Source organism: Vicia villosa, unplaced genomic scaffold, assembly GCF_029867415.1.
Source record: "Vicia villosa cultivar HV-30 ecotype Madison, WI unplaced genomic scaffold, Vvil1.0 ctg.002815F_1_1, whole genome shotgun sequence".
Classification (NCBI taxonomy): Eukaryota; Viridiplantae; Streptophyta; class Magnoliopsida; order Fabales; family Fabaceae; genus Vicia; species Vicia villosa.
The window spans coordinates 11340-83428 of NW_026706040.1; positions in this window are offsets into that span (position 1 = coordinate 11340).

The window sequence follows — 72089 nt, forward strand, 5'->3', positions numbered from 1 at the left end:
ATCCATGGTTATCCATGGGCTCTTAATTGCTTTACTCGTTTTGAAAAGAAATGTAGAAGAAGAAATAAGGACTTTAGCTCGTAAATGAGCGTAGCCTTGAGAGTGTTTAGAAAATAGAGTAGAAAAAGATTTTCAGAGCAAGGCAATTAGGAGCAATTACCTGGTTAGATGAAAAATGCTCTTTAGCCTTTTAGGGTGAAAGGGTCTATCCACGCCATAAGAAGGCAGGAAGTCTTTCGTTTGGATGTTAACGGGTCATCGAGTTATCGTTCGCCATAAGACTGCCCTATGCCATAGAGGGGCAGGTAGTCTAAAGGAAGGATCATAATAGCCTTCTTCGTTAGGAAACCAGAGGATACCTCAGCACTTCGTAGGCTACTTCGAGGGGCGAGGTCATATTTGGCGAATCGAAGGCAGCATCATTAGGGACTTATGACCTTAAGAATGAACTGAGGGCAACATTGTTGAGGTATCCTCGTATTCGAGGGACAAGGCTATTCTGCAAAAAACACAAGGCAACAGGCAACAGGCAACAAGAGAGGTACCATAAAAGGTGTGTGGGTGCAACAATCACGTGATTAATTCAGCAATTATCTTATAATTAGTTATTCTAAGTTCAATTCAAGGTTACCACTCCCTAGGATTACTAACCACACAATAATATGGGGAAGGGGAAAAAGAAACCAGCGGACCAGCAGTGCAATAGGTTTGACATAAATAATAATTAAGACAGAAAATAAATGAGGTTAAGATTTAGGGTTACCGACTATTGAGCTTTGGCGGTTGGCTAACCCTGAAAAAGTGGGAGAAAGAGAAAACAAAAATAAAGGGGTGAGTGTATGAACAGTTCGTTTGCCAAATGACGTTAACCCTAATTTAATAAAAAAAGGCAAAAGGAAATTAAAATAAGTATGAAAAAGACTTAGCTTTGATCTGATATGGTTGGTAGTCGGAGGGAGCCTCGAGGTTAACCTTGGAAAATGGACAAAAATAGGCAAAATACGTGAGTGCAAAAGAGTCCATTGACTTTCGAGGTTTTAGCCCTAATAACAATTTTATAATGCAAATAAGGAATAAATAATAAAATAAAAGAAAATAGAGTCGGGACTTAGCTTCGTAAAAGGCGTGGCGTGTGATCGGGAGTCGTCGGATAATAACCCTGAAAAGAAAATACACAAAGAAATATTTTTTCAGTGTATGGCAAATTCTCGCAAACCCTGATTCGAGCGTAAATTAAAAATAAAAATAAATGATTCATTTAATTAATTATTGGTTTCTCAACCTAATTAATTAAATCGATAGAAAAATAAATTTTAATCAGAAAAAGGGCATTCCCATAATTTTTGTTAATTAAAACAAATTAATTATGATTTTATACAGGAAATTAAATAAATAAAACTAATTTAAGAATTAAAATAAATAAAACAAGTATTATTATGTTGTTTGTAAAAAAGAGGAATTTTAATAAAAAAAAGTTTATTAAAAGAAAATATATGTAAAAAGAAAGGAAACAAATATATATATATATATATATATATATATATATATATATATATATATATATATATATATATATATATATATATATAAACAAAAAAAAACAAGTTGTGTAATTAAGAATAAAAAAAATTAAAAAAACTTAACTTCTGATCTAGTGTTGCGCGCGCATGTGGAGCATGGTGCACCTGCATGGTCAGAAGCGTTGGATTGAGTCTGGCACGCATCTGGTGGCTGAGAGAGTGAGGGAGCATGATAGCGCGTAGGTCTTAATGCATACGATCCCTGGATTTTGAAATAAACCAACGCGCGCGTTCTGGTTAGTGAGGAGGCGCCACGTCTTCATCTTCAACCTTGGAAATTCTGCATACGCACTTTTACAGCGCTTTTTTTGTAAAGCGCTACAAAAGGCCTATCTTTCCACACCTGAAAAATAGCGAATAGCACCTAGAGAGCAAATAAATTTTTCGCGAGGCCATGGTCAAATTCGCCTTGACCTCACGAATCTATCCATGGCAACCATATGCCCTGATTTTACCTGTAGTAAAAACCCCCAATTTGGAGCTTCGAACCCTAGCATGGCAATATGTTTATAACAGCATCATAACATCCAAAACATTCCAGAATCGATCAATACAATATACTAAACACAAATTTGCAATTGGTTTTGAGTATTGATGCATGAATTTATGGAATCGATTCAAATTAAAGTTAGACAAACCTTGAACAATTAGGGAGTATTCTGAGTGTATGATGCAGTGTGAATGATTGGGACACCTTCAGGATCGTCCAGGGAATGAATTGGGATCAATCAAATGCCTTGAATCACCTTGTAACAAAGAATTGAAGTTTGAGATTTCTTGGATTTTATTGACTCGGGTTAGGGTTCTTTGGCTGCAGAATTTTGTAACCTAATGCTCTGCTACACTTATGATTATATAGAGGAACATATTAGGGTTATAAAGCTAGAGAGAACCTTCTTGAATCTTTGATTGAAAGTTATGCAAATTTGATTGAAATTTGATTTATGTTCTTTCTAATTTTGGCCTTAAATGATCCAATCTCGTTTCAATTACCATATGCACGAACTTTTATTGATATTTGGAGTAAATGTGGATTGGATTTGATTCAAAACAAATTTCCTTCCAAATCTTTTGATTTTTCCTTAATTTTATTGAATTTTAAATGAATAAAAATTCTTATAAAATTAATTAAAATCAAATAAATTCGTGGCCAATGGTTTATGGGCTCTCAATACCATAAGGAAGAAGTTTGGATCTTAAAAATATGGGCCCATTTGCAAAGAAACTTATTTTAAGGCCTTTTATTTCACATTCTTTCTTCCAAAATTAGCCAACTTTGACAAGACATATCTCCTTCAATTTATGATGTATGGAGGATTTCTAGGACTTTTTAGAAACCTTGAAGAGTCCTCTAACCATTGTTTTTGGTCTCATTTCAAAATGATTTTCCATGCTCCTTGTGTGTTCTTTTGAAAAAAATGACTTTTGGTTGACTTTCGAAAAGGACCTCTAATGTTTTGATCCATATCTCTCAAATGAAGCATTTTTAGACTTGGCATGTGAGAGACAAATTTGTTGAGAATTCAATTTCCTTCAAAATGAGCTTTGGATGGAAAATTTCTGATGTTCCATGTAGGAGTTATGGCTGGTCAAAGTTCAGTTGACTTTTTCCTATGAAAACCCTAATTTAGAAACTTTTGGAATTGTTGATTTCTGATCTTTCCTTGATGAACCATTATCAATTCTTTATCAAATGGTGAATGATACTTCAATATGAGGATGTTGACAAAAAAAATCAGGAGTTTTGACTGTACTTTGACCACAATTGACTTTTAGGTCAACCCAGTCGAGTGACTGTTGACTTTCTGAGCAATTGAGTGATCAATCTTTTGAATTGAGACCTGAAATTTGTCATGGAGGTAGTGTGGGGTATCATAGACCATATAGGATGCCTTGGAGCCTTTGGTTCATTGATTTTCCCTTAGAACAATAAAACCCTAATTCTCTGAGCCTTGTTTAGGAGAGGGTGTCTTTGAGCTTTGTACCTTGATTTGAATTTGAATAGGAGAAATAGTATGGGCAAATTTTGGGGTATGACATGCTGCAATTATATCATCTATCATATCTAATCTTTTCATTTTTTCCCGTTTTTGTTCAAACATTGCTTTTTCATTTTTATAATTATTTTTCACTTTATTTCCTTTCTTTTTCAATCTACCAGACCCATTAATTTTTTCTCATACTTTTTTTCTTAGCAGTTTATTCTATTAGGATAGGTGTTAGCTATGTAAGGAGTGTTAGAACAAGATTGAGAAACTATGTTCACAATCTAGTTTTGATGATAACAAGCATATATTTTGTGAGTAACAATTTTATTACTAATGGTTTCATTTAGTTTGCAGATATTATGTTATAAATATTATACAGGATTCATTAAAAAAAGAGTACAACAATACATCCAGAAGATTGATGAAGCTAAACATCATTCATCAGATGTTCTGATTAAGAATACGTCAAACAAGTCAAGATCAGCAAATCAGAAGTAAAGAAGCAACAATGAGGAACAAGATCATTCAGAAGAATATGCAACAACAACAGTATCACAAGAAGCTATATTTCAACAAGAAAATCTTCAAAGAGTTAATCAGCAATATCAAATCTCACATAAAACAAGCACAGAATCAAAAAGTACATCAGAAGCTTCAAGGAAAACGAACAAATTAGCTACAAGGAGCTTTGCAACATCAGAAGATCACACACGTAGAAGATCAGAAGTTCTGAAGTTACAACGCAGTGACCTACAAAAGGTAAACAGCAACAGAGTCACATGTAAATCAGAAGATAACCTTCAGCTCAGCATGGAAAATCAAATAAAATACAAAGGATCAGAATCAAGAAGAAAACCATTACAAAGATCATCATTAGCTAAACGACTACAACAATTAAAAGGAACAACCCCAAGATTGATTGAAGAAGCAACCTACATGCAGTCCGATGAAGAAAACAAAAGCATGGTGGAAACACGTCTACATTTATTACATTTTCCAAAGTTCAAGACAACAAACACACTTTCAAAGCTATAGAAAGAAGTAAGATCTCTTATGAAGAGTTAAGTTTTGAGATAAGATGTAGTAATGAAAAACTACCAGAATCTAAAGGAGCCTTAAATAAAAGAGGATCGAAATACTGTCTGACAAAAGACTCCCATTCAAATTATTACTCAAAGAGAACCAAAGAAGCAACTCTCAATAAGAACTGTTGTTCTTAATCTGCTTACTAAGAAGATCAAACGAACAAGAAGCAAAGAAGCAGCTCTCAATAAGAACTGTTGTTCTTAATCTGCTTACTAAGAAGATTAAATGAAGAAGAATTAAAGAAGCAACTCTCAATAAGAACTGTTGTTATTAATCTGCTTACTAAGAAGATCAAACGAAGAAGAATCAAAGAAACAACTCTCAATAAGAACTGTTATTCTTAATCTGCTTACTAAGAAGATTAAAGGAAGAAGAATCAATGAAGCAACTCTCAATAAGAACTGTTGTTCTTAATCTGCTTACTAAGAAGATCAAAGGAAGAAGAATCAATGAAGCAAATCTCAATAAGAACTGTTGTTCTTAATCTGCTTAAAGAAGAAAGTTGAAGATCAATGCCAGAAGCAATCCTAACTAAACACTGATATTCTAATCTACTTAACAGAATAAGTAAAGACGAAGATCAACTTGAAGAACCATTCAATACTGAAGGATAATGATCTTACTGTACTTACCACATAGAAGCAAAGATCCAGTCAGAAGATGCAAACAAGAAGAGTTCAATGATTAAAACAAGTTACTTGTCATACAGTTTGTAATTAGAATATCTGCTTATTAAGAAGCATTATGTGAAAACCAAGTTAAAATTGGTAATGATTCCTTGAGAGACCTAGTGAAGTTCTGATGCTTGAGAAGACAGTGGCTGAGGTCATTGTGGAAATCTCTTGGACACCAAGTGAAGGTCAGGAGTCCAGGAGTCAATGGATGTTATATCTCGTGGAGATCACTGAACAATCCATTGTAGTTAATCACAACAGATAGCTGTGCAGGAAGTTAGTCACAACGTGTTGTTGTGTAGGGTTCCTGAGTTAATGAACGTTATATCTCGTGGAGATCAATGAACGGGTCATTTTCCAGATGGTTAGTCACAACAGTTGGCTGTGCAGGATTGTTAGTCACGATGGAAGTTCGTGCAGTTGTAATCATGAATTGGTTATAGTGGATTAAGACCTCTGTTGAGAGCAAAATCACCTGAAAAAGATGGACTGGCGGTAGCCTTACTTAGAAGGTGAACTAGGATAAAAATGAATGTCTCTTTTACTTTCTGTACTATTCGTTTTGACTTATAACATTTAAGCAAAAGCTCTTCAGAACTGTACTGAGACCAGTCTGAAGTTCTGATGACATACAGAAGTTAAAATGAACATCTCATTGGTTATGTAGTTCAACTTTCACATGCTTCTGCAACACCAAAAGCATAATCCAATAGATGATAAAACAAAAGAAAGAAAAGACGTTAAAAGGAAAGAGAATTTTAATTGATAAAGAACACAATTCAATACCCCCCCCCTTTCTTGTGTTTTTCTCCACCTTCAAGGAGCATATATAGACCAGCCTAAAATTTGTTCCCAACTATTTTTAAAAGTTTTGGAAATTGAGATAGTCATTCATTACCGTCACACACCACATGTTATTTTCTTTGTTATAAATACTCATTATGAATAGCTAACTTGTGTTCAAATAATCTTGAAACAAAACAAAAACTTGTATAACGTTTTATCCTAAATTAATTAAAACTAACACATTCAACTATTAAACTTAATGATTACAAACACATTAAAAAAATCAAATGAGTAATACTAAAATAAATAGTTTATAATTTTGATACATAAAAAGTTAACGTGACTACACTCCAATTATTAAAATAAATATTTATGTCAAATTTAGTGTCATAAATTTATACCATGCGTTTGAAATTCTCTTCCCTAAATTACATAAAGTTAAATGTTAAAAATGAAAAAGAAAAAAAAATTAGGATAAGTTAAGTTCATGAGCATACTATATTTTACAATAGAAAAAGAGGGAATCATTTCTTTAGACTAGGCCCCCCACCAAACTATATCATTGATCATATACACTCAACAATATATTTATGAAAATTAAAATATTGATTCTTTGCATAGTGTATTGATGTTTGAGAAGATTTTTAAGAAATATAAGTTTAATTTTGATGGGTTGCTAACAAAATAGTTTTGAATTTTAGACTTATTGATCTTAAATTAGAAATTTAATTGAGAACATTATTAATTACTGACTCAAAAAAAATCATTTTGTTTTGCTTAAATTTTTTCTAACAATATCAACCAATCATAATTATATTTACATGAAAAAAGCATAACTTAAATTGATTTACACAATTCACTTTAAACTAAAATGTGAAGGATAGAAAAACACTTAGAAAGGGGGGGTTTGAATAAATGTAGTTTTAAAACTCTTAAGATAAAAACAATTTGCACAGTGATTTTTATCCTGGTTCGTTGTTAACTAAACTACTCCAGTCCATCCCCTTTGAGTGATTTACCTCACCTGAGCATTTAATCCACTAATCACACAAGATTACAATGGTTTTCCACTTAGATAACCTCTAAGTCTTCTAGAGTATTCTGATCACAACCTGATCACTCTAGGAACACAATGCTTAGATACCCTCTAAGACTTTCTAGAGAATCCGATCACAACTTGATCTCCTCTAGTTCTTACAAATGAATGTAAACAAAATCTTATAAGAGTTACAATGCTTCTTAATAAGCTATTATCACAACTGTGATTTTTCTCTTAAGTTTAAGCTTAATCTCACTAAGATATTACAACAGTAATGAAGTGAGGTTGAAGATGAAGTTTGAGAGCTTTTAGAATTTGACAGCGTTTCTGTATGTTTGCACAAAGTGTTGTTTTCAGCTTCTCATCATAACTTCTATTTATAGGTGTTTGAGAAGATGACCGTTGGGAGCATTTAATGCGTTGCGTGATCCGTACAGCATTGTATTTAATGTTTCACTCTTTTGTCAACTACCTCGAGCCTTGCTTTTGCTACTGTAACTGACGTTGCCTTTAATAGCTTCTAACGTTCCTTTTGTCAGTCAGCGTAGCCTGCCATCTTGTACTTGCTTCTGATCTGATGTTTGTGTAAACAACGTTTGAATATCATCAGAGTCAAACAGCTTAGTGCAGAGCATTTTCTTGTCTTCTGACCTTGAAGTGCTTCTAGCGTGATACCATGAGAACTTCAGTGCTTTTGCTTCTGATCTCAAGTTCTTCTGATGCTTCAATAGACCATGTTCTGATTCTGCTTGACCATCTTCTGATGTCTTGTGAGAGCATGTTCTGATGTTGCATACTTGAACCTTCTGAGTCAGTGCTTCTTGGCTGATTTTGTGCATACTCCTTATATATTTCCTGAAATGGAAATTGCAAAGGATTAGAGTACCACATTATCTCAAGCAAAATTCATATATATTGTTATCATCAAAACTAAGAATATTGATCAGAACAAATCTTGTTCTAACAATCTCCCCCTTTTTTTTGATGACAAAAACATATATAAATGATATGAATTTGCAATCAGAATATCAGACGGCTAAAGACAATTACACAATTATAGTATAAGCATATAAACATAGTGTGTGAATATGTCTCCCCTTGAGATTAACAATCTCCCCCTGAGATAAATAATCTCCCCCTGAAATAAATACTGGAAGAAATTTATAAATAAAGGACTTCCCTGAGTATTTTCCATTTCAGTTGAGACGATCACATATGCTTAGATCTTCAGAACATTCAGAGCTTCTGCTTCTTGCTTCCAATAGGGCAGCTTCAGAGCTTTGAATTTCTTCTTGAATCATTGCATGCTAGATTGTATCAGAACATTGTTGAATGTACCAGAGCATCTTCTACATCCTGAAATGTTTCAGAACAAACTAAACAACAAAAGTCAGAGCATGAATGAGTGATAACACAAAATATGTATCAGAGCATATAGTATGTGTCAGAACATAAAATAGATTGTATCAGAACACATAAAATGCATCAGAACATAAAATATGTATCAGAGCACATAGAAAAAAATGTATCAGAACATATAAGGAGTAAGAATGTGTTAGAGCATATTCTATCACAAGAATATCGGAACATTCTTCCTTCTTGCTTCTGATCTTGAAGCTTCACATCACTCAGCTTGCTTCAATTTCCATGAGCTTGTTTCTATATAGAATTGCCTTTCCCCATGTCTTTGCTTCTTATGTTGAGCTTTTTAGAATGTCTTCAATCCTGCAAAACACTCAAAGACATAGAACTTGCAAATTTTGTTAGAAATGTGGAGACTTACTCCCAGCAACTGATAATATAAATCAGATCATTTATCACATTTTCTCCCCCTTTTTGTCATAACATCAAAAAGCATAAAAGATTCAGATGAAAAAGACAAACAATATGAGAGAAGATAGAAGATTTTCATTCATCAGAATTAATCAGAAGATACAAAAGGAGATGCAAGAAGACAGATGCAAGAACAAGGAGACAACTAAGACACAAAAGACTACGACTAGCCTAGCTTAGACATAATCTTGGCCAGCATGTCATGAATCCCAGCAGTGCTTTCATTATGCTTCTTCATGAAGTCTCTGAACTCTTCATGTGCTTGATCATGCTTATCCAGGTGAGAAGCAAGAACTTCTTGATTCTGTTGAAGAACCTCCAGAGTCTTCTCCAGACGAGAGGATTCACCAGAAGTTTCACCACCAGCATTCAGTGGAATAGCATGTCCAGCAGAAGCATCCAATGTAAGAACATCTTCTTGAGTTTCCAGAACAGGACTTTTCTCAGAAGATTGATTCTCAGCATCAGCTTCTTCCATAGAAGCATCTTCTTCATATTCTGGAGTAGGAAGATCAGAAACTCCATTCTCCAGGGCTTGAAGAATCTCAGCTAGATTCTTTGGAGGAATGGGAGCAGCAACGACTGGATGGTAGGCAGCCTCAGGACCAGCCATGGTAGGAGCCTGCTCAGAAGAATTTGCCCAAAGCCAGTGAAATAGCCATTGGGAATCTTCAGTCAGAACATGAAACTTAGGCTTCCACACAACAATCTCTCGAGAGTGTGATTCTTGTTCAGCTTCTGAAGCTTCTTCCAGTTCATCAACAAAAGCTCTTTCTTCAAAACAATGCCTGCCTCCAAGACGACTATGCCAGAAGTCTTCATAAGGTCTGAGAATCTTGCAAGGACTTGGGGCTATTGCTAAACACTTCTTCTGAAGCTCCAGAAACATAGAATCCATATTTCTTCTGAAAGTCCTCCATAGATTTCTAAAAGCCACATCGTCCATCCTGGATTGATATGCTGCTTTCAAGACATCTAACCCTTCCTGTATCCTAATGTTTAACAATTCAAATTGTACACCAACAGATAATTCCCAGCGGGATTTGAGTTTTGTAATGCCAGAATCTGGTCTCAGAAAGAAGTAGGGTTGAGGTTCTCTATTGAGACACAGAGAAGATTCTGCTTCATTATCAGATTCTAACACCACTAACTCAGGTTCAGGACGAGGCTTGGGTGTGTAGTTGCAATCACGAAGCAATTGCTCATGTGATGCAGAATCAGGGAGGTCAGAGATGGAGGGATTATTTTGTGAGGGAGAAGGAATGGATTCATAATGTGCATGAGGAGGAGGTTGAGAAGTGGAGATGTTTGAGTGAGGCGGAAAGAGGGTTTTAAGGGGTTGAATATTAAGAATGAGGGTTTCACACGAATGCTCAGAAGCAACATTGATTGTGGGTGGAGAGGAAGGAATAAGAATATTTGTGATAGGTGAAGAAGGTGGGGTAAGAACATTGGTTTGGGGAGAAGAAGGAGGTGTAAGAACATGGGTGAGTTGAGGTGTTTCTGTTGGGGCTGTTTCTGGTAGAATTTCTGGTTGAGGGTTAACCGGAACATCTGTTGGTACAGATTCTGAATGTAAAACAGATACAGAGACAGGTTCAGAAAGATGTATTCCTTTGGACACATTCTGAAGAGCTTCAAATGCAGCCTCAAGTCTTTTCTGCTTCTTGTTCTTCTTCTTTTCCACAATCTTTGCCTTCCCAAGAGAAATTTCTCTTCTTCTGGCATTTTCCAGTCTTTCTTTCTCTCCATCCACAGCTTCTTGATTTTCAACTTCTTGCTGATTCGCAGCTTCTAGAATCTCTTCTTCTTCTTCATCCGAATCTACTATTATTAATTTTCTTTTCTTTTTCTTCTTCTTTTCTACATCCTTTCCATCTTCTACATTCTTATTTTTCAAATTTCTCTTCTTCTTCTTCTTCTTCTCAGCACCTTCTTGTTCATACTTTTTATTTTCAACTAAAACAACCAGATTTTCTTCAACAACAACTTCTCATCCATCAGCATTCTCATCAACTACTGCAGCATCTTCTTCTTGGACTTCCTTCTCCTGACTGACAGAAGGGCAATCAAACTTACGTTTTGTCCTTCTTTCTTTCTTTCCTGCAGCTTCTGAAACATCTTCTGAAACTGCAGGCTAGGAAGAAGAAACTTTCTTGCGACCACCTTTAGCAGGAGCATCTTTGGCTTTATCTTCCTTGAGAGAGTTAAGATATTTAGTCCTAACTCCTGGCAGCTCACTTCTGAAGAAAGACTCAAACTCAACAAGAACAGGATTTCTTCTGCTTCTTGCTCCTGGGAGAGGTTTAGGACTGACTTTAACCTCTTGAATGAGACTCATCTTTCTCAAGGTGTGAGCATTCAAGCAGCTTCCTGTATCAGTAACAAGATCCTTGATAACTCCTTGAGCTTCCAAGTCTTCAACAATCTTGGTATGAATCAGAAGATTTGTAATGATTCTTCCAAAAGGAATAATATTACCCTTCTTTATTTTGAAAGCATTTCTGGAATCCCTTACAGCATTCCACATATGATTGAATATTATGTAGATAATATCAACCTTCTTCTGAGTGGCAATGCAATACAGAATATATTGCTGCTCTTTGTTGACAAAATCTGCAGAATGGGTTGATTTCCTGTGATAGAAACACCCCAGAAGAATCTTGGTCCAGATTTTGTAAAGATCCTTCATGTCTTTGACATGCTTTGTTTTCTTTACATCTGGGTAAAGTTTAGCCAGAACGGCATCCCAATCTACTCTTTGATCCACTTCATAGACACCTTCAGGGTTTCTCAGATCAAACATCATTCTTAGGATGTTCTCAGTAACAACAACAAACCTTCCATGTACAAACGACAAGATTGATTTAGGGGCAACCACAGCATGCACCCAAAATTCCTTTACAAGTTTTGGGTAAACAGGTCCACAGAACTCTGAGAATAGAGAAGTCCATCCTTGAGACAACATATCCTCTTTTAGATGGAACTCATGTTTTTCAAGACTATCGAAGTCCACCGTTAATTCACAGATTACTTCTAACTCTTTCTGGGAATGGAGCAAGAGATAACTAGAACAATTTGATGTTCTTCTTCTTGAAGATGTAGAGGAACAGAGGAACCAACGTTGAGAGATGATGAAGCAGCCAATGAAGCACTACTGAGATTACTGGATACTTTTCTAGGTTTACATTTAGGGTTTGAGAAAAGGGCAAACAAGTTGCAGAAATGCATGCAAGAAGAGAGAGAATGAGAGCGAAAAAGAGAAACGTTATGATTTAAAATGTATATATAGGGGCAGATTTGAAAAAGAATGCAATAAATTTATGAGAATGAACAGTTACAGAATCAATTGAAATCAAATGCATTAAATGATGAGTGACGTTAGGTGAGAGAACGTGATATTTGAAATGATTTACACAGTTACCTAGGGCGGTGTCCCATCAGTTTCACGCACGCTTTTACCTATCGTGTGAACACGTGTTCACCATCTGAAAACACTTGATGACAGCTGTTACAGAATTTGCTTCTGATGAAAGATGGAACTTCTCATCTTCTGATTCTGATCAATTGTTCTAACGACCATTCTTTAGAAAGGATCTGGTTCATATAGGATCATCTTTCTTTCCAAGAATGACATCTTCTGAGTAAGCAGAGGTGAGTCTAGAAGATTTTCTAACTGTTGGCTCTTCAGAAATTCTGAGATTCTCTAAAGACGCAGCAACTTGATCTTCTGATCCTTTGCTTCTGAGATTTTCAGCTTCTGAAACTTTGCTTCTTGGTTCTTCAGCTTCTGATATATCATATCTATATCTGCAAAATTCTCAAACTGCTTTGGCTTTTCAAGACCAAGCTTATCATCAAATCTGATATTGATTGATTCTTCTACAACCAATGTTTCAGTATTGTATACTCTGTAGCCTTTAGAGCGTTCAGAATATCCAAGAAGGAAACATTTTTTTGCCTTAGAATCAAACTTACCAAGATGATCTTTAGTATTCAGAATGAAACAAACACATCCAAAAGGATGAAAATATGAAATGTTGGGCTTTCTGTTCTTCCACAATTCATAAGGAGTCTTATTTAGAATAGGTCTTATAGAGATTGTATTCTGAATATAACATGCAGTATTTATTGCTTCTGCCCAGAAGTGCTTCGCCATATTGGTTTCATTAATCATGGTTCTGGCCATTTCTTGTAGAGTCCTATTCTTTCGCTCTACAACTCTATTTTGCTGTGGAGTTCTAGGACAAGAGAAATCATGGGCAATACCATTTTCTTTGAAGAACTCCTCAAAGAATCTGTTCTCAAATTCACCACCATGATCACTTCTGACCTTTATGATTTTGCACTCCTTCTCAGATTGAATCTGAGTGCAGAATTCAAAGAACACTGAATGAGACTCATCCTTGTGTTTTAAGAACTTTACCCATGTCCAGCGGCTATAATCATCTACGATGACTAATCCATATTTCTTCCCTCTGACAGATGTTGTTTTGACTGGGCCAAACAGATCAATGTGCAGAAGTTCTAACGGCCTAGAGGAAGAGATAACATTCTTAGATTTGAATGCAGGTTTGGAGAACTTGCCCTTCTGACATGCTTCACAAAGAGCATCTGATTTGTATTTCAGATTTGGGAGTCCTCTGGCAAGATTTAGTTTGTTAATCTGAGAAATCTTCCTCAAACTAGCATGTCCTAATCTTTTGTGGCAGACCCATTGCTCTTCGGAAACAGACATAAGGCAAGTCACCTTCTGCTTCTCAAGATCAGAAAGATCAATCTTATAAATGTTGTTCTTTCTCTTTCTTGTAAATAGGATTGAGCCATCCTTCTGAGTTACAGCCTTGCGAGACTTTTGATTGAAGATTATGTCATAACCATTGTCACTTAATTGACTTGTGGACAATAAGTTATGCGCTAATCCTTCTACAAGAAGTACACTAGATATGGAAGGAGAGTTACCAATACTTATGGTTCCAGAGCCAATTATCTTGCCCTTCTGATCTCCTCCAAACTTGACTTCTCCATCAGACTTAAGCACCAGGTCTTGGAACATAGACCTTCTTCCCGTCATGTGTCGCGAGCACCCAGAGTCCAGGTACCACGACATGTTGTGCTTTGTCTTCTTTGCTGCCAAGGATATCTGCAATAGAAATTATCTTCTCCTTAGGTACCCACAACTTCTTGGGTCCTTTCTTGTTAGTTTTCCTCAAGTTCTGATTGAACTTGGGTTTAGCATAATAAACAACAGGAGGTACAACATGATATTCTTTAGGTTTAGCAGCATAATATTTTCTAGGTTGTGTCACATGCTTCTTAGTGTGTGTAACATGAAAGCTTTTGGCATGTGAAGTGAGCCTAATATCATGTGAGTGGCCATATTTGAAATGATCATACAATGGCTTGTATGTGATTTTCATATCATCTACAGGTTCAAATTTGTGTGGGGTATCACCCTCATAGCCAACGCCAATCCTTTTGTTTCCAGAAACACCATATATCATAAAAGCAAGATGACTTCTGCCAATACTTCTAAATAGGAACTTTCTGAAGCTCGAGTCATATTCTTTCAGAATATGATTGAGACTTGGAATGGATTTGTCTGAGTAAGAAGGAGATCCAATATCTTTGGATAATTTTAAAACTTTTTCCTTTAGTTCAGAATTTTCCACTTCTAGCTTCTTAGTTTCAGAATCAAATAGCTTTTTCAGCTTTTTGTATTTGATACTAAGATGAGCCTTAAGTTCCAGAAGTTCTGTTAAACTGGAAACTAACTCTTCTCTAGATAGTTCAGAAAATACCTCTTCAGAATCTGATTCTGATGTAGATTCTGATCCATCATCAACTGTGGCCATCAGTGCAATGTTTGCCTGCTCGCCTTCAGAGTCTGATTCTGATTCTGAATCTGAATCATCCCATGTTGCCATAAGACCTTTCTTCTTATGAAACTTATTCTTGGGATTCTCCTTCTGAAGTTTTGGACACTCATTCTTGTAGTGACCAGGCTCATTGCATTCATAGCATGTGACCTTCTTCTTATCAGATCTTCTGCCTCCAGAAGATTCTCCACGTTCAGGCTTCTTAGAACTTTTGAAGTTCTTGAACTTCCTATGCTTGCTCTTCCAAAATTGGTTTACCCTTCTGGAGATCATGGACAGTTCATCTTCTTCTTCTGATTCTGATTCTTCATAATCTTCTTCTTCAGCCTGAAAAGCGTTAGTGCATTTTTTATAATTAGATTTTAATGCAATATACTTACCTTTCTTCTGAGGTTCATTAGCATCCAGCTCAATTTCATGACTCCTCAGAGCACTGATCAATTCTTCAAGAGAGAGTTCATTCAGATTCTTGGCAATCTTGAAAGCAGTCGCCATAGGACCCCATCTTCTTGGCAAGCTTCTGATGATCTTCTTGACATGATCATCCTTGGTGTATCCCTTGTCAAGAACTCTTAATCCAGCAGTTAGCATTTGAAATCTTGAGAACATTTTCTCAATGTTTTCATCATCCTCCATCTTGAACGCTTCATATTTCTGGATCAAGGCAAGAGCTTTGGTCTCCTTGACTTGGGCATTTCCTTCATGAGTCATTTTCAATGATTCATATATGTCATAGGCAGTTTCTCTGTTTGATATCTTCTCATATTCAGTATGAGAAATAGCATTCAGCAAAACAGTCCTTGACTTGTGATGATTTTTGAATTCTTTCTTTAGATCATCACTCATTTCTTGTCTTGTCAGCTTTACTCCTCTAGTTTTCACTGGATGTTTGTAACCACCCACCAAAAGATCCCATAAGTCACCATCTAGACCAAGAAAGTAACTTTCAAGTCTATCTTTCCAATATTCAAAGTTTTCACCATCAAATACTGGTGGTCTAGTGTAACCATTGTTACCATTTCCATTGTATTGCTCAGCAGAGCCAGATGTAGATGTAGGTGTTGGATCTTCACCAGCCATCTTGACTTAAGCGTTTTTCTCTTCCTGAATTTTTCTAAACACGGTTAAGTGCTTGCACCTTAGAACCAGGCTCTGATACCAATTGAAGGATAGAAAAACACTTAGAAAGGGTGGGGGGGTTTGAATAAGTGTAGTTTTAAAACTCTTAAGATAAAAACAATTTGCACAATGATTTTTATCCTGGTTCGTTGTTAACTAAACTACTCCAGTCCACCCCCTTGGAGTGATTTACCTCACCTGAGGATTTAATCCACTAATCACACAAGATTACAATGGTTTTCCACTTAGATAACCTCTAAGTCTTTTAGAGTATTCTGATCACAACCTGATCACTCTAGGAACACAATGCTTAGATACCCTCTAAGACTTTCTAGAGAATTCGATCACAACTTGATCTCCTCTAGTTCTTACAAATGAATGTAAACAAAATCTTATAAGAGTTACTGTAACACCCCTTTTCTAACCCCAAATATATCATACAATCAAACAGAGTAAGCATGCATAAAGGAAAAGGGCGTCACATGTTATTTTCATCACAATGAAAACCTAAAGTAAAACATCCAACATTCTTAATATGCAAAGATCATATTTGTAACACAATGTAAATCTCATACTTTCATTCATTATGCATAAACGCTTGCGGAAAAACAATTGAATTGCTATTAAAATTTCAATGAATATATCCCATACTATATTCATCTACCAAATTCGAATTAACATTTAAATCCACAATCTTGGCTACATAGCCTTAAACAACATATCCGAGATCTCAAACAAATACATCTGAATATCCAACAAAACATAGAGAATAGCAATATCCAAACATAAGCATAAGTCTAAATAAAATTCCCCCAAGTGTTACATGATCAGAGCATATGACTTGCTACCTAATCCAATAACAAACTCAGGAGCTCCTCGGCTAAATCCTCGGACAAGCTACTACTCGTCGGAACCTGCACGTTATCAACGAAGGATAACATTCAAACAGAAGGGTGAGAATTCAACTTCTTATAGAAAACATAATAATGGGAAATGTAAACATAAACAAGCATACATTTTACTATTCATCACACTTCTCAATTAAGCAATTCACATATCATATACTAATCATCACTCCAAAACAAATCACATGTATACAAGACAATCACATAACACACAATGTGACTCGAAATGCAACAAATGTGACTCAATGCATGTGGTACCCAATGTGAATCCAATGTTTCACCGCTTTCCGATTCAATGTTTAGAATCCAAGCCACGCTCCCGATCCGGACAAGATCAAAGCCAATACGCCTATCTCCAATTAAGGATCACATCTTCTACGCCTATTTCCATTCAAGGATCAACGTCTCTTACCATGTGAACCCAAGTTTCACCGCTTCCACCATAAAGCCGACCATGCTATGAATGTATGTACAAATACCAACAATTTATGCAATTAAGATTATCTCATCAATCTTAACTTACCGCATATCACCATAATCCAACTCTATGAATTATCCGCCAATTGTACACCACATTCACACACACAATTAACAATTGCAACAAGGCATAACAACCATCATATACCCAATCACATACATCATGAATACATCTACACAAAGTGTTCCAACAATTGTTATACATCACATACAAACATAACACACATAAGACAATCGCATGACATTCCATATATTAACGTCACAATTAATCAATCAAGTTCAATTAAATCCTATACTATCATATAGAATATCACGATAGCTTTCTAACGCTTCGAACGGCGCATAAAACGGAGCTTCGGATCAAAAGTTATGGCCTTTCAAAGTTTGGAAAAAGTTCTGTAAAACAAGGTTCGCGGCGCCAACAGGTTTCGCGCCGCGAACTGAGCGAATTCAAAAATCTCCAACTTTCTGCCAAGCAGTTCGTGGCACCAACAAGGGGTCGCGGCGCGAACTGAGCAGATTCAGTTTTTCCCAAGTTTCTGCCAAGAGGTTCGCGGCGCGCACAAAGGATCGCGGCGCGAACTGGCGATTTCAGAAAACCCCAAACTCAGAAAAACAGCATACGAAACCCATCCAAAAAACCCCAAACTTAACCCAATCAAGTTGGAAAACACCAAGCATCACGAATATCAATAGAAAACATGTTATAGACACAATTATAACACATTCCAAATCATCAATTCATGCATTTGTTCATAAACCCTAACTTTTCTATGTTTCCATGAAATTGCAAAGATGAAGAGATAATCACCACAACACACATTACCCAATCATATAGTCTATAAGAACTTGTATTCAAACCCTTACCTCTTGAATTTCTCCTTCTAACTTCAAGAATCTACAATCCTCTTCTCTTCTCTCTTCTACTCTTTTGCCTCTTTTCTTTTCTCTACTTTTCTTTCTATCTTTCTATCTAATTTAGGTTAACTGATAAAATTCTCTTCTAACTCTCATTATCTCATTTGGGCTTAACCCACCTAATACTCTTTCTCACTCAACTAAGCCCATTTAACTAATTTCAAATAAAATTCTACCATTATTAATTAGGTAAATAACATATTACCACAAAATCAAATAATTATTACTCAAACAATAATTAAATAAACACACAAACAATACCAATTATCAAATAATCCTAATTAACTAAAATCTAATAATAATAGGGTGTTACAACTCTCCCCCACTTAAAAGATTTTCGGCCTCGAAAATTACCTCAAACAAACAACTCCGGATACGATTCCTTCATCTTATCCTCGAGTTCCCAAGTGATATTTCCATTGGCGACTCCACCCCATACCACTTTCACCAAAGCAATCTCTTTACCACGAAGCTTCTTCACCTCTCGATCTTCGATTCGCATAGGTGATGTGTCAACCGTCAAATTATCTCTCACTTGAACATCATCTAATTGAACAACATGCGATGGATCCGGAATGTACCTCCTCAATTGAGACACATGGAACACATCATGAAGATTAGAAAGAGACGGTGGCAATGCAATCCGATATGCCACTTCACCTACTCTCTCTGAAATCTGATAAGGACCAATGAAACGCGGCGTCAACTTACGCGACTTCAATGCTCTACCAACACCCGTTATTGACGTAACTCGAAGAAATACATGATCATCTTTCTCAAACTCAAGAGCCTTCCTCCTCTTATCATGGTAACTCTTCTGACGACTTTGAGAAGCATTCATCTTCTCTTGAATCATCTTAATCTTATCCGTAGTCTCTTGAATTAACTCGGGTCCAACCACAGCACTCTCTCCCGATTCATACCAACACAAAGGAGTTCTACACCTTCTACCATAAAGAGCCTCAAAAGGTGCCATTCCAATACTCGAATGGAAACTGTTGTTATACGTAAACTCAACCAAAGGTAAGAAACTATCCCAATTTCCTCCTTGTTCCAAAACACAAGACCTCAAAAGATCTTCAAGTGACTGAATAGTCCTCTCCGATTGACCATCAGTTTGCGGATGATACGCCAAACTCAAACGCAACTTCGTACCCAAAGCACATTGCAAACCCTCCCAAAATCTAGAAGTGAACCTTGGATCTCTATCTGAAACAATACTTGACGGAATACCATGTAAACACACAATCTTCTCAATGTACAACCTAGCAAGTCTTTCCATCGAATAATCCATCCTCATCGGAATAAAATGAGCATATTTCGTCAATCTATCCACAACGACCCAAATTGCCTCGCAATTACTCGATGTCCTTGGCAAACCCGAAACAAAATCCATAGAGATACTATCCCACTTTCACTCGAGAATATATAACGGTTGCATCAAACCAGACGGCTTTTGATGTTCAATCTTTGACTTTTGAAAAGTCAAACACGAATAAACAAACTCCGCTATATCCTTCTTCATACCTTGCCACCAAAACATTTTCCTCAAGTCTTGATACATTTTAATAGCATCGGGATGAATACTCAAACCACTTCTATGCCCTTCCTCAAGAATTCTCTTTCTCAAATCCATAACATCCGGAATACAAACTCGATCACGACATCTCACAATGCCATTCTCGTCAATCCGAAAATCACCACCTTTACCTTGGTTAATCAATGTAATAATGTCAACCAATCTTAAATCCGATTTCTGACCTTCTCTAATCTCATCCAAAATACCACTAGTAAGCTTCAACATACCAAGCTTAACACACGAAGACGTCGCTTCACAAACCAAACTCAAATCTCGAAATTGTTCCAACAATTCCAATTCTCGAATCATCAACATAGACATATGCAATGATTTCCTACTTAATGCATCGGCTACAACATTCGCTTTTCCAGGATGGTAGTTCAAACTAAAATCATAATCCTTCAAGAATTCCAACCATCTTTGTTGCCTCATATTCAACTCTTTCTGATCAAACAAATACTTCAAACTCTTGTGATCACTGAAAACGTCAAACCTTGACCCAAACAAATAATGCCTCCAAAGTTTCAACACAAACACAACGGCGGCCAACTCTAAATCATGTGTCGGATAATTCCTCTCATGAATCTTAAGTTGCCTTGAAGCATAAGCTACCACTTTCCCTTTTTGCATCAAAACGCCTCCCAAACCCAATAATGAAGCATCACAATACACCACAAACGGTTCAAACGGATCTGGCAAGATCAAAATAGGAGCAGAAGTCAACCTTCTCTTAAGCTCTTGAAAATTCGATTCACATTGAGAAGTCCAAATGAAAGCTTGTCTTTTCCTAGTCAACAACATCAACGGCAAAGATAACTTAGAAAATCCTTCAATGAACTTCCTATAATAACCAGCCAAACCAAGAAAACTTCTAACCTCAGAAACAGACTTAGGAACTTCCCATTGAGATATAGCCTCAATCTTCGACGGGTCAACAGAAATACCTCCACTAGAGATCACATGGCCAAGAAAACTCACTTCCTTTAACCAAAATTCACACTTCGAAAGCTTAGCAAACAACCTCTTCTCTTTCAACACTGATAACACAATTCTCAAATGCTCAGCATGATCATCTTCACTCTTGGAATAGATCAAAATATCATCAATGAACACAACCACAAACTTATCTAGATAATCATGAAAAATCCTATTCATATACTCCATGAATACACCAGGTGCATTAGTCACACCAAACGGCATAACAGAATACTCATAATGACCATACCTCGTCCTAAAAGCAGTCTTCTGAATATCCTCCGCCTTCACACGAATCTGATGATACCCAGACCTCAAATCAATCTTGCTAAACACACAAGCTCCAACCAACTGATCCATCAAATCATCATTCCTTGGAAGTGGATACTTGTTCTTAATTGTCACTTTGTTCAATTGCCTATAATCAACACAAAGTCTCATAGAACCTTCCTTCTTCTTAACCAACAAAACAGGTGCACCCCATGGCGATACACTAGGACGAATAAACTTCTTCTCCAACAAATCCTCAAGTTGACTCTTCAACTCTTTCAACTCAGAAGCAGACATCCTATATGGAGCCATCAATATAGGACTAGTTCCAGGAACTAAATCAATCGAAAACTCAACTTCACGTTCCGGCGGTAAATCACTTACATCCTCAGGGAATACCTCCGCAAAATCACAAACTATTGGCAATTCATCAATGGTTCTCCTCTCATGCACATCTAAGGTTGCCAATAACATAAACAATTCAGCCCCATCTTGAACAGATTCACCAACTTGCTTCGCAGACAAAAACAAATCTTCCTTAACACCAATCTCAGGAAAAATGATAGTCTTATCAAAACAGTTGATATACACACGATTAAATTCCAACCAATTCATACCCAAAATCACATCAAGTTGCTCTAACGGAAGACAGACCAAATCAATCCCAAAATCTCTACCAAAAATACTCAAAGGACAATTCAAACACACAAAAGAAGTAGAAACAGAACCCATAGCAGGTGTATCAATAACCATACTTCTACGCATATCAGATAACACAAGATTCAATCTCTTAGCACAATCCAAAGAAATGAAAGAATGTGTCGCACTGGTATCAATAATAGCAATCAAAGGTGTACCATTAATGAAGCACGTACCTTGGATTAGCCTATCATCGGTAGAAGCCTCCGCACCAGACAATGCAAACACTTTCCCTTTCGCTTGCTCCTTCTTCGGCTTATCACATTTGGTGCTAATGTGACCTTGTTCACCACAATTGTAACAAGTCACACTCGAACCAACTCCACACTTGTTTGCCTTGTGACCAATCTTGCCACACTTGAAGCATGTCACAGAATCCTTACCATAATCAACAGCACGATGACCTTCACCACCACATTTGAAGCACTTAAGTGGAGTAGAAGTTCCTCCCCCACTTGACTTCTTGCCAAAACCAAATTGTTTCTTCTTATCATCATACGGTTTCCCACGAAATTGACCTTTCTTCTCATTCATAGTCTTGTAGTGAGAAGCACTCTCCCTACTATCCTCATCATAGATACGACTCTTGTTAACAAACTCCGTAAAACGAGTAATTTGTTGATAACCAATCGCCTTCTTGATATCATGTCTCAAACCATTCACAAACTTCAAACACTTAGATCTCTCTGCATTCATAGTATTGTAGTGAGGACAATACTTGATAAGCTCTTGAAATCTAGCAGCATATACAGCAACAGTACCATTTCCTTGCTTCAACTCAAGGAATTCCACTTCTTTCTTTCCACGGCAATCTTCCGGAAAATAGTTTTCCAAAAACGCATCGCGGAAAAGATCCCAAGTAACTTGAGTACCCTCCTCATCAAATCTCTGAGCCATATTGCCCCACCAATCTTCAGCTTCCTTTTCCAGCATGTGAGTACCAAACTGCACCCTCTGAGCATCGGTGCAATTCATGACTCGAAAAATCTTCTCAATCGCCTTCAACCAAGCTTGAGCTTTATCCGGTTCATGCTCACCCTCAAAGATAGGAGGATTGTTCCTCTGGAACTTCCCCAAAGCACGATACTCATCATCATCACCATTCCGATTTCCAGCATTAGCTTGAGGCATTTGACCAAGAGATCCAGCCAACATCCTCAATGCATCAGCAATGGCATCATCGTTCCTTCCAGCAACCATCGTCCTACGACAACCAACAACCAAAGCAGACAAAACAGTATTGATCGTGTCAGATACACAAATCTAATACAATAGAAATAAAGACATTAACGACTCTGACCAACTGGTCGACCATGCTCTGATACCACTAATGTAACACCCCTTTTCTAACCCAAAATATATCATACAATCAAACAGAGTAAGCATGCATAAAGGAAAAGGGCGTCACATGTTATTTTCATCATAATGAAAACCTAAAGTAAAACATCCAACATTCTTAATATGCAAAGATCATATTTGTAACACAATGTAAATCTCATACTTTCATTCATTATGCATAAACGCTTGCGAAAAAACAATTGAATTGCTATTAAAATTTCAATGAATATATCCCATACTATATTCATCTACCAAATTCGAATTAACATTTAAATCCACAATCTTGGCTACATAGCCTTAAACAACATATCCGAGATCTCAAACAAATACATCTGAATATCCAACAAAACATAGAGAATAGCAATATCCAAACATAAGCATAATTCTAAATAAAATTCCCCCAAGTGTTACATGATCAGAGCATATGACTCGCTACCTAATCCAATAACAAACTCAGGAGCTCCTCGGCTAAATCCTCGGACAAGCTACTACTCGTCGGAACCTGCACGTTATCAACGAAGGATAACATTCAAACAGAAGGGTGAGAATTCAACTTCTTATAGAAAACATAATAATGGGAAATGTAAACATAAACAAGCATACATTTTACTATTCATCACACTTCTCAATTAAGCAATTCACATATCATATACTAATCATCACTCCAAAAAAATCACATGTATACAAGACAATCACATAACACACAATGTGACTCGAAATGCAACAAATGTGACTCAATGCATGTGGTACCCAATGTGAATCCAATGTTTCACCGCTTTCCGATTCAATGTTTAGAATCCAAGCCACGCTCCCGATCCGGACAAGATCAAAGCCAATACGCCTATCTCCAATTAAGGATCACATCTTCTACGCCTATTTCCATTCAAGGATCAACGTCTCTTACCATGTGAACCCAAGTTTCACCGCTTCCACCATAAAGTCGACCATGCTATGAATGTATGTACAAATACCAACAATTTATGCAATTAAGATTATCTCATCAATCTTAACTTACCGCATATCACCATAATCCAACTCTATGAATTATCCGCCAATTGTACACCACATTCACACACACAATTAACAATTGCAACAAGGCATAACAACCATCATATACCCAATCACATACATCATGAATACATCTACACAAAGTGTTCCAACAATTATTATACATCACATACAAACATAACACACATAAGACAATCGCATGACATTCCATATATTAACGTCACAATTAATCAATCAAGTTCAATTAAATCCTATACTATCATATAGAATATCACGATAGCTTTCTAACGCTTCGAACGGCGCATAAAACGGAGCTTCGGATCAAAAGTTATGGCCTTTCAAAGTTTGGAAAAAGTTCTGTAAAACAAGGTTCGCGGCGCCAACAGGTTTCGCGCCGCGAACTGAGCGAATTCAAAAATCTCCAACTTTCTGCCAAGCAGTTCGCGGCACCAACAAGGGGTCGCGGCGCGAACTGAGCAGATTCAGTTTTTCCCAAGTTTCTGCCAAGAGGTTCGCGGCGCGCACAAAGGGTCGCGGCGCGAACTGGCGATTTCAGAAAACCCCAAACTCAGAAAAACAGCATACGAAACCCATCCAAAAAACCCCAAACTTAACCCAATCAAGTTGGAAAACACCAAGCATCACGAATATCAATAGAATACATGTTATAGACACAATTATAACACATTCCAAATCATCAATTCATGCATTTGTTCATAAACCCTAACTTTTCTATGTTTCCGTGAAATTGCAAAGATGAAGAGATAATCACCACAACACACATTACCCAATCATATAGTCTATAAGAACTTGTATTCAAACCCTTACCTCTTGAATTTCTCCTTCTAACTTCAAGAATCTACAATCCTCTTCTCTTCTCTCTTCTACTCTTTTGCCTCTTTTCTCTTCTCTACTTTTTTTTCTATCTTTCTATCTAATTTAGGTTAACTGATAAAATTCTCTTCTAACTCTCATTATCTCATTTGGGCTTAACCCACCTAATACTCTTTCTCACTCAACTAAGCCCATTTAACTAATTTCAAATAAAATTCTACCATTATTAATTAGGTAAATAACATATTACCACAAAATCAAATAATTATTACTCAAACAATAATTAAATAAACACACAAACAATACCAGTTATCAAATAATCCTAATTAACTAAAATCTAATAAAAATAGGGTGTTACAGTTACAATGCTTCTTAATAAGCTATTATCACAACTGTGATTTTTCTCTTAAGTTTAAGCTTAATCTCACTAAGATATTACAACAGTAATGAAGTGAGGTTGAAGATGAAGTTTGAGAGCTTTTAGAATTTGACAGTGTTTCTGTATGTTTGCGCAAAGTGTTATTTTCAGCTTCTCATCAGAACTTCTATTTATAGGCGTTTGAGAATATGACCGTTGGGAGCATTTAATGCGTTGCGTGATCCGTACAGCATTGCATTTAATGTTTCACTCTTTTGTCAACTACCTCGAGCCTTGCTTTTGCTGCTGTAACTGACGTTGCCTTTAATAGCTTCTAACGTTCCTTTTGTCAGTCAGCATAGCCTGCCATCTTGTACTTGCTTCTGATCTGATGTTTGTGTAAACAACGTTTGAATATCATCAGAGTCAAACAGCTAGGTGCAGAGCATCTTCTTGTCTTCTGACCTTGAAGTGCTTCTAGCGTGATACCATGAGAACTTCAGTGCTTCTGCTTCTGATCTCAAGTTCTTCTGATACTTCAATAGACCATGTTCTGATTCTGCTTGACCATCTTCTGATGTCTTGCGAGAGCATGTTCTGATGTTGCATACTTGAACCTTCTGAGTCAGTGCTTCTTGCGCTGATTTTGTGCATACTCCTTATATATTTCCTTAAATGGAAATTGCATAGGATTAGAGTACTACATTATCTCAACAAAAATTCATATACATTGTTATCATCAAAACTAAGAATATTGATCAGAACAAATCTTGCTCTAACAAAATGAATTTTATCAAACCCAATTATGAGAAAAGCAAACTCATTATAATATTTTATTGATGCTTTATGCCTTTCACACATCTCATAAGTTTTATTTTTTTAGAAAAACCATATTGAATTTAATAATATAGTAAACACTACAAAAAAAATTGCCATATTATGACACCCATTTAAAGTGATGCATTAATATTTATCCCTAAATAGTAACTATTTTAACGTACAGTTGTATGTGATATTTTTCATATTAAAGAGAGTAGTATTAAAATAGTAAAAGCACATTCAAATTTATTTAAAGTATGCATTTCTCAAACTAGTAAGAAAATTATTGTGAGGTTCGGTAGTTGCTGCTGACTGTAGCCAAAAGGTTCGATAGGATTTTACAAACAAGTACACGTGGATACTCCTGCTGCCTTTGAACAACCTGTAAACAACATTTCCGACCACAATTGTGAAACTCACCGTCACCTGTCACGTTTAAATACCATCTCATAAGAGAACATCAGGACCAAATATAATGAAAAAAATGAAAAAAATTAGGGCTAGGCTTATAATAAATAACATCATGACCAAATATAATGAAATATAAGTAAATCTATTCAAGTTATTTGATCAAATATAATGTAAAATTTTTAATTTTAATTAATGTTTAGATATTTCATTAATAAATTAGACTGATGTTCTCTTTTTTTTTTTTTTTTTTTTTTGACAGTAGAAAACCAGATTTCAATTAACATTAGAAATCAAAGAGTTTGGTACATCAGATACAACAGTAGGACAGTTTCCTATCCAAGTCTTGGAGCCTAATCTTTTCCCTATTCCAACTAGATTATGAGCATCAACATTTAAACTCCTGGATATAAACATCACAGCTGCAAAGTTAAAAGATCTGAGCGCGACTCTGCAGTCCTCTGCAATATGCTCAAGCGCGGCTATGTTGTGGCAGCCGTTTAAGCAGTCGACCACTACGAGTGCATCCGATTGGAGGAGAATCCTGTTCAACTTCAGCTCCTTTGCAACTCCAAGACCCCACCTGACTGCCAGTAACTCAGCAGCTATAGAATCCACCACCAAATCATCTTTCATGCACGCAGCTACCACAACCTTTTGTTCTCGATCCCGGATAACCCCCCCGAAGGCTATAGCTCCATTAGGACATACCCCCGCATCAACCTGAACCGTGTGTAAGTCTTTAGGCCAAGTTCCAGCCTCAGCATACCTCCTGTCGCCGTCGTTATCCTGATAATTCCATCTATTGTACTCAGCAACGGCAGCCACCGCATCATCCGCCACACCAACCGGGTCTTGAAATTTGTGATTAAAAACTGCGTTGTTACGGGCCAGCCATGTTTTGTACAACAAGGTACATATCATCTGGATGCTATAAACATCACCACAGGAGAGAATGCTCAACAGCCAGTCCTTAACATCACAGTCACCCGGGATACGGTAGCTTAAAGCAGAAGCAAAAAAGGTTTGTCTCACAAAAACGCAATGCATAAAAGTATGACTTACTGATTCTGTCTCAGCATTACAGAGAGGACAAGACGGGTCCAAGTTGATGCCTTTCCTCGCCAGATTGTCTCTTGTTGGAAGAATATTTTTCGCCATCCTCCACAGAAAGTTGCGAATTCTCGTGTTAATCGGGGCATGCCATAACTTCTTCCATAGCTTATTGCAAGGCGCCCTCGAAGGGCCTGGTTTTTTGTTTGCTTTATAGTTCAGACTTGCGTGATACGCCGATCGAACCGAATATTCCCCATCTTTCTCCAAGTGCCAGATTAATTTGTCTTCCACGCATCTAGTTGACAGTGGAATATTGATGATCTTCTGAGCTGAAACTGGTTCAAAGGAGGAGAAAATAAGCTCTCTATTCCATTGTCTTAGATCTCTGTCAATTAGATCACTAACTTTTGTCTCTTCATCAATGTTCCTTACAATACCTCTCGCCTTGAAATCGAACTCTTCAGGGATCCATCTATCCGAAATCACCCGCACCTTTTCCCCGTTTCCGATTCTCCACCTAGCTCCTTTTTGAATTAATTCTCGAGAGCTGAAAATACTCCTCCAAGCATAGCTTGGGGCATAACCGAGAGAGCTCTCCTCAATGGACGATCGGGGAAAATATCTTCCTTTGAACACCTTCCCAACAAGGGAGTTTTCATTGTTCAACAATCTCCAGAAGTGCTTTCCAAGAAGGCTTGTATTGAACTCACTGATCCCACGAAAACCCATGCCTCCGTAACTTTTTGACACCGACATCTTCTCCCAGCTTATCCAATGAACCTTACGTTCCCCGTTCTTAGCACCCCACCAAAATCTTGCCAGCATTGCCTCAATTTCTTGACAAACCGCCTGTGGTAACTTATAGCAGCTCATGATGTAGGAAGGGATCGCTTGAGCTACCGCTTTGATTAATACTTCCTTTCCCGCTTTTGATAGAAACTTCTCTTTCCAGCCTTTAATCTTTTTCCACACTCTATCAATTACCAAGGCAAACACCTCCTTTTTCGATCTCCCGAAGACAACCGGTAATCCCAAGTACTTTGAGTGGCTCTGGACAGTATTTACACCCATCCTGCTTCTTATCCCATCTCTCAACTCCTCACCAATGTTCCCACTAAAAGACGCCTCAGATTTCTCCATGTTAATAAGTTGACCGGATGCCATTTGATATTGTTGCAGCACCTCCATCACTTTCCCAGCCTCCTGCATATTAGCGCGAGTAAATAGAAGGCTATCGTCGGCGAAAAACAGATGAGAGATTTCTGGAGCACTTCTTGCCACCTTTATGCCATGAATCTCCTTATTTTGCACCGCTTTTCTAAGTAACCCTGAAAAAACATCAGCACACATTATGAAAAGATAGGGGGAGAGGGGGTCGCCTTGTCGTATACCCCTTTCCGGGTGGATACTCGCACTGGGCTGTCCGTTTAGGAGCACCTTATAGGACACGGAGGAGATACACTTCAGAATAAGATTCACCATGGAGATGGGAAAGCCCATAGATTTCAGCACTTCTTCCACAAATTCCCATTCTAGCCGATCATAAGCTTTCGACATGTCAAGCTTGATTGCCATAACTCCACGCCTCCCTTTCTTCTTTTTTTTCATCCAATGGAAGCATTCCATAGCAACTAACGCATTATCCGTTATTAGCCTTCCTTTCACAAACGCGCTTTGCTCTTCGTCAATTATATCCGGGAGGATGTGTTTGATTCTGTTTGCGATAGTTTTGGTAACTATTTTCATCACAACATTACAGAGGCTAATGGGCCGGAATTCTTTAGGGCTTGAGGGTTTTTTGCATTTAGGGATAAGAACTATGTGAGTGTTGTTGAAGTCTCTCGGGTCTTTCTGGTTGTTCAGAATGTCCAAGACAGCCCCGCATACATCGGGTCCGACAGTATTCCAGTATTTTTGAAAGAAAAGGGCCGGTAGACCGTCGGGTCCAGGCGCCTTCAGCGGGTCCATCTGAAAAAGGGCTTCTTTGACTTCCTCCTGGGTAAAACTTTGCTGACACCAGTTAATATGTTCCTGGTTAAGCTTCCCTTTAACCACTGAGCAAATGTCTTTCGCACCAGTGGGGCCGGACGAAGTAAAAAGCGCAGAGAAATACTCCACCACAATTCTTTCGCAATGTTCTTCACCTCTCCACCAATGTCCCTGATCATCCTTCAGCTTGTTGATTTCATTGACTTTCCTTCGTTGATTTGCTTTTCCATGAAAAAACTTAGAGTTTCGATCCCCATATTTCAGCCACGTCGCTCGGCTCCGTTGTCTCCACATGATCTCCTCCACTTGCAGCAAAGAGTTTCGTTGGTTTTCGAGAGCTTTGTAGGCTTTTATGGACTCTCCGCTTGCGTCCCAGCATTTCTCATCATTCAATAACTTCTCCATTCTGCCCAGTTCTTTCATTACTTTGCCCATGTGATACTCTTTGAAATCCTCATCCAAACCTTTCATCGCAGCAATTTTCGATAAGACTCCCGCACCATGACTTCTCCATATACGCTTCACCGACTCTTCACACCTTTGGTCCTTGCTCCACACCTCTTCAAAGCGAAACATATGCAACCTCTTTTTTCTCCTCCTATCTCCTACAACCTCCATTGATAAGCATACTGCCGCGTGATCAGACCCATACCTAGACAAGTGAGTAACTTTAATCGGGGCGAACCGGTTTATGAAATCGTTTGATGCCAAACATCTATCCAATCTGCACTGAATATTCTCACCTCCTTGTCTGCCGTTCGACCACGTAAAAGGGTAGCCATCGAACCCCAAATCAGATAATTCACATATCTCCAAAGCTTGCCTCCCCCAAGAGAGCTGTTGTTGACTCCGACTATTTCCTCCCACTTTTTCATGCTCAAACAGCGTATCGTTGAAATCTCCAAAGCACACTAATCTCTCATCTCCGTTTTGACATAATTCTTGTAACAGGTTCCAAGTCTTCCTCTTATTGTGTTCTTCTGGAAAACCGTACATCCCTATCAAGCTCCAGGTCCTGCCATCTACTTCATCCTCGACAGCCCCCCCTATGTGGTTGTGTGACTGAGAGGTAATCTTGATTTGCAGTGAATCCTTCCAAAGAAGAATGAGCCCTCCGGTCCTCTGCTTACCGCTACCTCCACACTCAACACTGCTACACCCCTCAAAACCGCTTCTATGCCAGACAGTTTGAACTTCATCATGTTTTAGTTTCGATTCCATTAAGAAAACCAAATCGGGATTTTGATTACGGATGAGCCTTAACAAGGCTCGAACTGCACGGGGACTCCCCAACCCCCTACAGTTCCAGCTTAGTATTTTCATTGTTGTAGGCGGTGTTGGTTGTCCAACACCACCTCTGGTTCTGTTTTTCCCGGTACCATCTCCTTTTCACACGCCCTCTGTTTCTTCTCCCCACTCCCTCCCTCTCCCATTGTACCGTCAATAATCATCACATCCACCAAATTTCTTTTCCCAAGCTCCAGCTCCAATTTCTTACCCATTTCCCCTGTTATCTTCTTAGCATTTGTCTTCCTCGTCCATTTCTTACCCTTCCTCGCTTCAGCTTTAGGCTTAGGGACTTTTGGTTTGTTAGTGATAGAAAGCTCCACCGCTCCAAGAGACTCAGCCATAGCTTCAATCTCAAGATTATTTTTTCCAATGGTGGTGACTGGTTGTTGGTATCCTTCCACCGGGACGACACCCTCTTTCTGCTTTGTTTGTTCCACCTCCCCTTCTCCCCCCTCTTTTTCCTTCTCCTTATCCTTCGTACTACATCTACTCTGACTCGAGGATATATTAAACAAGCTTCTATTGCATGAGCTGGAGTTTGTTTCTTTCTTCGCCTGGTCCTCCGGCATTTTTGGTAATGGCGATGAGCGCAGCCATGCTCCATACGACAACTCTTGCTCATCAAGATCTTCAAACCCTTCCTCACTGAGGTCACCCGCATCTTCACAATCTTTAAGTTGATGTCCTAGCCTTCCACATATGAAACAGAAGGTAGGCAATCTCTCATACTTGAAATGGACCCTAAGATTTTTATCCTTGAACCGCACCACTGTACCCCTCTTCAAAGGATTTTTCAGATCTATCGTCGCTTTGATTCTGAGGAATCTTCCATTCTTATGAGCTTCTTTCTGGTCCATTTCCTCAAACGTTCCCAAAATTCCTCCCAATTTCTTTGCCATAGACTCTGACCTAAGCATAAGGGGTAAGTCATAGATTCTTACCCAGAATGTTCCATAGTGCAGATTGAGAGCGGACGGTTGTTCTTCACCTGAGACTCGGTCTAGAACCAACAAGTTCCTATCAAAGCTCCAAGGTCCCTGTCGTAAAACACTCTCCAGATCCCTCTTGTTGGCGAATCTGAATAGGAATAGGTTTTTGCTTAGCTCATGGGTGTCGACTGGATTCTTCAAACGCCAAGCTCCAACCATCGTATTTGTAAAAGCTCGGGCATTGAAGCTATTGTCTGTCCATAGTTTACCCACCAGTGTTCTATGGAAAACTTCCTCCTCGCATACTTCCTCCGCTTCCGCCGTAACACCCTCCTCCTCCTCCTTCGAAAAAGCCATGTGTTTCCACTTCTCCATCCCAACCGCTTAGTTTCAGTGCAAACCCAGACGAGGGCCGCGTGGTATAAATCTCGCAGAAAGCTTCCACTAGGGAAGAGAGGCCTCTGATAAGAAGAGAAGAAAACCAGAAAACTGGAAAAGATACTTTTCAAACCCTAGATCGGAAGTGAAAAGGAAAGGCACGCTAAGTTTCTAGAGAGAGGATAGACTTTCTCTCTCTAGAAGCACGTGGAATGAATATCAGATGCTTTAGACTGATGTTCTCATTCTCACGATAGTGAACACATTGGGCTTGATGAGATATACTTATAATTTAAACCATCATATCATCTTTTAGTTATTATTTTTACAAAAATATTGGACATCAATTACATTTTTTATTTTTAAATATTGTTAAAAAGCACTTATTGGATAAAAATTTATTTCATACATTTTTTAGAGAATAATAAATATCATTTATTAAAAAATAAATTTATATTATGAAAATAATTTATATTATAAAAATAAATTTATATATCAAATATCTTTTTATATGAAATTAATGGTGGATTATATTTATAAGTTACTGATGTTATTTTATTAATTGTTTTTATAACTATGATTATAAAATTCCTATAACTATTAATTAAATAATTTGTAAATGAGTAATGCTTATTATCGCATAACCCACATCACAAATGTGTCACAAATGATATGGAAATATTATTTTGTATTATCTAATTAACCAAATGACATGTGATGATTTCGTCGTGTCTGTCATTGCATGAAAACAAGACTCAACGTACTGCCGTTCATTTTGAAAATGTTGCCACAACGAGTGCATACGAAACTACATTTAATTGACTTAAATTGATGAGTTTTTCACATAATTTCAACTTGAGTGGGCTAAACAATCAAGCAGCATGCTTGAAATGACAGATTGACGGTGGATTTTTAAATTTCCATCTAGTAACAAGTAATTATGATATTCGCGTGAAAATTTGCAATACTCATAGAACTAAATACTTTAAAAACAGTTACATTGTTGTTGTTCAACTGAGAATTTTACAGAGTGCTTGTAGATAAATGTATTCCAACAGATGAAGAAACTATTTATCTTATACTAAAATTTCTCAAACGTCTAAGTTGCAACAACATACAACAGGTGAACATGAACCACTTTTTGCATGACCCAAATCTGCTTGACAATAATGGTTACACCGTGTTGGCTCAGTTGGACAAAAATTTGTAATAAAACATAATTTTTTCTCGGAATCACTTTCTCCTGAAACAATCATTAAAATTCCATTAGAAATAATAAATGAAATTGTCAACTTCTAACTTTTCAAATATCTTGTATTTCATAAAATTATTTATTCTTAAACACAACATATGTCTTTTAATATATCCAATAGTATCTTATCATCCAAGTGCTTTTACTAAAAACATAAAATGAAGCAATGAAAATTGAGTTATAGATATAGATTATCATCTGAAGCAATGCAAATTATCAAAAATGCTAAAAGGAGAGTCTTGTAGAATGCCATCTTATTTTTAAATGTGGAAATAAGCTTCTTGCAATGGCCTTATTTATAATGAGGGAGTTAAATTAGAACATTAGGAAATATTGAGCAAATTTGAGACAATCATAAGTGGTGAAGAAAAGCAGAAAATAGCTTACACAAAGAAAAGATAAAATAGAGAGACGTGTAAACTCCAATTTAGCTGTGAAGTTGTAGAAACTCAGTGAGTGTGTATGAGTCACAGAGACCTAACTACACTGCCATATATACTGTAAATTTGATGGCCATCACAATATTAAATGCAATAGTGAAATATTAAAAAATAAAACAGTTCAATAATATTTAAGTAATTTTTTCTATCAATAAAATTATTTCAGATAAATTTATCCTCAACTGACAAATGACAATTAATCACAAGATTTTAATCTTATTTTAACCATTACAATCATATCACCTTGTCGGTGTATATAACTTTAATTTTTAACCTTTTTAGAACAAAAAATATATTCTACCAGAAAATCATAAATCAATAAAATAAAATGGAACAAATATCTCCTGGAAGGAGGATTTTAGAAAAGTATCATCATAAATAGTAGCAGCAGCCGCTGCAATTATATCATCTATCATATCTAATCTTTTCATTTTTTCCGTTTTTGTTCAAACATTACTTTTTCATTTTTATAATTATTTTTCACTTCATTTCCTTTCTTGCTCAATCTACCAGACCCATTAATTTTATCTCATACTTTTTTTCTTAGCAGTTTATGCTATTAGAACAGGTGTTAGCTATGTAAGGAGCATCTATAGACCAGCCTAAAATTTGTTCCCAACCATTTTTAAAAGTTCTGGAAACTGAGATAGTCATCCATTACCGTCACACACCACATGTTATTTTCTTTGTTATAAGTACCCATCATGAATATCTAACTTGTGTTCAAATAATCTTGAAACAAAACAAAAACTTCTATAACGTTTTATCCTAAATTAATTAAAACTAACACATTCAACTATTAAACTTAATGATTACAAACACATTAAAAAATCAAATGACTAATACTAAAATAAATATTTTATAATTTTGATACATAAAAAGTTAACGTGACTACACTCCAGTTATTAAAATAAATATTTATGTCAAATTTACTGTCATAAATTTTTAACATGCGTTTGAGATTCACTTCCCTAAATTACATAAAGTTAAATGTTATAAATGAAAAAGAAAAAAAAAATTAGGATAAGTTAAGTTAATGAGCATATTGTATTTTACAGTAGAAAAAGAGGGAATCATTTCTTTAGAATAGGCCCCCCACCAAACTATATCATTGATTTCATATACACTCAACAATATATTTATGAAAATTAAAATATTGATTCTTTGCATAGTGTATTGATGTTTGAGAAGCTTTTTAAGAAATATAAGTTTAATTTTGATGGGTTGCTAACACAATAGTTTTGAATTTTAGACTTATTGATCTTAAATTAGAAATTTAATTGAGAACATTATTATTTACTGACTCAAAAAAAAAAATTGTTTTGTTTAAATTTTTCCTAACAATATCAACCAATCATAATTATATTTACATGAAAAAAACATAACTTAAATTGATTTACACAATTCACTTTAAACTAAAATGAATTTTATCAAACCCAATTATGAGAAAAGCAAACTCATTATAATATTTTATTAATGCTTTATGCCTTTCACACATCTCATAAGTTTTATTTTTTTAGAAAAACCGTATTGAATTTAATAATATAGTACACACTACAAAAAATTTGCCATATTATGACACCCCTTTAAAGTGATGCCTAAATATTATTCCTAAATAGTATCTATTTTTACCTACAGTTGTATGTCACATTTGTCATATTAAAGAGAGTAGTATGAAAATAGTAAAAGCACATTCAAATTTATTTAAAGTATGCATTTCTCAAACTAGTAAGAAAATTATTGTGAGGTTCGGTTGCTGCTGCTGACTGTAGCCAAGAGGTTCGGTAGGATTTTACAAACAAGTACACGTGGATACTCCTGCCGCCATTGAACAACCTGCGAACAACATTTTCGACCACAATTGTGAAACTCACCAGTACCGACCACGTTTAAATACCAATTCATAAGAGAACATCAGGACCAAATATAATGAAAATAATGAAAAAATGCGGGCTAGGCTTATAATAAATAACATCATGACCAAATATAATGAAAATATAAGTAAATCTATTCAAGTTATTTGATCAATTATTCCCTTGATGTTGTAGAGTTAGATCCAAGGTGGAGATTTGTGAGATATTGGATCGAACTCTAGTATGGTCGAAGGGTAGCTTCTTGGTTTGACAGGATTAAGCATGAAGTCGAAGGTTGTTCACATGCTGGTGTCGAAGATGCTAGGGTTGCTAGCATGTTAAATTAGGTTTTATTGTTTAAACCGTATTTGTTAGGTTAGCTTGTTTATTAAGTTAGCTTGTGTAATTGGCCTTGTGGAAAAATCCCATTAGTTAGTATGCTATGTTTTATTATAAATAGCATACTAGTCTCTCATCATTGCAGACTGCAAATCCTAATTTAGGGTGAGAGAGGTTATTTGTTATTCTTGTAAACTTGTAATCTTGTTTTCTAAGAGAAAGAAAAAGAATAGCAATTATAACCAATTCTTGTGTTCTTCTTCTTCTTTGTTCATTATTCTTTCCTTGTTTTATACTTTGTTCTTGGCAGTAAACTCACAACAATAATAATATACATTAAATATCCTTATATTTACAAATACTAAGTAAATTTAACTTACTATAAGGTGAATGAGACATACATTAAATAATTTTGATTTAAAATTGAAAAACTAATTAATGTTAGCTTAACTTTGATTCTAATTTATTTAGAAAGCTACCAAGTTTTTTATATGAATTTAGTTCAAATATGAGAAAAGTATTCTAACAAATAATGTATGATTAGTATGAAAAGTTTTCTTAACAATATCAACCAATCATAATTATATTTCCATGAAAAAACCAAACTTAAATTGATTTATACAATTCACTTTAAAATAAAATGATTTTTTTCAAACACGTCTCATAAGTTTTAATTTTTTTTAGAAAAATCATATTGAATTGAATTCAATAATATAGCACAAGTATAGAACATAGAATATAATAATAATAATAATAATAATAATAATAATAATAATAATAATAATAATAATAATAATAATAATATTAATAATAATAATAATAATAATAATAATAATAATAATAATAATAATAAACACCAGCAACACAAACAACACCGGCCATAGCTTTAAAAAATTGCACCTTACACCCTTGTTTCTTCACTCTCTACAATCGAAATCACCGAACTCACTATTGAACCATGTCACCAACTTCACAAACTAACTCTTCATGCAGTTAGTTTTCTCTTATTATGGCAGTTACAAATTAGTTACACTACTTGAGCTAGCTTATGGTGTTTGACACCTTAACTATAAATATTGTAATACTGCCTTCATTTCAATCTAATGAGAATCATTCTTCTATCATGTTCATTGTGAATTCATAATACCTGTTGTGCATTTTGAAATTGTTGCTACAATGAGTGCATATGAAACTACATTTAGTTGAGTTAAGTTGATGATATATTCACATAATTTCAACTTGAGTGAGCTAAACGACAAAGTAGAATGCTTGAAATGACGGATAGCGGTGGATTTTTTCATCTAGTAATTGTGATATTTGCGTGAAAATGTGTTCGCTACATATAACATTATTCATATAATTAAATATTTAAAAAAAGTTACATTGTTGATTGTTCAACTGAGAATTTTATAGAGTATTTGTAGATAAATTTATTTGATTAGATGAAGAAACTATTCATCTTACATTAAAATTTCTCAAACGTCTTTGTTACAACAACATACACGTTGTAAACATGAACATCCTTTAGCTTGGTTCAAGGATACTTGACATAAATTGCTACACAATTCTGAAGAAGTTGGACATAAACCCGAAATGACACAAATTTTTTTTTGCGGATTCTCTTTCTCCTGAAACAATCATTAAAATTCCATTAGAAATAATATGTGGAATTGTAAACTTCTAACTTTTCAAATATCTTGTATTTCATAAAATTATTTATTCTTAAACACAACATATGTCTTTTAATATATCCGTTAGTATCCTATCATATAAGTGCTTTTATTAAAAACATAAAATGAAAAAATGGAAATTGAGTTATAGATATAGATTATTACCTGAAGCAATGCAAATAATCAAAAATGCTAAAAGGAGAGTCTTGTAGAATGCCATTTTATTTTTAGATATGGAAATAAACATCTTGCAGTGGCCCTATTTATAATGACTTGGGGAATTTTTTTTCAATAAATAATGATATTAATCTCAAAAAAGATACACACAACCAAATTACCTCTTTATACAAGAGCGAGGTAAAATGTTCCAAATATGAAAGTTACAGGAAATAAAAGAAACATTAAATAAACTGAACCATTTCCAAGAGGCTAATACGATAGCGCTATAGCATTCCTCAAAGTTGAAGATGCTTCCTCTAAAAAGGATCGCATTTCTCATCATCCAAATATTCCACCAAACCGCTAACCATATCACTCCTATAGTTAATCTTTCCTCTACATCCTTAATTTTCTCCGTAACGGCAATGAAGGAAGGCAAATCCTCATAAGATAGCGTACACGAGTCAGCAAGCCACACACCAACTCTATCCCAAATCTTTCTTGTAACAGGACACATTTCGAATAAATGATTGGCGTTCTCCTCTTCTCGAAAACAAAAGACACAATAACAATCCCAACCGTCTTCTAATATCCGTCTCTTATTTAATTAGTCTCTCGTTGGAAGTCTCTCCAAAATTAATCTCCACGCGAATATTTTTACTTTTGAAGGATGTTGGATTTTCCACATGAAGTTCAACCTTTTTCTATCAAGATTCCTCACTGCGGTTTCATTGTCTTATTTCCTAATCACACGAGTGCAATCTTTCTTGGCGCACGGTAGAATGATAAAGTGTATAGCGGTATCGCATTCAGCACTGAATTGATCAAGACTACCCTCCCCCTATGGATAAAATACGCCCACTCTAACCCTGCAGTCTGCTCCTAATGCTTCGAACCACATCCTTCCATATTTTTCTCTTTCTCAGACTGTCACCTACCATAACACCTAAAAAATTGAAAGGAATTGATCCCACCCCACAAGAGAGAAAAGTGGAAATATGTGTCATCTCTAAATCAATAAGGTTAATACCAAAAATATTACTCTTAAGGAAATTGATTCTAAGGCCAGACAGAAGTTCAAATCCCCGGAGAATAGTCTTCAAGCTCCACAAATTTTGTTGGTCACCTTCACCAAAAATAAATGTGTCGTCTGCAAATTGTAATATGTCAGCTGAGTTGTTATCCCTGTAATGAAAGCCATTGTAATCTCCCAAATTCACCGCTTTCTCCATAAGACTGGTTAAACCTTCCATTGCAATCACAAACAGAAGAGGGGATAGTGGGTTTCCTTGCCTTAGCCCCCGTTCAACCTTGAAATCGTTGGTGCTACTTCCATTAACTATGACCGCCATTGAACTCACAAAAACACACGCCTCCATCCAATGTAACCATTTACTTCCGAACCCCATACTTTTCATCATGAATCATAAATAATTCCAGCTTACACAGTCGTAAGCTTTCTCGTAATCCACCTTCAAAACAAGACAACTTCTACCTTCCCTCTTGGCAAAGTCCAACAACTCGTTAACAACCACCACACCATCCAGTATATTTCTATTCTTGATGAAGTCTGATTGTTTAATTGAAATCAGGCGATCAGTCACATGTTTTAATCTAGCAGCCAGAATTTTCGATAGGATCTTAAGAAGGCTCCCAACAAGGAAAATAGGGCGGTACTTTGAGAGAGATTGTGGATTATGAACTATCGGAATCAAAATTAAGAATGATGAAGTACAAGCTTTGATTAGAATCTCTTTAGAGTGGAAATCAGAGATGAACTTCATAAGGTCCTCCTTAATAGTTTCCCAATGGTTCTTATAAAACTCTATCGTAAAACCATCTGGCCCAGGGGTTATACTCTTGTTGCAGTCCCACACGGCTTCTTTGACCTCTAGTTCATAGAAAGGACGCTCGAGGCTGGAAGCAATGTTGTCCTCCAATATTTTGAAATCTATTCCTGCTGGTATCGGTCTGTGATCAAAAGGTTTCTTAAAGAAATTAGCAAAATGCTCCCTGACCTGATGTTTAACTTGCTGAACTCCCTCCACCAGAACACCAGGTGTATTGACAGATCTTATCAAATTCCTGCGTAAACGACACTTTAGAGAGTTATGGAAATAGCTGGTATTATGGTCGCCTTCTTTCAGCCATCTCTGACCAGATTAGATTCTAAGCATGCTTTCCTTGAGCTCAAGATGCTTCCATAAATTCTCGGTGATCAACCTTCTCTGCTCCACAGCCTCCGTCACATCCCTTCCGATGTTATCAACCAGCATCTGATCTAATCTAACCCGATCATCAATGATGTCTCTAATTTTCAAATCTATTCATCCGAAAATATCTTTGTTCCAATCCTTCAACTTGGCTTTGATGCTCTTTAATTTCTCATACATACAATAATCACCTCTACCTTGATAGTTCAAATCTCTCCATTCCTTAGTAAAAAAAGAGCATAAATTATCATGTTTATACCAACTATTGTTGAAACGAAACGGTTTGGCCCCTAGTCAGAAATCCCTGCTTTCAACCACACAGGGCAGTGGTCAGATAAGCATCTTTTCCCCACACTTTGGTTAACAAACTTTCATGCCGAAATTAACTTGTCAGAAATTAAAAATCTATCCAGTCTACCCATTGATTTTCCATTTCTGCTGAACCATGTAAACCTCCCTCCAACACTCGGCAGATCAACAAGCTCCATTTTTCCACAAAATTACAAAAATCAGCTGAATCTTTACTGTTAATCCATGTGCCTATCCCGATCTTTTCCTCTTTAAACATAACTTTGTTAAAGTCTCCGCCAACACACCACTCCTCCCCTACTGATGCTAATCTTCTACGAATTAAACTACTCCACACTCTTCTTCTAAGAATATAATTACAAGGAGCATAAACATTTATGAAGTTAACATACAAACCTTTGATAACAGCCTTCACACCTATATATCCATTGTCTCTATAACTAGAATGAAACTCCATACTATTTTTCCTCTAAAGAATGACAAAGCCACTCGAAGCACCAACTGAATCAAGGTGCGACCATTCAACATCCTTAGCTCCCTAGAGCTCTTCAACCAGCTTGAGATTGAAAAGAGATAATTTTGTTTCCTGAAGAAAGCACACATCTACTTTTCATGATTGTAACAAGGTCCCTATCCTCTTCCTTTTAATCCCGCTGCCTTCTCCTCTAAGATTATTAGAGACTATAATCATTTCAAAGTCCCTTTGTCCGCCTTCTTGACCACCAATCCTTCTTTATCTCTAACTTCCAATTCATCTATTTACAATTGAATTTCCTTCTCCGAACCCACACAAACTAAACCCAGCTTGAGTAAAGAATCTTTCATAGTTTTCCCAACATTAGATTCTTTGTTGAGCAGCATTCTATTATTGCAGTTTATGATGCCATAATCTATCATGGACTTGCAACAGATTGCAGGACCCCTTTCTTCCTTGTCCTTCTTCTGATTTGCAGGTTTCTTCAATTTGGGGATAAATTTAGGGTTGAGGCAAGCATAATAGAATTGTGACACTTCAGTTGGACTCTCCATTTCTTTTAACTTTTTCAATTTCTTAGACTTGGGTTTAGATGCCTTGGACCTGATACAGGCTTCATCAAATGATAAAAATCCATTTGTTGGGCCCAAAAGGATCGGCCCATTAAATTCCTCTGGCCCTTCTCTCTCCTTATTCAACTCAAAGCTAGTACTGACATCTATATCATTCTCATTGTCCAAAGATTTGGAACGTCTTTTCATAGACACCTCCTAGTTACCTTTATGAGAAGTTAACTTCAAGGCTTTAACTTCGTTAGAGAACTTTTTAGCTCTTTTCATACAATTGGCCAAAGTATTGTCCTTTCTTGGTTTCTTGATAGAAGTGTCAACGCCTCTGACCGTCACTTCCTCCATTGTGTCCGAGATTTCATCCTCCTCCGATCTCCCCCACCTGTTTCTGGCACATATTCAAATTCACTGCCGCTAATATCCTCGGATTCATTGACCGAATCTTCATAAGAAGATTGAATACACTGATTTTTACTACTAAGGTGAGAGATATCCTCAGGCCCCTGGACTTCCTCCATCATTAGTATATTAAAAACCTCCTTATCAATTTGAACCTTGATCTCATCCCTGATCATAGAAAAAGATTTTGTTCGAATCTAAATCCTTGTTACATCCATTCTGTTTTTGCTTGCCATTGCGTCGGCCTCACGAATCAGCACCCCCACATGTTTTGCAAGAAGCTTAAAGAAGGAGTTGCTCTAAGCTAAACTAGGTACACCAAATATTTTTACCCATGTTATTCTCTCTTGATCGACGTGTGTACTTTCCCACCTCCTTACCACCTTAAACCACTAGTCAAGCCAATTTTTATCCGCTTCCATCATAGCATCCACTGCTCCTTCCGAAGTACTTTCTAGAGTACACAGATTAGCACCTAAAGGTATAACCTTGACATCAAAATGGCCCTCAGTATACAAGATATCTTCCATAGAATAGGTTGTGCCTGGTGTGATTACTTCCCCCATGCATGCCTTCTCGAATCTTGCTTTATCATCCAATCCTACCTCAAAATCCAGACAGACACAGGGAAGATTCACCCTTCTCAGCCCCCCTTAGTTACCGCTGCGTATGATAAGCTTTTCCCATTCATCCTTTCATAAGCATGCTTTTTAGCGTTAGCTACACCATCGTTGCCAGATACACCTCATGTATTAACTCCACTTAGTCTAAAGTTAAAGCTCTTCTGAGGTATGGGGTTCTTGCCAAACTTGGGAAGATTCGCAAAAACTTTCTTACCATCTAACAAGACATTGTCTAGTTTTGTTTCCAATAGTTTTTCATTGTCGACATTGAAGAACCTGACAAATTCGTATTTCTTTCCCCATCTGGTTCTCTTACTAGGGATGTATACCTCATCAATCTCTCCCTCAATAACAAAATACGTGGTTGTTGTGTTTGTAGTTGCTCCTTGCTTCTTTTTCTCCCATCTGCCCACCTTCGAAATCCACTTCTTCTCTTTTCCTACCATGGTCCACCCTTCTTCTCTGACCTCCGTCCTTCCCTTTCAGGCCATCTTCAAACCACCGATCCAGTTAGGAGTTGAAACTTTAAGGATAAACTAACTTACTAGAGCCACATGAACCAGAAAAATCAAACACCAAGACCAAGGCCCCTAACCCTAAGGTTAGGAATTTAAGCCGAAGATCTCAGTGACAAATAACTAGCTCTTTGTAATCATACCATTTGGAGAGAAGTAAGTAAGTACTCATCATAATCATTACAACTTACACCTAGTATGAGAACAACTCTTTGGGTAAAATTTTACAAACTAGTACTAGTACACGTGAATAATTTTTTCTTTGTGAGTAATCTTTTTTCTTTTTTATGTTTTGTACTCTCTTATCTAGAAACAAAAACAACAATGGCCATAGCTTTAAAAAAACCTCACCTTACACCCTTGTTTCTTCACTCTCTACAATCGAAATCACCGAACTCACTATTGAACCATGTCACCAACTTCACAAACTAACTCTTCATGCAGTTAGTTTTCTGTTATTATGGCAGTTACAAATTAGTTACACTACTTGAGCTAGCTTATGGTGTTGGACACCTTAACTATAAATATTGTAATACTGCCTTCATTTCAATCAAATGAGAATCATTCTTCTATCATGTTCATTGTGAATTCATAATACCTGTCGTGCATTTTGAAATTGTTTCTACAATGAGTGCATATGAAACTACATTTAGTAGAGTTAAATTGATGATATTTTCATATAATTTCAACTTGAGTGAGCTAAACGACAAAGCAGAATGCTTGAAATGACGGATTGATGGTGGATTTTTTTCATCTAGTAGTTGTGATATTCGCGTGAAAATATGTTCGCTACATATACCATTATTTATAGAATTAAATATTTAAAATAAAGTTACATTGTTGATTGTTCAACTGAGAATTTTATAGTGTATTTGGTAGATAAATTTATTCAAACAGATGAAAAAACTATTCATCTTACAATAAAATTTCTCAAACGTCTTTGTTACAACAGCATTCACGTTGTAAACATGAACCACCTTTAGCTTGGTTCAAGGATACTTGACATAAATTGCTATACAGTTCTTAAGAAGTTGGACATAAACCCGAAATAACACCGAATTTTTTCGCGGATTCTCTTTCTATTGAAACAATCATTAAAATTCCATTAGAAATAATATATGGAATTGTCAACTTCAAACTTTTAAAATATCTTGTATTTCATAAAATTATTTATTCTTAAACCCAAGATATGTCTTTTAATATATCCGTTAGTATCCTATTATCCAAGTGCTTTTATTAAAAACATAAAATGAAACAATGGAAATTGAGTTATATATATAGATTATTACCTGAAGCAATGCAAATAATCAAAAATGCTAAAAGGAGAGTCTTAATGCCTATTTACTTTTATATGTGGAATTAAACATCTTGCAGTGGCCCTATTTATAGTTACTTGAGGAATTGAACAGTAGGTTTGAACCACATATCTCCAGGAAGGAGGGTTTCAGAAAAGTATCATCTATCATCTCTCTTCTTTTCATTTTTTCGGTTTTTGTTCAAGCATTGCTTTTCATTTTTACAATTATTTTCCACTTTATTTCCTTTCTTGTTCAATCTGCCAAACCCTTTAATATTATCTCATACCTTTTTTCTTAACAATTTACTTAGGATATGTTTTAGCTATGTAAGGAGCATTTGTAGGCCACAGTCCAATTAAAATTTGTTCTCAACCATTTTTAAAAGTTCTGAAAATCGAGATACTCATCTATTACCCTGACACACCACATGTTATTTTAATTGTTATAAATACTCATCATGTATAGTTAAGTTGAGTTCAAATAACCTTGAAACAAAACAAAATTTTCTATGACGTTTTATTCTAAATTAATTAAAACTAACACATTCAACTATTAAACTTAACGATTATAAGCACATTAAAAAAATCAAATGACTAAGATTAAAATAAATATTTTATAATTTTGATACATAAAAAATTTGTTAAGTGAGTTAAAAATCGATCTTCAAAATTTAATAAAAAGATAGAAATAAGTGCGAGAGAAGTTGAAAAGAGAGAATAAAAAATGGTGGATCTCATCAATTTTGGGGAGGAATTGATTCAATTAAAATAAAAAAGTGAGAATAAATAAATTAAGAGGAGGAAGTGATTATAATTCTCTTGATAGTAGAGATTATTTAATTGCATTGTTAATGTAAACTATTTTGCTCAATGTCATTACAATCATTCATAATAATATGTTTACAATTAAAGTAAAAAACTTACAAAAATTTAATTGTTATGATTAATTGATAATGTAATATATTATCAATTAAATTCTTTATAATATCAATTCAACTAAGTTGTTAAATTAAATTATCAATGAATTAAGTTTAATAATCAATAAAATAAAATAAATTTGTATTCTATTAAAGAGAAACATTTTGAAACAATTAGTCTTTTATATGAAAATATAATTAATTATTTAACTAAATTTAAATAGACATAATTTAATTTATAGTATTTTTTTTATAAATACAACATTTTTTTCTTCTCTAATTTTTTTATATTTTTTATATTTGTCTCTTAAACCAATCATTACTTGAAATATACTTTATTTTTATATTTTTCTCTCTTATAATTTCTCTTGTCATTTTCTCTATTTACAATTTCCCAATCAAACCAAACACACTCTAAAGAAGATAAGTGACACTTTAAACATTTTTAGTTCTAGTATGGGCTACCAAACAATCAATTTCAGTCGTTGATTGAAACCAAAATACATGTGACTCCCTTGTCAGTCAATCAACATATGAAACGTGCTCCGATTTGCTGCTGCCCAATACTAGAAAAGGTAAATTATGTAATTCAACATCATGGCGAACACAACACACTTCAGTGACTCTAATTATTTAAAAAGTAAAAAAAATAAAGAGAAATTAACGTGTGCTAGTAGTAGGTGAAAAAAGGAGACATGACCTACTTGCATCCCATTACTAATACTTATTAGCTAGGGCTTCAAAGACTACTTGTATCCCATTATTAATACTTAATAGCTAGGGCTTCAAGGACTACTTGCATTTAATTCTACATTCAATAATAATCAACTCCACCCCCACGATAGACCATAAACATAATATATAGGGGGTGAAGATTGTGATGGTGAAATATTAAAATACATGCTTGTAATACCCCAACTTCCTATACACTAAACAATCAACCCGCTAATGGAATATTAGTGTGATTTAAGATAATGTTAGCAAGTTGTAACCTTGATTACTATATTAATGATCTTGTTTATATGGAAGTGGTATAATTAAGAAGGTAATGACTTGGTCAAGTGAAGATGACATAATTAGCATTGAGGATTAAGTCTTATTCCAAGGGTGAATCTAGAAGTGGCATGGATTAAGAATTAAAGTTAAGTGATAAGGGTATTTTGGTATTTGTACTATTCCTTGTATCAACCCAATTCATGCCATACTCTCTCATTTTTTCACTTCTACCTTCTTTCACCTCTCAAAAATCAAAATTTGAAAGAGAATAGAGGGATAGAAAGAAACAAGGGAAAACATGGATGAAGAGAGAAAGGAAGAAAAATTCCAAGTCCACCATCATTAAAGCTTGCATGTGAGAACTCTTGAAGAAATCATCATCATCAATGTTCCATCTCCATCATCAATTCACAATTTGTTCTTCAGGTGGGTTCCTAGGTAGAAACCTTGGGGTAAATGTTAGGGTTACATAATAAATGATTTTGGGGTTTACTAGAAGTAAGTGATTCTATGTTCCTATGTAAAATATGTTTATTTTGTGTTTAATTTGAGAAATATGATGCTTGATTGTGTTGCATGTTATGGTGAATCATGATGATGCATGATCCTTGACTATATGAACATGCTTGCTTACTCCCTATGTCAATTACCTGTAAAATCATGTTAAGAATGATGATGTTATGTTTGGATTGAGAATCATTGGCTTTGGAACTGATACAATGCAGGAAAAATGGTATTTTTGCTTTTGGTTCAGCGAGTAATTGATTGCAGTACAATGTAAATCAATTGCTCTGCTCAAAATATGTGAATTTTGCTTCTGGTTCAGTGTGCAATCGATTTCAGTGTAGTGTAAGTTGATTTCACTGATCAAAATATGTGATTTTTGCTTCTGGTTCAGTGAGCAATCAATTGCACCTTAGTGTAAATCGATTGCACCTGACAGAATATCACCCCTTTACAGTTTTGATCAGAACTGGAGTTCCGTAACTCGAAATTAGGCGCCGTCGGAGGCACTGGAAATCTAACAAAAAGGGTTATGAGATGCCTAAGCTTCCATAACTTTAACATACTCTTAATTATTATTAAAATCCAAGTGTATATCTTGTAACTTGATTAATAAAAGCAAAACTTGGTAAGATGAACCTTAGGAAGCTTAACCAAGAGTTAGAGATGGAAGTTGGCTGCCATTCCCCTTTTTCCTAAGCAGCTACTTCTGGAATTCTACTATGTAACGAAGGTTAAATAACAAGGTTGTGTCATAAACAAGGGTTACATAATAGGCATAAGGGTAGTAACCGGTGCGATGCTTGTTACTTATATGTGGTTGTCCTTGAGGTGTGATGCCCAAGGATGCTCCCAGACCATATATCAAGGTCCTTCTCGGGTGTGACACTCGGGATTGAATGGCGCTCTATAGTTCAGGAGTTATTCTTCTAGGATGAACTCCCAGAGATGCAGTCGAATACCTTCCCTTTATCGTTCTCATTATGGAGGAGTCGAATTGTATGAGGCGATTTGATGTTGATTCCATGGTTTTAATGAAGTCGAATTGTGAGAGGCTATTCGATGTAGAACCATGTTTCCTTATGGTCCATACTTATGATGAGTTGAATTGTGTGATGCGGTTCGAAGTTGGAATTCCATGGTGTTGATGAGTTGAATCATGTGATGCAGTTCGGAGTTGGAATTCCATGGTTTTGAGGAGTTGAATCGTGAGATGAGATTCAATTTCAATTCCAGGATTCCAAGTAGTCCATGCTAATTGATATTTTGTAGATTGAAATAAGAATTTCCTTGCGGGTTGAAGTGATATGCTTCAGAACCGGTAGGAATTTGGATTTCTCATTAATAATGTTAGCACAAGCCCTGTAGAGTCGAGAGGACCCATAAGATAGGGGAACTCACTTAGATTTAGTAATCTCATCCCATTCATCATATTATTTTTCAGGTACTATGCAAGTTTTGAGGTTTCTCTAGTTGCTTGGTTCGAGAACATCATGGTCGGATGACGTGAAAACCGTACCTAATCTTTCTTCCGCTGTGTAGTTCTATTTTGTAGACATACTTATTGTATCCATCTTCGAGACGATTTTGAAATGTATACAATTTATGTCATTATTCATGTCTTTTGTATGTACTCGGTACCAAATTTTAGTATTTTACTGATATGATTCTAGATGCATATTGGTAGGTATTACAATGCTATAATGGATTAACAAGTTTTGTAACAATTTATATAATTATCCAATAGACTCTTTATTTACATTTGTATCTTCTATAATTTACATAAACACCCTAAAAATTATAAAATTATTTATTAACCTTAATAAATATTTTAAATATAACTTATAATATCGTTCTTATATTCATTTAATATTTTATCTATTCATTTATTTTTGATTTATCATTTCCTTTTATATATATATATATATATATATATATATATATATATAAAATTAAGTTTTTCAGATATAATTAAGTTATACAATTATTTTTCTATTCATCATTTATTTTTGTTTTCACGTGCATATTTTAATATATACATTAAATTTATAATGTTACTGTAATTATTTAAATGCCTTAAACCTCTTATAATATATTATACATACTTAAGAGTGGATATGTAAAGTACATCCCAAACACTTAATTATATAGATAAGTAAATGAGAGATCAGCATTAGTATTAGTAAATATATCGGGAAAAGGGTTGAGACAAGGTGATCCTCTTCCGCCTTTTCTTTTTGTGTTGGTAGCGGAGGGGCTTACGGGTTTGGTGAGACAATCTATGGCAATTGAGGAGTTTGAAAGCTTTTCTATTATTTGGAGATGTAATGTGGATATTCTTCAATTTGCGGATGATACTTTGTTGGTGGAGAAAGGGACTTGGAGGCATGTTTGGGCAATTAAAGCGGTGTTAAAGGCTTTTGAATTAATTTCGGGGTTGGGAATCAAATTTCACAAAAGTAAGTTGATTGGCATAAATGTGAATATTGGTTTTTTGGAAGCCGCTTCTAGTGTGCTTTCTTGTAAGGTGGAGGATAGTAAGTTTCACTTTCTTGGAATTCCTGTTGGGTATAATCTGAGGAAAGAAGAGATGTGGAGACTGCTCATTCTTAAGATGAAAAACCGGTTGGGGGATGGAAAAATAGGTTTCTTAATTTAAGTGGAAGAATCACTTTATTGAATTCTATTTTGAGCTCTTTAACCATATTTACCATGTCTTTTTTTAAGATGCCGGTAAAGGTGGTGAAAGAGATAATGAGAATACAATGTAATTTTCTTTGGGGAGGAGTGGAGGATAAGAGGTGTATTCATTGGGTTAGTTGGAAGGAAGTAAACCAACCTTTTGAGAAGGGGGGTTTAGGGGTCAAGAATATTTCAGACTTCAATTTAGCTCTTTTAAGTAAGTGGAGGTGGAAAATTCTTCAAGGAGTTGATTCTCTTTGGTTCAATATCTTAAAGTCTCGGTATGGTGATATTTCGATCCAAGTCTTGGGGGAGATGATTCTAACAAAGGGGCAAAGTCGGGTTCTTGGTGGTGGAAGGATTTATTGAAAATAGGGAGTAGAACTTCTAATGATCCTTTTGTCTCTTCTTGTAGATTTTTACCTCATAATGACTTTAACACTCCTTTTTGGGAAGCAAAGTGGTTGGATGGCAAATTATTGAGGGAAGAATTTCCGGTTTTATTTAAGGTGACAAGATTAAAGGGGGTGTTGGTGGCATGTATGGGCGGTTGGGAGGAAGGAGTGTGGCGTTGGCGGATTTAGGCGTGTCAGAGCCTATGATGGTAAATTCGGTCTTATTGACTGAATTTAGTGCTTTGCGCGATTCTTTGGAGGACTTTGGGGGATTGGGAGATGGAAAAGATGTTGTGGAGTGGGACTTAAACCGAGAAGAAGGGTTTTCGGTAGCATCGTGTTATGAAGGGTATGCTAGTTTGAGAACCATCTTTGGTCCTTCTTGTAGATTTGATGAGGCGAAGGGCTTAGTGTAGCATTTGAAGGTGCCTTTCAATATTAAGGCTTTTGGGTGGAGGATCCTTGCTAATAGACTTCCAACCAAAGACCTCTTGGTGCATAGAGGTATTACTATTCTTATTGATCTTTTAAAATGTTCTTTTTGTGGGATTGATGTGGAAAATCGAAATCACTCCTTTTTTGGTTGTTATTTGGTAAAGAATATTTGGAGGGAGATAGCGGGTTGGATAGGGAAAATAGGAATAGAGGTAGAAGATTGTATCGATTTTTATGGATTGAGACTCAAATTGTAAATTTAAAAAGGTGGATGTAAAAAAGTTAGATGTGATTTGGTTAGCTACGAGTTGGTCTATTTGGTTGGTTAGGAATAACATTTGTTTTAGAGAGGAAGGGTGGAATTTTGACAATTTGGTTTGGAATATCAAAATTTTGGCGTGGAGGTGGTCTTTTTGTGGAGACATTACTCATTCCAATTATTCATTTTACGAGTTTAACAAAGAGTCTTTGCTTTATTTATAGTAAGTGTGATTGGTTAATAATTTTTTTTTGTCGAGCCATTGCCTTTATGGTTGTAAACAGGTTGGAGAACCCTTAGCCCTCCCTTATCTATAATATCTTGTTTAAAAAAAAGTATTCGTAAATCTTTTTCGCTCAAGAATAGCAAATTATATGCTAAGGTCGTCAACTGAAACACACTGTATGGCCGCTATAATACGTCATATGCGCCTAATGATATTTCTACTTCCTTGAATTACTGACTAACCTTATTGGGAGCTAGTTTATCTAAAAATTTATTTTTTATTAGTCTTAATATTTCTCATAATTAAAATAATTATATTATATATATATATATATATATATATATATATATATATATATATATATATATATATATATATATATATATATATATATATATATATATCCACATCAAGTAAAGTAGAAAATACTTAAAATTATAATGATTAATAATTTTCTTAAACTTGTTGTACCAATTAAATATATGTATATGATATTTTAATATTTTAACTAATAAAATTATAGTTATAATTTGTGATAAATATTGAAACCTTTTAGAAATTACTATATAAGCATAAATAATTGAGTTTTTATATATTATTCGAATAGTTAATCGCTCACAATCAAATATAATCATTAAAAATAATTGTGTTTTCACATATTATTCGAATAGTTAATCGCTCACAATCAAATATAATCATTAAATTTATTTATTATCAAATTAATAATAATGTTAATTATTTCTTATAAAAAAGTAACTTAACTTGATCATTTTATCTTTCATTCATAAACATAAATAAAGTGGCGAATATTGGCAACGGTGCAAGATACTACATTAATATTCATACAGAAAAGATGTACTTATCATCTCAAATTGATTTTCTTATTAAAAATTGTAGATAAATATTAGGGTCTAATTTATAATTTTAGATAAATATTAAGGTCTAAATTATAACTTGTAATAAATATTAAGGTTTAGTAGAAATATATATTAGATTATAAATGTAAATATTTCTTTCTCTACCTATTCCTTGAATAATAGGTCACCCATATTCAATCATAATTATTAAATTTATTTATTATTAAATCAATGATAATATTAATAGTTCACCGTGATGAAAAAATAATTTTAATTCAACATGTTATCCTTCACCTATATATTGTTATCTTCTTCAATGAATTAAAATATGTTATCCAATCAAATCCTCCTCGTGGGTATATAGGAATTGTGCGCATATATATATATATATATATATATATATATATATATAAAATTAATTCAAAGTAATATACAAACAATCTCCGGTTCACACGTAAATAATCTTTGATTTATCAACTTGTCACTTAATCACTACCTCAATAACTTTCTACCTAAGACTCACGTATGTGTGAGGCCCTCCTCAACTCCCCTTCAATCACAGTCAGTGATTGGATACTTCTAAACACTTATAATAAAACAGGAATACACACTTCTAAAATAATACCTAGCCAAGACTCTTGAGTAAGAACAATACTTATAGTTGCTTAAAAGCTTCCTACGAGAACAATAATCAACTCCATGGTTCACAACTTAAGAGAGATAACAAAACCTTACAACTCAAGGAACGCAGTCCAACTCATATGTCGAGTGGATAACAAACAACCAACTCTCATAAAGAGTGGCACAAAGACAAATCCCTAGTATTTCTACATTTTGGACCCATGCCTTTTCTAGGCTACAATGCTTCTATTTATAGCCTTTTTTCAAACTGGATTTGAGCTTTCAATCACAGCTTATCAACTGCAACAAATCAGCAGAAAACTTCTGCAGAAAGATAGATCTTCAATCAAATATTCATAAATTTTCTCCATAATTAGAAAGTGAATATTCTTCTTAATTTTGATTTGAATCTTCCAGACCTAACAATCAACACCACATAGGATAGCCTAATTTTCCCAGAATATTCTGCATTAGTTATATCTTGAACCTATCCAATAGCCCAGTCCAAAATAATCACGATGTCGAATAGCTTCTACATAGGACATCTTGTCTAACATGTTACTTTAGTTGATAGAACATCTCAACTCAACATGTTCCTTTATAATATAGGACATTTTGTTCATCTTGTTCTTTTAACCAAGATAACACATCCTATTTATCATAGTGCTGCTATATTTGTTTTACTAAAATTAATGTCAATCCTAAAACTAGAGAATTATCAATCTTCCCCTTTGACAAATTTTGGTTGAAACAAATAAACATAATGATACATCTCAGAATTGCAGAATAAAAAACTACAAACATTAGCGGAACATTGTGTTTGACATCTTCGTTATCACATTGAATGAGCTTTATTGCAGCACAAAAACCACACCACCAAAGAATAACATTTGGTGCACAAAAGGAGATTGACCAGAGGTCCAAGCTCTTCTTCTTTATGCAATAGATCCTCTTTCATCTTCAGCCGAACCAATCCATTACGACCAAGCATCATTCTCACGTTAGGATTATGGTTGATCCTCAATCCCAGAAGCATTCCTCATTGGCTAAAGTAGCTCCGCCTTAATCCATAAACCTTCCTCACAGTGAGCAGCCAAACACCAACCTGAGGTCTTCAGAGGAAAACTCAAGGGATCTCATTGTTACTCCAGGTAACTCCAATAACCTATCCGAAATCTTTATGAACCCAGAAATAGAAACAACAATAAATAACCCAGACTGGTCTAAATAGGATTAAACCATTCCTCCCTCTTTGAAGCCAAAAATTGACAGAGGTACCCGTCACACCCCCAAACCCAGACAACATTCCCATATGTCCGAACAAACGCCATACATACATTTTACAAATCGAGATGAGAAACTGAAGGTGATGGCCTATTTAAATAGCTAATCGTTACTCAAGAATCAACAAAAACTCTGACTATGTCAATAGTCTTGGTTAAGCATAACGATATCTGAGGAAGATAAAACCATAGATATACGAGGTCTTCCATGTCCGCGTTGAATGTCGCAAGTTCCAACACATACGCTTGCAAAACATGTTCTACACTCCCTCCTGACGTGTACTTGAAAAATATATCCAACAAAGATTCTTGTTGATCTTAAAAGTAACAAGTCCTGAACAATGTCCTAAACATCTAGTCAGACATTATATATTTCCTCGAGATCAGCACTTCTTCATTTAGTATTAATTGATGTTGCATGTGGCATGCGCCCAATATCTTTCACTGGACCCCAAGTAAATTCTTCTCAATTAGAATTTAGAGAGTCATACCAGAAAATGAGTGATTTTCTCAACCTACAATCATACCTTTACATAGTCTTGAGGAGCATATAAAAATTCCCCATCCACAATCATGTCTCTCATAAAGCTCCAGAAAGAAACATGTATGTTCATGATTCAACCAAACCACTTCTCGTTGTTTGAATCAGTCATGCCCTCGATAGGTGAATAACATATTTCACGAAATGTTGTCTGACAACATCACTTCATACTAGATATATAACCTCCACACCCTTGACTTATACCCAAGAGTTACTGGACTGCATTAAGCAAGAAATAATCCAAACCAAACTTAACTCCCCATGTCTACGATAACCAATGCTTCTACTGACGATAAACTCAAGAGTATCAGAGGATATTGCATGAGACAAACTTTGTCTCTTAGTAGTTTTCTTGATTCACAAGTTACAGTCTTAGTCCACATTTATCTTGTAGCACATGAAACTACTATCTCATCATGATGCCGATCGGGTCACTTTTTTTGACGTCCTTCTCTTTCTCTTACTAGCAATGAAGATACAAGAGAGTCATTAACACACATTCCTTTTTCTGAGGAAGAGTCACATAAGTGATGTTTCAACATCTCTACAGACATTTTTCTTGATCATTAGTCTTGATAATGTACTATGGTTCTTGAGAGAACGACCACGATACTTAAGACCATAATCCTTTGCAAGAGACACATAAGAATCATACTGCAGCTGCTGTTTGTCTTCGAGTATCTAACCCTATATCAGTATTTCCTGAATCAGTCTTGGCGCACCATCCTTTAGGGTCTTTTTGATTAGGGGTAAATGGAGAGGAGAGGAGGAGATATTTAATAGTTAGTGTGTTTGGTTCAAATTTTAAGAGGGAGAAGGAAGGTAGATATAGGGGAACAAAATCCCTCCTGAGACACTTTTTGTTTTCCCTCGATTTTGGAGGGATTCAGATGGGAGGAAAGGTGCTCCATTTATATTAAACTATATTTAATAAATTTACCCTTATTTATTTATTTAAATATAAATTTAACTTACTAAAATGTTAAAAGTTCTATTTTGAATAAATTTTATCTTCTTTTTATATTTTTTGTATTTTTATATCTTTATCTTATTATTATTATTACTATGTGTTTAAATTTTTTTTGTTATGTTTTAATTATTGTAATATTTTTGTTTTTAATTATTTTGTTAGATTTTATTGTATTCGATACTGTATTTATATTTAAATTATAAATGGTAAATATTGTGAATTTAAAGGTAAAATAACAAGGATGAAAATGTAAATTAGTTTCAAAATACCTCCCTTCCCCTTGTGAACCAAACATATTTCAAAATAAAATTCCTCCCCTCCCCTCCCCTTCATATTTTGAACCAAACATATATGTTATTAAAATCCCTCCCCTCCCTTCCCTTCACCTCCCTTCCCTTGAAAAAAATTCCTCCCCTCCACTCCCCTCGATTGAACCAAACAGAACCTTAGACTATCATCAGCAATGATGTTACAACATCTTTTGGTTCTGGAACTTCCCATCATAGGACTTAGTAACCTTCATAGGTCTTCCAAACCAGGAGATCTCAATCGTTCATATTCCCATCAACCACCATGCATCTGGAAACCATGGATTAAGATAAACGCTTATTTCCTTTCTGAATCAAAATATCCAGACCGCGGATCTGCATGAACACATCAGAAAAATACCCAGCTCCCGCTAGAGTATTCGCAATCAGGCACATGCATACCATTATAAAGAAAATAACTTCTCATTTTCTTTTCTTTATAGCTTCTCTTGAAAGTAAAATCATCTTCTCTTGAATTCATACAGAACAACTTCCTTTGAAGGATAGAAAAACACTTAGAAAGGGGGGGATTGAATCAACACAATGATTTTTATCCTAGTTCGTTGTTAATCAAACTACTCCAGTCCACCCCCTTAGAGTGATTTACCTCAACTGAGGATTTAATCCACTAATCCAATTGATTACAATGGTTTTCCACTTAGATAACCTCTAAGTCTTCTAGAGTCTACAGATCACAACTTGATCACTCTAGGAATCCTTTTACAATCAATGTAAAATAAAGTTTACAAGAGTTTGAATGCTTCTAATAAAGCTGTAATCACAACTGTGATATATCTCTTAAGTTCTAAACTTAACACTCACTAAATATTACAAGAGTTTGTGAGGTTGAAGATGAAGTTCGTAAGCTTTTGAATTTGACAGCAATTCTGTATTTTTGCGCAAGTGTTATTGTTTTGCTTCTGATCCGAACTTCTATTTATAGGCGCTGAGAGGAAATGACCGTTGGGAGAATTTAATGCTTTGCGTGAATAGTACAACGCTGCATTTAATGTTTCACACTTTTGTCAACTACCTCAAGCCTTTCTTTTACTGACTTTGCCTTTTGTAGCTTCTAACGTTCCTTTTGTCAGTCAGAGATTAGACGTTACAGCCTTTCATCTTGTACTTTCTTCTGGACTCAGATTTTGTAGATAACAACGTTTGAATATCAGAGCCATAAGCTTTGGTGCAGAGCATCTTCTGTCTTCTAACTTTGAAGAGCTTGAGCATGATACCATTCAGAACTTCAGAGCTTGTTCTTCTGACTTTCATTCTTCTGATGCTTTCCAGTTCATGTTCTGATTCTGCTTGACCATCTTCTGATGTCTTGCCATAGCATGTTCTGATGAAGCCAACCAGAACTTTCTGAATCAGTTGCTTCTGAGCGTTGATTTGTGCATACTCTTTATATATTTCCTGAAATGGAAAATGCAAAGGATTAGAGTACCATATTGTCTTATACAAAATTCATACATAATGTTATCATCAAAACAAAGAATATTGATCAGAAAATTTCTTGTTCTAACAATCTCCCCTTTTTTGATGATGACAAAAACATATATAATTGATATGAATTTGTATCCAGAATATCAGATGAACAAAGACAATTACAAAGATATAGCATAAGCATATAATCAGAGTGTGTGAATATGTCTCCCCCTGAGATTAACAATCTCCCCCTGAAATTAATACTAGAAGAATTTATAAATAGAAGACTTCCCTGAGTATTTTTCCATTTCAGTTGAGACTTTCACTTTGAATAGAACTTCAGAACATTCAGAGCTTCTCTTCAGAGCTTCCATTGGACAGCTTTAGAGCTTTGAATTTCTCTTTGTGATCTCTTTTATCAGAACTCTTTATGTCTTCAGTCTTCTATGTTTCGGATCCATCAGAACTTTGAGACTTCATGCATTAGAGCTTATGGGTTTAATCACAACATTTCTTGCTTCTGGACTTGAAGCTTCAAAGCACTCAGCTTGCTTCAAATCTTTAAGAGCTTTATAATTGCTTTTTCCCATGTATTTGCTTCTCATGTTGAGCTTGTCCAGAATATCTCATTCCTGCAAAAACCATCAAAGACAGAAATCTTGCAATATATTTGTTAGGAATGTTGAGACTTAAGCCCAACAACTGATATTATAAATCAATTCAATTATCACATTTCTCCCCCTTTTTGTCATAACATCAAAAAGCATAAAAGATTCAGATGAAAAGACACAGAGTGAAGAAAGAAAAGGATAATATTTCATTGATTAATCATCAGAAGAAAACAATACAGAAGCAGATGCAATTCAAGCAGATGAAAAAAAAAGAAAACAAACTAAGACACAAGACAGACTACGACTGGATAAACTTAGAAGCTAAGACGGCCAGAAGGTTCTTAATCTCAGAAGTGTCTACAGCTTGCTTCTTGGTAGCTTCTTCTTGATTCTTCATAAAGCTTCTGAACTCGGCGTTTGTGTCATCTTGCTTATCCAGATGAATAGCCAAGGTTGCTTGATTCTGTTGGAGCTCCTTCATAGTGTTCACCAGAACAGAAATAGAAGAACCAACAGATGCAGCATCAAAGCTGTTATCCAGAACAGGATGATTTGCATCAGCTTCAACCATGAGAACATCTTCATGATTTTCCTCAACAGGAATCTCTTCAGCAAGATATTCTAGGCCTTGAAGAATGGCAGCCATATTCTCAGGAGCAGTTGGAGTCTCAGGTTCTGGAGGATATTCCACTTCTGGGTATACCATTTCAGGAGTCTTTTTAGAAGGGTTCTCCCTGAACCAATTGAACAAAGCCTGAAAATCTCCAGTCAGAACTTTGTATGGATGCTGCTTCCACACAACAATTGCAAGAGGATTTTCTTCTTCAAGCTCATCAACAAATGGCTTCTCTTCCAGAGGCTTCCAGCTGGTGATGGGGTGAAAGTGAAGGATAGAAAAACAATTAGAAAGGGGGGGTTTGAATAAGTGTAGTATCAAAACTTGTAAAATAAAAACAACTTGCACAATTATTTTTATCCTGGTTCGTTGTTAACTAAACTACTCCAGTCCACCCTTGTCAAGTTATTTACCTCAACTGAGGATTTAATCCACTAATCACACGAGATTACAATGGTTTTCCACTTAGACACTGCTAAGTCTTCTAGAGTCTTCTGATCACAACCTGATCAATCTAGGAACAATCTGCTTAGATACCCTCTAAGACTTTTCTAGAGTCTTCTGATCTAACTGATCACTCTAGTCCTTTACAACTTAATGTAAACAAATTCTAAGAGTATTACAATGCTTCTTAAAAGCGATAATCACAACTGTGATATTTCTCTTACAGTTTAAAGCTTACTCTCACTATATTATTACAACAGCAATAAGTGAGGTTGAAGATGAAGTTTGAGAGCTTTCAAAATGAACAGCGTTTCAGCAAAGTTTTTGTTAAGAGTTGTATGCAGTTTCGTTAACCTTTGCTTCTCTTCAGAACTTCATTTTATAGGCGCATGAGAAGATGACCGTTGGGAGCATTTAATGCTTTGCGTATTCCGTACAGCATTGCATTTAATGTTTCACACTTTTGTCAACTACCTCGAGCCTTGCTTTTGCTGTGACTACTGACATTGCTGTTAATAGCTTCTAACGTTCCTTTTGTCAGTCAGCGTAGCCTGCCATCTTGTACTTGATTCTGATTGATCTTTTGTAGATACAACGTTTGAATATCATCAGAGTACAAACAGCTTGGTGCATAAGCATCTTCTGATCTTCTGACCTTGAAGTGCTTCTGAGCGTGATACCATTACTTCAGTGCTTCTGCTTCTGAACTCCAGTCCTTCTGATGCTTCCATAGACCATGTTCTGATTCTGCTTGACCATCTTCTGATGTCTTGCCAGACCATGTTCTGATGTTGCATGTTGAACCTTCAGAGTCAAAGCTTCTGAGCGCTGATTTGTGCATACTCTTTATATATTTCCTGAAAAGGAAATTGCATTGGATTAGAGTACCACATTATCTTAAGCGAAATTCATATACATTGTTATCATCAAAACTAAGATAATTTGATCACAACAATTCTTGTTCTAACAATCTCCCCCTTTTTGGTGATGACAAAAACATATATAAATGATATGAATTTGCAATCAGAATAACAGACGGCAAAAGACAATTACACATTTATAGCAACAGTATATAAACATAATGTGTGAATGTGTCTCCCCCTAAGATTAACAATCTCCCCCTGAGATAAATAATCTCCCCCTGAAATAAATAATCTCCCCCTGAAATAAATACTGGAAGAAATTTTGCATAAAGAACTTCCCTGAGTATCTTCTATTTCAGTTGAGACGATCACACATGCTTAGATCTTCAGAATATTCACAGCTTCTGCTTTTTGCTTCCAGAGGACAGCTTCAGAGCTTGAATTTCTTCTTGAATCATTTCATGCTAGATTGTATCAGAACATTGTTGAATGTACCAGAGCATCATCAGAGCATCTTCTACATTCTGAAATGTTACAGAACAAACTATACGACAAAAGTCAGAGCATGAATGAATCAGAGCATAACATATATATATATATATATATATATATATATATCAGAGCATAAAATATGTATCAGAACATACAGAATGCATCAGATCATATATATAGTAAAGCTTAAACAAATATATCAGAGCATATAAGGACAGAGAAAAAGTTAGTGCATATTCCATCATTAGAATATCATAACATCCTTCCTTCTTGCTTCTGATTCTGAAGCTTCATAGCACTCGGCTTGCTTCAGTTTCCATGAGCTTATTCCCTTTTACAGAATTGCGTTTCCCATGGTTTTGCTTCTAGTGTTGAGCTTTGAAAGATGTCTTCAATCCTGCAAAACACTTAAAAAACACAGAACTTACAAGTTCTTGTTAGAAATGTGGGGACTTTCACCCAGTAACTGATAAAATAAATCAGATCATTTATCAGATTTTCTCCCCCTTTTTGTCATAACATCAAAAAGAATATAAAATATTCAGATGTAGAAAACGACAAACAGAAGAACTTTTCATTGATCTAACAAACAGAGGTACAAAAGATATGCAGAGAAAGACAGATGCAAGAAGCAAAGAGACAACTAAGACTCAAAGACTAAGACCCTAGCTTAGACATAATCTTGGCCAGCATAGCTTGAATCCCAGCATTACTCTCATTCTGACTTTGGATGAAGGCGCGAAACTCAGCATTGGTTTTATCTTGCATATGCATCCGAGAAGCCATCTCAGCCTGGGTCTTCTGAATGACCTCTAGAGTCCTTGCCAGAACAGAGGGTTCACCAGAAGAAACTTCACAACTTCTGTTCAGAGGATCAGCATTGATCACCATTGCTTCCATGGCAGTCTTCTGAGAGAGATCATGAGAAGGATTTTCCTCAACAGGAATTTCTTCAACAGAATGATCTTCAGCTTCAGCATCAGCATCTTCCATCTCAACATCATCTCCGTACACTGGAGTAGGAAGATCAGAATCTCCATTCTCAAGAGCTTGCAGAATGGCAGCTAGATTCCTTGGGGCAGAAGGATCTTCAACATCTGGAGGAGCAGCAACTTCTGGAATCACCATGTCAGGATCTTCTGCAGAAGGATTTGCTCTCAGAAGGTCAAACAGCCATCTGAAATCTCCAAGCAACACTGGATACTGAGGTCTCCAGACCACAATATCTCTGCAAGGGTTAGCTTCCATTGCAGCACCAAGTCTTGCTTCTTCAACTTCATCCACAAATGGCTTCTCTTCAAGACAGAATCTTCCACCAAGATGAGTAAACCAGAAATCTTCGGATTGCCTTAAAAAGCCATTTGGTCGAGGAGCAAGTTCTACGCAAATTTCCTGCAGTTCTCGAAAGTAGGCATCTGCTTGTCTTCTAAAGAATCTCCAGAATCTCCTCATAGCAACATCATTGATTCCTCCTTGATGAGCTATTCTGAGGGTGTCAAAGACTCTTCTGACATTCCTCTTTACCATTTCAAAAATTTCACCAATAGGATATGCTCGACGAGTTTTTATTTGTGTACGGGCAGAGACAGGTGTTAGAAGGGAATAGGGTTGAGGTTTTCTATCAAGACACAAAGATGATTCTTCCTCATTATCAGGATCTAACACTACAAGCTCAGGCTCAAGTCGAGGCCTGGGAGTGTAGTTGCAGTCACGGAGCAATTGCTCATGTGACGCAGAGTCTGGTAGGTCAGATGAGGGAGAATTATTTTGAGGTTGAGAAGAGATGGGTTCAAAGTTCGCATGAGGTGGGGGTTGAGAAGAGGAGAAATTTGTGTGAGGTGGAAAGAGAGTTTGAAGGGGTTCAATCTCAAGAATAGGATTAGCAGGGGTCTGGTCAGAAACATGGTTTGTTTTGGATGGAGAAGAAGGGATGGGATCATTTGTGACAGGTGAAAGAGAAGGAGCAGGATTAATGGTTACAGGGGAAGAGGGAGGTGTGATAACACGGACATTGTTGGGTGATTCTGATGGGGCTTTTTCTGGTTGTTTTACTGGTTCAGGGGTTTGAGCAATATTAATTGGTGCAACTTCTGAACGTAAAGCAGGAACAGAATCGGGTTCAGAAAGATGTATACCTTTGGACACCTTCTGAAGAGCTACAGTCACAACCTCCAGTTTCCTCTGCTTCTTGCTCTTTGGCACTTCCACAACCACTGACTTCCCAAGAGAGATTTCTCTTCTCCTTGCAGACTCCGGATTCTCCTTCTCACACTCAGCAGTTTTCTGACCTTCAACAATTTGAGTTGTTGGTCTTTGAATAGAGACTTCTGGCTGATTCTGAGCTTCTTCTTCTTCCTCTTCATCAGAATCTCTTAGAATCAGTTTTCTTCTTTTCTTGGTTTTCTTCTTCTCAACAACTACTTTCTTTGACTTCTTTTTCTTTTTCTTCACCTCCACTTCTTCTTCTTCTGCTGCTTGCACAGGGACAGGATCTGCTTCAACAACAGTTTCTTGTTCCGCAACATTAACAGTAGCAACAGTAGCAGCTTTTACCTTTTCCTGATTATCAGAAGAAGGATCAAACTTTCTTTTTGTTCTCCTTTCTTTGTTGACAGCAGCAGTTTGAGTCTGATCAGAGGCTTCTTCTGACACAGCAGTGCTAGAAGTGGATGGCCTTTTTCTTTGGACTTTCTTGGGAGCTTCTTTAGGATCACCAGTATTGAGAGAGTTAAGATACTGAGTCTTAACTTCTGGAATTTCACTTCTGAAGAATTCTTCAAATTCAGCAAGAACAGGATCTCTTCTGTCAGTGGTTCCGGAAGGAGGTGTTGGAGCATGACTGATAGTTTTAATAACATTCATCTTTCTCAAGGTGAATGCATCAAAACAACTTCCAGTACAAACAGTAAGATCCTTGATGGTTCCTTCAGCTTCCAGTTCCTCAACAATCTTGGAGTGTACCAGAAGATTTGTAATGATTCTTCCAAAAGGAATAATATTACTCTTCTTTGATCTGAAGGCATCTCTAGATTCCTTCACAGTTTTACACATGTGTTTGAAAATGATATAGATGATATCCACCTTCTTCTGAGTGGCAATGCAATACAGAATATATTGCTGTTCTTTGTTGATGAAATCTGCAGAATGAGTGGCTTTTCTGTGGTAGAAACAGCCTAGCAGAATTTTTGTCCAGATTTGATAAAGCTCCTTCAAATCTTTGACAGGCTTGTTATACTTCCCATTTGTATACAGAGTAGACAGAACATTATCCCATTTTTCTCTCTTATCAAGTTCGTAAACTCCTTCAGCAGATTTGAGATCAAACATTACTCTCAGAATTTCTTCAGTAAGCACCACTAACTTCCCATGAACAAACGATAAAATTGATTTGGGGCCAACAACAGCATGCACCCAGAATTCCTTTACCAGTTCTGGATAAACTGGTCCACAGAACTCAGCAAATAACGAGGTCCAACCTTGAAAGATCATATCGTCTTTAAGATGATACTTATGTAGTTCGATATTATCAAAATCCACCATGAGTTCACAGATGACTTCTAACTTATTTCTGGGGATAGAGCAAGTGATAACAGGAACAATAGGTTGATCTGTTTCTTTAAAACTTTGAGGAGCAGAAGAGCCAGGATTTTGAGAGGATGAAGCAGCCATTTGAGAAGTACTGAGATTCTTAGAATACTTTCTGGGTTTTCGCTTAGGGTTAGAAAAGACAGCAAAGAGGTTGCAAAAGTGCATGCAAGAACAAGGAAGATGAAAAGAGAGCGAAAAGGAACCCTAATGAATTTGAATGAAATATATAGAGGCGGATTTGAAAAGAATATGTAATGCATTTATGAGAATGAACAGTTACAGAATCAATTAAAATCAATAGCATTAAATGATGAATGACGTTAGGTGAGAAAACGTGGTAATTGAAATGATTTAACACAGTTACCTAGGGCGACGTCCCGTCAGATACACTCACGCTTTTACCATCCGAGCAAACACGTGTTCTCTACCAGAAAATAGTTGATGACAGCTGTTAGTCAAGAAGGTAACTTCTGATGCTAGGTAAACTTTTTCATCTTCTTATTCTGATTACTGATTTAGACTACCATTCTTTATGAATGATCTGGTTCTGATAGGATCATTCTTCTTTCCAAGAATGACATCTTCTGAATGAGCAGAAGTGAGTCTGGAAGATCTTCTGACAGTTGGTTCTTCAGAAATGCTTAGATTCTCCAAAGAAGCTGCAACTTGATCTTCAGATTCTTTACTTCTGAGAAGTTCTGCTTTTGATGCTTTGCTTCTTGGTTCTACTGCTTCTGATATATCAATATCAAAATCTGCAAAATTCTCAAACTGCTTTGGCTTTTCAAGGCCAAGCTTATCATCAAACCTGATATTGATTGATTCTTCTACAACCAATGTTTCAGTATTGTATACTCTGTAGCCTTTTGAGCGTTCAGAATATCCAAGAAGGAAACACTTTTGTGCTTTAGAATCAAACATACCAAGATGATCTTTAGTATTCAGAATAAAGCATACACATCCAAAAGGATGGAAATATGAAATGTTGGGCTTTCTGTTCTTCCACAATTCATAAGGAGTCTTATTTAGAATAGGTCTGATACAGATTCTATTCTGAATGTAACATGCAGTGTTTATTGCTTCTGCCCAGAAATGCTTAGCCATATTGGTTTCATTGATCATGGTTCTGGCCATTTCTTGTAGAGTCCTATTCTTTCGCTCTACAACTCCATTTTGCTGTGGAGTTCTAGGACAAGAGAAATCATGGGCAATACCATTTTCTTTGAAGAACTCCTCAAAGAATTTGTTCTCAAATTCACCACCATGATCACTTCTAACCTTTATGATTTTGCACTCTTTCTCAGATTGGATCTGAGTGCAGAAATCAAAGAACACTGAATGAGACTCATCCTTGTGTTTTAAGAACTTTACCCATGTCCAGCGGCTATAATCATCAACGATGACTAATCCATATTTCTTCCCTCTGACAGATGCTGTTTTGACTGGGCCAAACAGATCAATGTGCAAGAGTTCTAACGACCTTGAGGTAGACACAACATTCTTAGACTTGAATGCAGGTTTGGAGAACTTGCCCTTCTGACATGCTTCACAAAGAGCATCTGATTTATATTTCAGATTAGGGAGTCCTCTGACAAGATTTAGTTTGTTAATCTGAGAAATCTTTCTCAAACTAGCATGTCCTAATCTTCTATGTCAGACCCACTGCTCTTCAGAAACAGATATAAGACAAGTTATCTTCTGATTCTTGAGATCTTGAAGATCTGTCTTATAAATGTTGTTCTTCCTCTTGCCTGTAAATAGGATTGAGTCATCCTTCTGACTTACAGCCTTGCAAGACTTTTGGTTGAAGATTATATCATAACCATTGTCACTTAATTGACTTATGGACAATAAGTTATGTGTTAATCCTTCTACAAGAAGTACATTAGTTATGGAAGAAGAGTTACCAGACTTTATAGTTCCAGAGCCAATTATCTTGCCCTTCTGATCTCCTCCAAACTTGACTTCTCCACCAGATTTAAGCACCAGGTCTTGAAACATAGACCTTCTTCCTGTCATGTGTCGCGAGCATCCAGAGTCCAGGTACCATGACATGTTGTGCTTTGTCTTCTTTGCAGCCAAGGATATCTGCAATAGGAATAATCTTTTCCTTAGGTACCCACATTTTCTCTTCAGAATCTGATTCTGACGTAGATTCTGATCCATCATTGACAGTGGCCATCAGTCAAATGTTTGCCTGCTCATCTTCAGAGTCTGATTCATCTTCTGACTCATCCCATGTTGCCATAAGACCTTTCTTCTTATGAAACTTCTTCTTGGGATTTTCCTTCTGAAGTTTTGGGCACTCATTTTTGTAGTGTCCAGGCTCATTGCATTCGTAGCACATGACCTTCTTCTTGTCAAATCTTCTGCCTCCAGAAGATTCTCCTCTTTCAGGCTTCTTTGAGCTTCTGAAGCTCTTGAACTTCCTCTGCTTGTTTTTCCAGAGTTGGTTAACTCTTCTGGAAATCATGGATAGTTCATCTTCTTCTTCTTCTGATTCTGATTCTTCAGAATCTACTTCTTTAGCCTGAAAAGCGTTAGTGCATTTTTTATAATTAGATTTTAATGCAACAGACTTACCTTTCTTCTGAGGTTCATTGGCGTCAAGCTCAATTTCATGACTCCTCAGGGCGCTGATCAGCTCTTCCAAAGAGACTTCATTCAGGTTCTTTGCTATCTTGAATGCAGTCACCATTAGGCCCCATCTTCTGGGCAAGCTTCTGATGATCTTCTTCACATGATCATCCTTGGTGTAGCCTTTGTCCAGAACTCTTAATCCAGCAGTTAGAGTTTGAAATCTTGAAAACATCTTTTCAATGTCTTCATCATCCTCCATCTTGAAGGCTTCATACTTCTGGATTAGCGCAAGAGCTTTGGTTTCCTTGACTTGAGCATTTCCCTCATGAGTCATTTTCAAAGACTCGTATATGTCATGGGCAGTTTCCCTGTTAGATATCTTCTCATACTCAGCATGAGAGATATCATTCAGCAAAACAGTCCTGCACTTGTGATGATTTTTGAATTCCTTCTTTTGCTCATCAGTCATTTCTTTTCTTGTGAGCCTCACACCATTGGCTTTAACTGGATGTGTGTAACCATCCAACAGAAGATCCCATAGATCAGCATCTAGACCAAGAAAGTAACTTTCAAGTTTATCTTTCCAGTATTCAAAGTTTTCACCATCAAACACTGGTGGTCTAGTATAACCATTGTTACCATTTTCATTGTATTGCTCAGCAGAGCCAGATGTAGATGTAGGTGTGTTTGTTGGAATTTCACCAGCCATCTTTTACTGAAGCGTTTTTCTCTTCCTGAATCTTTTCTAAACACGGTTAAGTGCTTGCACCTTAGAACCGACGCTCTGATACCAATTGAAGGATAGAAAAACACTTAGAAAGGGGGGGTTTGAATAAGTGTAGTATCAAAACTTGTAAAATAAAAACAACTTGCACAATTATTTTTATCCTGGTTCGTTGTTAACTAAACTACTCCAGTCCACCCTTATCAGGCGATTTACCTCAACTGAGGATTTAATCCACTAATCACACGAGATTACAATGGTTTTCCACTTAGACACTGCTAAGTCTTCTAGAGTCTTCTGATCACAACCTGATCACTCTAGGAACAATCTGCTTAGATACCCTCTAAGACTTTTCTAGAGTCTTCTGATCTAACTGATCACTCTAGTCCTTTACAACTTAATGTAAACAAATTCTAAGAGTATTACAATGCTTCTTAAAAGAGATAATCACAACTGTGATATTTCTCTTACAGTTTAAAGCTTACTCTCACTATATTATTACAACAGCAATAAGTGAGGTTGAAGATGAAGTTTGAGAGCTTTCAAAATGAACAGCGTTTCAGCAAAGTTTTTATTAAGAGTTGTATGCAGTTTCGTTAACCTTTGCTTCTCTTCAGAACTTCATTTTATAGGCGCATGAGAAGATGACCGTTAGGAGCATTTAATGCTTTGCGTATTCCGTACAGCATTGCATTTAATGTTTCACACTTTTGTCAACTACCTCGAGCCTTGCTTTTGCTGTGACTACTGATGTTGCCGTTAATAGCTTCTAACGTTCCTTTTGTCAGTCAGCGTAACCTGCCATCTTGTACTTGATTCTGATTGATATTTTGTAGATACAACGTTTGAATATCATCAGAGTACAAACAGCTTGGTGCATAAGCATCTTCTGACCTTGAAGTGCTTATGAGCGTGATACCATTACCTCAGTGCTTCTGCTTCTGAACTCCAGTCCTTCTGAAACTTCCATAGACCATGTTCTGATTCTGCTTGACCATCTTCTGATGTCTTGCCAGACCATGTTCTGATGTTGCATGTTGAACCTTCAGAGTCAAAGCTTCTGAGGGCTGATTTGTGCATACTCTTTATATATTTCCTGAAAAGGAAATTGCATTGGATTAGAGTACCACATTATCTTAAGCAAAATTCATATACATTGTTATCATCAAAACTAAGATAATTTGATCAGAACAATTCTTGTTCTAACAGAAAGTACTTGCCATCATCATACTGCAGAAGGAATCCAGAAGGACCAGGAGCAGCAGCTAAGCACTCTTCCTGAAGATCCATAAAGTCAGATTGAATTTCTCTTTTAAAAGCTCTCCAGAGCTTACCAGCAGCTACATGATCCATCTTGGAGTCATGAGAAACCTTCAGAGCATCTAACCCTGTTCGTACCTTATACTTTAATAATTCAAAATGAATATCAACAGAGGGTTCAGGAGGGTTGATTCTGAGACGGGTGATTGGGGAGTCTAGGTTAAGAACAAAATAGGGTTCAGGTTCTCTAGAGAACAAGACAGAGGTGGTAGAAGAGAATAGAGAAGATGATGAATCTGCTGTGGAGGTGGTTGAAGGGTCAATTAATGGTGAGAACACCTAATATTTCATTGATCCTCAAACATAGGTATTGAATGATCAACATAGGTATTCAATACCTAATATTTCATTTATTGACCCTTCATAGGTGTTCTCTTATGTATGGATTTCCTCTAATAGATACTCATAGAACTGGCCATAATAAACTAGGTATTGAATGATCAAAATACTCTACATAGACTATTTAGATTAAGTTTGCTTCCTCAAACATCAAGATACAAGGATGTCATTCAATGTATGATCCTTTGGTCCCTAAGACTCTTGGACATCGAAATGCGACTGAATCGATAAGCATTTCTTCCACTGGCATTGGAAATTCATCCTTTAGGGTTGCTGCATTCAAATCTCTAAAATCGATGTAAACCCTCAAAGTTCTATTCTTTTTAATAACCGAAACAATGTTAGTAATCCATTCGACATACCTTGTTTTATATGTACATTTTCTCATAAACTTTTTTCTCAACACACATAGATACTTTGAGTGATTTTAGTATGGTACAATATTGAACACACGAAAATCTCATTGTTAAGACCCTTAGTTATTCTACTTCGACATAAATTGTAATGAACAGTCTTTTCTCCTGAGAATGACACATTCTCATTTGCATGTTCCAGGCTTCCACGCGTCCTTTTAAAAAATGGGTAAGACCAAAATACAGTTATCAGTCTTATTTTGAATTTGCCTTTGTCGAACTCTTGCCTGAGTCATTCCAAAAAAACTGACTAATGAAAATTAATCACTAGATTTTAATCTTATTTTAACCATTACTATCATATCACATTGTCGGTGTATATAACTTTAATTTTTAACTTTTTTAGAACAAAAAATAGATTCTACTAGAAAATGATAAATCAGTAAAATAAAATGGAAAAAATATCTCCTAGAAGGAAGATTTCAAAAAAGTATCATCATAAACAGTAGCACTAGCTGCTGCAATTATATAATCTATCATATCTGTTCTTTTCATTTTTTCCGTTTTTGTTCAAACATTGCTTTTTCTTTTTTATAATTATTTTCCACTTTATTTCCTTCCTTGTTCAATCTGACAAACTCAGTAATTTTATCTATCCTTTTTTTAGCAGTTTATGCTATAGGACAGGTGTAAGTTATGTATAGAGCATCTATAGACAAGCCTAAATTTTGTTCCCAACCATTTTTAAAAATTTGGGAAATTGAGATAGTCATCCATTACCGTCACACACCACATGTTATTTTCATTGTTATAAATACTCATCATGAATTAGCTAACTTGTGTTCAAATAATCTTGAAACAAAACAAAAACTTCTATAACGTTTTATCCTAAATTAATTTAAACTAACACATTCAACTATTAAACTTAATGATTATAAACACATTAAAAATCAAATGACTAATACTAAAATAAATATTTTATAGTTTTGATACATAAAAAGTTAACATGACTACACTCTAATTATTAAAATAAATATTTATGTTAAATTTAGTGTCATAAATCTTTACCATGCGTTTAAAATTCTCTTCCCTAAATTACATAAAGTTAAATGATAAAATGAAAAAGAAAAAAAAATTAGGATAAGTTAAATTCATGAGCATATTATATTTTACGATAAAAAAAGAGAGAATCATTTCTTTAGAATAGGTCCCCCACCAAACTATATCATTGATACATGCAATTAAATTAAAGTTGGGTAAAATATGTCTTTCTTTTTTGAATAAGATAAATTAAAAGAGTGACTCACTTGCTTGTAGAGTTTTACATGTTCCTTTAAGTAATAAGTGTCCAGTGTGTATGGTTCAATAGAAATAGGTGAGAGGGTAATAGGTAAGATAAAGGTCATTTTGTCTGTTTGTAAAATTATTTAGTTTATTAAAAATCGATGTTCAAAATTTAATTAAAAGATAAAAAGAAGTGTGAGAGAAGTTGAAAAGAGAGAAAAAAAATGGTGCATCTCATCAATTTTGGGGAGGAAGTGATTCAATTAAAATAAAAAAGTGAGAATAAATAAATTAAGCGGAGGAAGTGATTATAATTCTCTTGATAGTAGAGATTTTTTAGTAAAATATTTTACTCATTGTCATCATAATAATTCATAATAAATATGATTAAAATTAAAGTAAAAAACTTACAAAATTTCAGTTGTTATGATTTTGATAATGTAAAATATTATTAGTGTATATCAAATAAATTCTTTATAGTATCAATTCAGCTAAGTTGTTAAATTAAATTATTAATGAATTAAGTTTAATAATTAATAAAATAAATTAAATTTGTAGTCTATTAAAAATAAACATTTTGAAACAATTAGTTTTTTATATGAAAAAGTAACTAATTATTTAATTAAATTTAAATCGACATAATTGATTTTATAATATTTTTTAAAAAAAATGCAACATTTTTCTCTTCTCTAATTTTTTATATTTTTTATATTTGTCTCTTAAACCAATCATTACTTGAAATATACTTGAATTTTATATTTTTCTCTCTTATAATTTCTCTTGTCATTTTCTCTATTCGCAATTTCTCCTTCAAACCAAACAACTCTAAAAGAAGACAAGTGACTCTTTAAATATTTTTGGTTCTAGTATGGGCTACCAAGCAATCAATTTCAGTCGTTGATTGAAACCAAAATTTATGTGACTCCCTTGTTAGCCAATCAACATATTAAACGTGATAGGATTTGCTGCTGCCCAATGTTAGACAAGGTTATTGCACAACAACTTGCACCATGTACATATTAAGACGTAGTTTGAAATGGTGCATGATGTAATTCAACAACATGGCCAACACAACACACTTCAGTGAATTTAATTATTTAAAATGTAAAAAAGTGAAGAGAAAAGCTATATTTACACTATAGCTAACACCTACAGCTAACACCTACACCGTATAAGTATCTAACAAATATACTAATTTTATTTATTTATAATAATTTAATCAACTTTGATATCTGTGCAATACATTCTACTTTGTTGTAAGGCATGGTGTAGAATACAATGTAGGGAAAGTGGTAGAAAAAGGATACAAGGACTACTTGCATCCCATTATTAATAGTTACAGCTTTAAGGACTACTTGCATTTAATTCTACATTCAATAATAATCAACTCCACCCCCTCAATAGACCACAAACATAATATATATAGGGGGTGAAGGTTATGATTGTGAAATATTAAAATACGTGCTATAATAGGTTAACAAGTTTTGTAACAATTTATATAATTATTCAATAAAAATTTTATTTACATTTGTATCTTCTATATTTTACATAAACACTTAAAAAATTAAAAAATTATTTATTAACCTAAATAAATATTTTAAATATAACTTATAATATCAATTTTACATTCATTTATTATTTTATCTATTCATTTATTTTATTTTTCTCATTTACTTATATATATGATTAAGTTTCTTTAGATATAATTAAGTTATGCAATAATTTTTTTATTCATTATTTATATTTGTTTTCGCATTCATATTTTAAATATATACATTGAATTTATAATGTTACTTTAACTATTTAAATGCCTTAAACCTCTTATAATATCATGATGGTGAAGGTTAGCACGGTGAAGTTACATTTTTAATCTAGCATGGTGAACTATTAAAATACATGCTATAATAGGTTAACAAGTTTTGTAACAATTTATATAATTACCCAATTGATTCTTTATTTACATTTGTATCTTCTATAATTTACATAAACACCCAAAAAATTATAAAATAGTTTATTAACCTAAATAAATATTTTAAATATAACTTATATTATCATTTTTACATTCATTTCGTATTTTAGCTATTCATTCATTTTTGTTTTCTCATTTACGTATCTATATAATTAAG